General features: G+C 51.8%; 3 protein-coding genes and 1 pseudogene across 4 annotated transcripts; 1 reads left to right on the top strand and 3 right to left on the bottom strand.

Annotated features, from left to right (window-relative positions):
• Positions 1-20,269: 20,269 nt before the first annotated feature.
• LOC106974116 (fatty-acid amide hydrolase 1-like) lies at positions 20,270-26,903 on the bottom strand. Of its 2 annotated transcripts, XR_008294715.1 has the most exons (8): positions 26,788-26,903; positions 26,556-26,671; positions 24,425-25,355; positions 23,999-24,098; positions 23,614-23,657; positions 22,950-22,989; positions 22,431-22,541; positions 20,270-20,402 (listed from the first exon to the last, which is right to left on the bottom strand). XR_008294715.1 is itself a non-coding variant. In XM_053213625.1 (5 exons), the coding sequence occupies exons 1-4, from the start codon at positions 24,116-24,118 to the stop codon at positions 22,437-22,439; spliced, it is 309 nt and encodes a 102-aa protein (XP_053069600.1). In that variant the 5' UTR covers positions 24,119-24,384; the 3' UTR covers positions 20,270-20,402; positions 22,431-22,436. The 2 variants fall into 2 exon arrangements, 1 of the variants encoding a protein (XP_053069600.1); XM_053213625.1 differs by lacking the exons at positions 24,425-25,355; positions 26,556-26,671; positions 26,788-26,903 and having other exon boundaries at positions 23,999-24,384.
• Positions 26,904-26,905: 2 nt separating this feature from the next.
• LOC128310979 (vitamin D3 hydroxylase-associated protein-like) lies at positions 26,906-39,172 on the bottom strand. Its single transcript, XM_053213619.1, has 6 exons — positions 36,397-39,172; positions 30,013-30,126; positions 29,622-29,771; positions 29,166-29,299; positions 28,364-28,570; positions 26,906-27,117 (listed from the first exon to the last, which is right to left on the bottom strand). The coding sequence occupies exons 1-6, from the start codon at positions 36,574-36,576 to the stop codon at positions 26,976-26,978; spliced, it is 927 nt and encodes a 308-aa protein (XP_053069594.1). The 5' UTR covers positions 36,577-39,172; the 3' UTR covers positions 26,906-26,975.
• Positions 39,173-43,317: 4,145 nt separating this feature from the next.
• On the bottom strand, positions 43,318-64,302 carry FAAH (fatty acid amide hydrolase). The gene is made up of 15 exons (XM_015070450.3): positions 63,758-64,302; positions 55,646-55,759; positions 53,082-53,216; positions 52,718-52,851; positions 52,434-52,640; positions 52,142-52,182; positions 51,795-51,919; positions 50,809-50,934; positions 50,169-50,266; positions 48,590-48,689; positions 47,771-47,811; positions 46,955-46,994; positions 46,370-46,478; positions 45,658-45,803; positions 43,318-45,308 (listed from the first exon to the last, which is right to left on the bottom strand). Exons 1-15 carry the CDS (start codon positions 63,950-63,952, stop codon positions 45,180-45,182), a joined length of 1,740 nt encoding a protein of 579 aa, XP_014925936.2. The 5' UTR covers positions 63,953-64,302; the 3' UTR covers positions 43,318-45,179.
• On the top strand, positions 58,834-61,314 carry LOC128312165 (60S ribosomal protein L7a-like; annotated as a pseudogene).
• Positions 64,303-69,153: the final 4,851 nt, after the last annotated feature.

Raw genomic sequence — 69,153 nt, 5'->3', positions numbered from 1 at the left:
AGGAGGGAGAAGGAGAGGGAGAAGGTGAGGGATGAGAAGACGTGGAGAAGAGAAAGGAAAAATGATGGGGAAGAGAAGGAGGCAAAGAAAGACAGGCGCTGAAGGAGGGAGAGAAGAAGGTGGGGAGAGGGTAAGGCAGGAGGGATGGAAGTGAGAAAGGAGTGAGACATGGAAGTAAAGGTGAAGATAAAAAGTAGATGAGGAAAAAGAAGAACAGATTCAGTGAGATGTCACAGTCTTATTTGATTGAGAAAAAAATAAGTTTTATAAAGCTAATACCCGGTGTTGATGGCAGTAGGGACATGGATGCTTGGGGTACAATGGCGCAACCTTGGAGGTTCTGGAGATAGAGGGCATTTTGGCAATAACCATCAAAATTTTAAATATGCATCCCCGGAGGCCGAACAATTCCACATCTAGGCATCTGTCCCCCAGCAACACTGGCCTGTGTGCACAGCGGTGTAAGGACAGAGGTACTTGCAGCCATGATGCAGTCCAACGAGCAAGGACTGAGTACATCACTGCAGCCATCCCATGGCATACTATGCACCCAGGAAGAAGGAGAAGCTAGATCCGCCCACGCTGTCATGGAAAGGTGCAGCAGACATATTGTTCAGTGACTAGAGTAAGTCATTAAACAGTATGAATAGTATGGTCCCAATTTGAAATGTTGAAAGAAAAAACACTTAAAACTATATTGGGGGAGGCACCTGAGTGGTGCAGTTGGTTGAGCGTCTGACTTTTGTTCTTGGCTTGGGTCATGACCTCACAGTTTGTGAGTCCAAGTGCCCGCATGGGGCTCTGCATTGATGGTGTGAGCTTGCTTGGGATTCTGTCTCTCCCTCTCTCTGCCCCTTCACCGCTTGTGCTCTCTCTCTCTCTCTCTCTCTCTCTCTCGCTCTCTCTCTCTCAAAATAAATAAACTTAAAAAAATTTAACCTATATGAGAGATGTGTGTGTGTAAATATATAGAATCCAATGTGGAAGGAAGGAGAACCCCCAATTACTGTCAGTGAGATTTATGGGGTAGGGATAGGGGGAGTATTACCTTTTCACTTTGTATTCTTTTGCATTATGTTTTTAGAATGAGGTTTTTGAATTTTTTTAATGTTTGTTTATTCTTGAGAGAGATAGAGCATGAATGGGGGAGCGGCAGAATCCGAAGCAGGCTCCAGGCTCTAAGCTGTCAGCACAGAGCCCAACGCAGGGCTCAAACTCACGAACCACGAGATCATGGCCTGAGCCAAAGTCAGACGCTTAACCGACTAAGCCACCCAGGCACCCCTAGAATGAGTTTTTTGAACCATATATTAGTTATGTATACTTAACAATAATAACTTTCTAAGAGGGATGAGGAAGGAAAGGAGGGCAGGAAGAAGGAAGGAAAGAAGGTGGTGCAGGGCCAGAGGGAGAGCGGTGGAAAGCAGGCCGGCTGGGTCAGTAGTGGTGCAAGGTGGGGGGTGTTTGGCTTCCAGGAGGTGCGGTGGGGGGGGGGGGGAAGGGCGGCTACCAGCCAAGCAGCGCCCCCCAAAGTGCCCAAACACATTCCTTACCCCTGTCCCCATCACAGAAAATCTGGCTGAGGCCTGAGTAATTGAAGGCTAATTGGGTTTTAGGCTTGTTAATGCTCCTGCGAATGTTTGCACTGAGGAGAGCCAGTCGATCCGGATAAATGACTCCCTGTGGGACTCCAGTGGGGGAAGAGACACTGAGGAGAAAGGGCCTTATGGATGACAAGCAGGAAGCAGAGTTTTTCAGCTCCCTCCAGAGGAGTGTGGGAGGGGGTACAGTGCCTGGGAAAGCTGAGAAGCCTTTGGATTTTGTGGAGAGGGGGAATTGGAAGGGAGAAGCTGGTCCAGGGAAGTTCAGGCCCTAGTCAGGGCAGGGTTCTGACAAGTGGCAGGGAGGAGCCCAGGAGGGAGGAGCCCAGGAGGGAGGCCAGGACTGGTGACCCCAGCCAGAATACACAGCAGCGTGGGGGTTCCAGTCTCCGAGGGGAGTGAGGGGATGAGTCGAGCTACCTGTGATAGGCAAGGAGGAAACCGCTGGAGCGAATTATTGGGCTCACAAAGGGACAGGGTCCCTTTAAGAACTACATCCTGGGCTGTGCTGAAGTGTGCCTTCTGACCCAGGCCCTTCATACCTTCTGAGGCATCCTGCACCTCCAGGCCTACATCACAGCCCTCCCTCCCAAATTCCCCACCACTGTGTCCTGCTAGGAGGTGGCTTGCCTGCTGCGCCAGAGGGGCTCTGAGGCTCCCCATTCTCTGTGGACTGGACGTTGTTGGCTTCTGACTGTCGAGCCTTCAGGAGGCTTCTGACTGGCATAAACGTGCGGGCAGCAGGGATGGGGCCAGAGGAAGGTAGCCTCTCTAGGTCCCCCTGAAAAGACCTGATGATGCCAGAGGAGACCCCATGAAGGGGAGTCAGCCCCAGACAGCCAAGGAAGAGAGAGGGAGACTCTTAGAGAACATGAAAAGGTTTTGTTTTGCAAAGTTACTGCTTGGGGGGAGCTTCTTGTGCTACAGGAGCTGGAAATCCCAGACTCGGGAGAAACCCATGATGAGGCCCTTCCCAGGGTAATCCCCACCCTCCACAATCCCCTTCTCTTCTCCAGGGGTCAGACAATACAGGATGTGCTTTTAAAGGATCAGCTGCACATTTGTTTCCTCCTCCTCCTCCTCCTCCTCCTCCTCCTCCTCCTCCTCCTCCTCCTCCCCAGGCCTGACTCCGGGACTGGGCCCCTGTGACAAGGCAGGGAAACGTTTAATGAGTTTGTACCCCCGAGAGCGCAGTGACTGACAGCCGCCCCGGGGGTCACCACTCTTGTCCTGGAAGAGGATGCGGCAGCTGCTGGGCTCTGCGTGTGCGTGTAAGCACACGCCTGTGCTCCCTGTGCACGTGCATCTGGGGCTGGGAACCCTTCCTGGGAACAGAAGCTGCTGCGAGGGTTTGAGGAAAGGGGAAGGACTTGGGGGGTTGCTTGGGGTTCTTTCTGGGGGTGCCTCTAGCCATAAACCCTAACCCTTCCTCTGGTCTCCTCACGTTGCTCCCCACACATTCAACTTAGGCCAGGCCGGTGGGAGGGAGGCCTGAGGCTGCCCACAGTGGGGTTTGAAGAAATTGGGGGGCAGGGTCGATGTGGAGGCCTGAGTCTGCATGGGTAATGAGGCCAGGGACTGGCTTGTCAATAGCATTTAAGTACTTTTCTCCCATTTTCAGGCCAGACTGAATTATTTATTCGTTTCTGGTCAATCGCTGGTAATGTCATTAGCATTTGTCCATCAAAGGTAGGGAACAGAGTGGGAGTACTCCCCCCCACCAACTGACCCCCGCTTTGCAAACCGACTCTCAGAGGTCAGTCTGTCCTGTTCCAGGTCCCTGCCCCGGCTCTCAAGTTACTCCAGGACTAGAATTTCTCAGAGGCCCTGCATCCAGGATGTTCTGTATTCCCACATGCCACATCTTCAAGCCTCATGGAACTAAGGAGCCAGGTAGTAGACATCCTTCCTATTCTTCTCACACACACCTGGGTCATTAACTTAGAAACTCAGTCCTCCCACATTCAGGCATCACACCAGCTGGCTGACTTCTTGGAAGGTGAGCCAGGCCTGGCAAAGGAAGACCTAGATGCATGGTGTGGTGGAGAGCAGGCAGTCCGGGGAGAGTCCTGCCTCTTCTCTTGGTCCAGAGCCTGCTCTTCTTCCTCAAACTCGGCTCTTCACGTACTGTCCTTCCTTCCTTCCCCCTCAGACGAGGCTCCCAAGTCAGAGTTCTACTTGTCCTCTCAGACCAGGCTCACAGGACGTGAGCTGCCTCCCCCTTCAGATTAAACTCTCAGACCAAGTTTCTTTCTCTTTCCTCAGTCAGCTCCCCAGACAGAATCTGCCTCCTCTTTCAGGCCAAGACCCCAGGCTGGGCTCCAGGGCAAGACCTCCCTCTCTACTCAGTCCACAGGACTTCCTAAACCATTGAAATCAAAGCCCTGCAGGATTAATTCTCAGGGAAGGGACTGCTGGTCCTCGCCTGGCTGCGTTGTGAGCATCTAGTTTGGGAGCCCCTAAATCCAGGCCCTTCAATGACCAACCTAATCTTCCATCCTCGACCTTGGAACTTGAAAAAGCCAGTAAAGGAGGAGAATTCCTAAAGCGATCAGGGAGAGAATGTGCAGGGGGCTTGCTGAGCAGTGCTCTGGGGAACAAGCCTCTGAAGCAGTGGCAGCAGGACCAGACAGAGGGAGAGGTCCATCCGTGCGATTCAGTGGCCTCAGCCAGTCCCACAGGAAGCTTGAGGTAAGGGGTCAGACCTTGTACTCCTGCACTGGCCAGTCATCCTGTGCACCGCCCCTAGGGAAAGGGCGTACCTTGGGTGAGGCAGCTGAAGGCTGTTCCCCAGAGAAGAAGCTGACCATGACCCATGAGTAGCCAACAGTCAGCGGCTGCAGGAATGAGGAGGCCGGGAAGCACTGCAGCGTCCCCGGAGCGCTAGGCGACACGGACGGACGGGGCACCAGGAGTCTCTGTGGAATGGCTCAGTCCGTGAAGCTGTGGGTGTTATAAAAGTTGGGAGGGCAGCCACACAAGGCAGTTTGGATGGGCACCGCAGGATGAAAAGGTTTGGGGCCACATGGAGGACTGGGGTAGAGTGAGGGACCAGGCAGATGTGGCTTGGGGGGACACCAGTGGACCAAAAGTTGGGAAGACAGAGGTGGTGAGAGTGTCTTCATGTTGCCCCTGCCTGGGCTGGGCCAGGGCTTATTCCCGGGCAGGTCTAGGCAGCCCGGATAGAAAAGAAGGCCCCTCCTCAGCACTGTGGGCTCCTCAGTCACTAAGCAGGATTAGCCTCCTCTTCCTCAGGGGGAGGGGCTCTGCTCCTGCATCAGCTACCAGCTCTGGCCCTAATCCCCCTCGCTTTCTAATCCACCCACGACTTTCTTAGGCATTAACGTTGGGCTCTCAGCTCCCTAAGCACCACCCTGAAGATGGAAGCCGGGCTCTGAAGGGAATTAGGCCAGCCTCAGAGGATGGTTCTGCAGACAACTGGAGGGAGGCTGAGAACACCACCCCCGCCCCCCCCCCCCCGCCACAACAGCCTCTTCCTCTGCAGCCCACCCCTACCCCCACCCCCAGACAGGGTCCAGAGCCTCACAGGGGTCTCTTCCAGCTCACTGCTGGAGTCAGGCAAGGATGGGGGATGGAGAAGGTCTGAAGAGGAAGAGGATCCCCTAGGGTGGATGCTGAGTCCAGAGGTGGTGTCAGCAAAGGATACAAGGGTCACTCACAGCCTGGCAAAGGCAAAAAGTTGGGAGGGCTCGGGGCACTCTGTGCCATGAGAGAGACTGGAAGGGTAAACTAGGGCCAGATTGTGTAGGACCTTGAATGCCAGCTGAGGAATTTGGACTTTACCTTGGGAGTGGTAGGGAGTGGCGGTGGGAAAGTGGTGGGATTAAGAGCCATTGCTCTGGTACCTACGAAGGACTGATGGGGTGGGGGACAGAGACTGAGGGTGAGGAAGCTCTTGCTGTGATGGCAGCAACAGGCAAGGGGACCCAATGAGGACACCCACCCAAGGTCACCCAGCTTCGGTTCCCAGCACAGCTAGATGGTGCAGCACTCCATGTGGTGGCTGGGACAGGTGCTGCCCCTGTCTGGTTCGGGGGCTCTGTGAGTATCTGTGGGGGAGCAGGCTGGGCGCCCCAGAGGTGAGGTGGGGCAGTGGCCTTCCGGCTGGTTGGAGGCTTCCTTCCAGGGCCTCTTAATCAACCCTTGCTCCAACTATCAGAAACAGGTTGCAGCAGCCTGGCTGCAGCACAGGACAGAAGGAGTGGCCTGGTGGGCAAAACCGTCACCTGCCCCAAGACACCTCCATTTGGGGCTAAGTTATCTGCAGATGTTGTAGGGGTGGTTATGTCTTCATTAAACCAGGTATGTACTAAAATTCTCCTTACCCTACCCCTCGGGCTGGGCAGTTGTCGTTTGCCCATTTTTTTACAGATGAGAAAAATGAGGCTCAAAGGAAGTCACTTTTCCTAGACCCACACAGCTTGTGACAGCACTGAAACCAGGCAAGCAGAGAGGGGAGGACAGCCATTCACAAGCCAGGAAGGCCAAGTGGTGCAGTGGTTACAAGTGTCACTGTTGATGACTGATGGGTCGGAAGTCAAACCCACACTCTGCCTGCCTATTGCTAACTGGGGCGACCGTCTGGAGTCCCAGGTTTCTCATTTTGGGTTAATAATGCCAACTCGCAGGACCCCTACGGTGAAGGCAGGGGAGGGGGAGGCCAGGTAGGAGAATATACATGCAGGGTTCCAATGGGAACCCAGGTTGGGGGCCAAATGGTTGCTGTTGTTGCTGCCCAAGGCCACTGAGTAGACAGGCAAAGAGGCAGAGGCTGATTCCCAGCTCTGTTTGTTTCCTGGATGTACCTTCCCCTGGGTAGTGGCAGGCACCTGGGGTCCCTAGACTCCTTGAGGGGCGTTAGGCAGTAGGGCAGGCAAGTAGGGCGCTGAGCAGGTGGTGGGATGTTAAACGGCCAGGAGGTTCATCAGGGCCGGTGTGTTAGGGCCTGCTGGCAGGCCCCTCTCATTGGGCCTTGTTAATGAGCTTCCACTGGATTATCCGCTCCCACCTCCGCTCCGTTTACTCTGTCAAATCGAGTTTGCATTTTAAATGGGAATTTGACAAGACGGGCAATTTGTCTGCTGACGAGGTTAATGGGTGTTAGCCCTGCGGACTGAGGAGGGAGAACCCATGCCCCAGCACAGCCTGGCCCCTGCCCAGATCAATGACCCTGGCCACTGCTCCTCCCTCCACTGCAGCCACTCTGGGCCTCCCAGTGGCCAGAGGCTGTCCGTGTATGTCTGGCTCACCGCCTCCAGGCAGTCTTCCCCAAAGCTCTGGGCCCTGGGCCATCATCTACTGCTCAGGCTGGTGACATTCCCCTCTTCCTAGATTAAGACAGGGCTCCTGAGGGCTGGGCCATGCCACCCCCTCTCAGACTAAGAGCCTCCCTTCTCAGACCCAGGTTCTGGGGTGGGGGGCAGGGCCAGGTTTTCCACCACAGTTGGGTTCCCAAGGGCAAGGGAGTGTCTCCTCCTTCCTGCTCCCCCTCCCACCGCCCTCTCCCATTTGTGACTTGAAATAGAGCCAGGAGGGCTAGAACTGCCACTTCCTGAGTCTCAGTGCTGGGATATGGACTGGTTGGCAAGAGAAGCTTTCAAAGCCATCACCTGCAAGCTTGGGACAACATCTAGACCAAGCCCCAGTGTTGGGGCTCACAGAGGAGCTGAGAAACCCTGCTGAGACTTCTTGGTGGGGACCAAGTTGACCTCCCTCACGTGGGACCTTCCTTGAGCCACCTTCTCCAAGGCTGAGCAAGAGCCCAGGTTTCTGGAACCCCAGCCCGAGCCAAGAGCACCAGACCAGGGTGGGCTCAGGCTGTGGAAGAAGATGCCTCTGCTTCCCCTCCTCCTGAGGGCCCAGCGCCCTTCCCCGCCCTGGCTAATGTGCCACAATTACCTCCTAAGTGCCCAAACAAATGTGGCTGCTGGGGAAAGTGACACGGGCTCCAGGTGATGGATTCGTGCCATCGGGGAGCCGGGCGGAGCGGGCCCCGAGCGGGGGGGCAACACTAATATTGTATCAGCGTCGGCGCCGGCGCCACGAGCCGGTGATGAATATGTGTCACTTTACACGGTGCACACTCGGGGGCCTGGCTGCGCAGGCATGGAAAATAGAGTGTCTGGGATTAATGATATTGAAAATGATAGAGAGCAGATTGGAAATGGCTTCGCCCGCCCGACCCGCGGAGATGGAAACGTACCTCACAGCTATCTGCCTGGCCGGCCCCCACCTGCCCCCCCTTTCACCAGCCACAGAGGCCCACGCACGATAAGGACCCTGCGTCTCGTTCCCACAGGCAGCTCCTTGGGATAGCACGTGTGGGGGACACACCTGTGAACAGAGACACAGGACATCAAGGAAATCTCAGCTTCTGACTGACCTTTGACCTTGGTCCCAGATGAGCCTGACCCCAGTCACCCAGTGAACCTTGACCTTGGCCACAGACCAAGTCCTGACCCCAGTTCCAGCTGAGCCCTGCCTCTGGCCACAGATTGAGTCTGCTGGAGCCTGAGCCTCTCACAAGACCATGAGAGCTGGGGCAGTAGGGCAGAGGAGGTGAGGAATGAGGTGGGAATGTGTGGATCACTCAGCATAGTGCATCCCACGCTGGAGGGCAGCTCACAGCCCAGTCTGTTAACTCCACGGTGTGGACTCCTGAGTCAGTTAGCAAGTGAACAGGTGTCTTCTCTATTAATGTCATTTTTTTAATATTTTATTTTTAAATAATCTCTATCCCCAACGTGGGGCTCAAACTCACGTTCCTGAGATCGAGTCACACATTCTACCAACTGAGCCACCCAGGCATGCTTCCACTGATGTCATTTTAGTGTTTAATTATGTTGGTTTTTGTGATTGTGTCTGCTACACACATAAGTACATATTTGTAGGTATGTGTGTTTATGTGTGCATCTGTTCACAAATATACCTGTAGGGCTGTGTCTAGTGCGTGCAGGAATGTGGGTAACTGGGCTTCCCCTCTGTACGTATGCCTTGATGTATTCAGACATCTATGGGGGATTCTGTGTATGCATGTGAGGGTGGCTTATCTTAGGTTACTCTGTACAGAGGTATGGGGATGCCTGTGGTGAGTGTGTGTGTGTGTGTGTGTGTGTGTGTGTGTGTGTGTGTGTCTGAGCGTCTGCGAAGGTGTGTGTTGTTTACCCACAGATGGAGGGACTCTGATGTGTGGACTGTAGTAGAGGAAAACCCTTCAATGAGGCCTGACCCTGTTTACAGGTTAAATTCCCAACATTAGGGCAAGATGTCTTTCCCTGTTGGAATGGAATCTAGTGCACTGGGATTTCAAAATTGCCAGATGGACAGCAACCCTATGGCCATCAGCTGAGCCCCAACATCCATCCCAACCCAAACCAAGATGAGGAGGATGCACCTACATCAACTCCATTCATTCATTCATTCATTCATTCATTCATTCATTCATTTGACAAATACTTCATTGGGTTCACGATATGGTAGTTACTATCTTCGATGAACAGGACAAACATGGTTCTTACTTCATGCAAGGTCCGTCAATCAGAGGAGACAGACACTAAACGAGTAAACAGAGAAGTAAGCAAACACTGACACAAGGTAAAAAGTGCCACAAAATAAATAATCAGAAGGCCACTATAGAGTTAATGGGGTGACACATCATTAGATGCGGTGGTCAGGGTTAGCTCCTCCGTGCAGGTGACATTCAAGCTGAGGGATGAGGAGCCAGCCCTGTGGAAAGAGGAGAACAGTGAGTGCAAAGGCTCTGGCCATATTCTAGGCCCCGTCAGGAGAGAGAAGTCAGGGCAGCAGCAGGAGGGGGTGGTGCCAGAAGGGACTGGGCCTCCTAAGCCAGCGTGAGGAGTACAGGTTTTGCTTCCAGTGGGCTGTGGAGACGTGGGAGGATTGAACTAAAAGAGCAACGTGGTCATCTCTGCATTTTTAAAAGAAATTGGAGGTGTTGAGAATATAAGCAGGAAACCTTTCAGGGAGGGGGCGGGGATGGTTCTGGTAGCAGCTCTGGGCCTAGGCCCATGTCCACCCAGCCCCGCCTAGATCCCCCCTCTGCCTCACTCTCCATCCTATGGGGTCCTGGACATGCTGTCTCCCCCCAGACCGCCTGAGTCTTCCCAGCCCCATTCTCATCCCAGGAACCGGTAGAGAAAACTAAGAGCTCCTCTGAAGCTAGGAGTGGAGGGGGGCGCTCCACACTGGTGGCAAGAAGCCAGGTCTAGGGGAGAGCCTCCACCCCCTCCAATTCTGCAGGGAGAGGCGCAGCTTACCCTGGGTTGTGGGAACTCTGAACACCTCCCCTCTCCTGCCAGTGTCTCCATGGAGGGCTAGCACATAGTAAGGGGGCTCACCTCCCTGTCTGTCTGCCCCTTTGGCTGTGAGTCACCCAGGAAGGAATCCCAGATGTCTGGTTCGCCACCAGCACTAGCACACAGAGAGGCCTGTGGGAAGCTTGAAGAGGGAGCTTCACTGGGTGAAGGGCAGAGCTGGGTGACCCAACTCCACCCCCGAACTCCGGCACTACCCCCTCCTGCCCTGGCACCTGGACTTCCTGGCCGGCAGGCACCCCTTTGGCAGCGGCTTTTGTGTTTGGAGGAGGTGGGAAGAGGAGGCCAAGCCCCTGGGGGCTGCTTCTCTCTCCCTCTCTGCTTCCATCTCCTGTCTTCTGCTTGCTGCCTTCCCTCTCACTCTCTCTCAATCTCTCTTCATCTCTCTCTGCTCCTTCCTCTCCCTCCTTCCCTGCCTCTCTCTCCCTGAGTCATTTGCGGAGCGGAGATGGCCTAGCCCATCTGGGAGCGAGCGCACGGCGGCGGTGACGGAGGCGCAGGTAATAGCCGAGTGGAGGAGAGACACGGGGAAATTTATGACATTGAAAATGGCTGAGAGAGAGAGAGAGAGAGAGAGAGAGAGAGAGAGAGTGTGTGTGTGTGGCAAGGGGAGCAGGAGAGGGTGGAGAGGGAGAGGGAGGGAGCTCCAGCGCTGGCTTGCACTCACACACACACTCCCAGCCCTGCGCCCCCTCCCTCCAACCTTGCGGAGAGGACAGGATGTGGGGGAGTGGGCTGCCAGCTCAGAGAGAGAAAGACACACAGACAGACAGACAGACAGACAGTTGGTAGGATAGAGAGGGCAAACGGGAGGAGGGGAAGAAGAGCAGGTGAGACAAGGAGACAGAGCAAGGCTGAGAACCACCGTGGGAGAGGTGAGAGTGTCTGGCTGTGGGGCCTGCTTGTGTCTGTCCTGGTGCCCCTTCGGGAGCTCTGGTCTGAGGGGAGGGGTGTCCCCTTGGAGTATGGTAGCAGGGAGTCTGGAATCTGAGCTGGAGGTTGTCTAAGGGATGATGCTCAGAAAGGGCAAGAACATGCTCTGGGTTGCACAGCGGATCTTCTTCTTCCCAGCATGGCTGTTTTCCCCAAGGTTCTGGGGTGTGGGGAGCCAGGAAGTAGACCAACTAGATCTTATAACAACCCCCAACAACTCCTCCTTCTGGACCAAAGGAGGCAGGGAAATGGCCAGAATGACCTCCTCTTGAAGTGAGAGGAGAGGGGCACCTGGGTGGCTCTGTCGGTTGAGTGCCCATCTACGGCTCCGGTCACGATCTCGTGTCCATGGCTTCGAGCCTCGCATCGGGCTCTGTGCTGACAGCTCAGAGCCTGGAGCCTGCTTTGGATTCTGTGTCTCCCTCTCTCTCTGTTCCTCCCCCGCTCACGATCTGTCTCTCTGTCTCTCAAAAAATAAAATGAAGTCAGAGGAGAATCTGTTTCCTTGGGGTACTAAACCCATAATCCCCCCTACCCTAGTCACCCCTAGGCCACCCAGAATGTTACTAAAGAGAAGAGTAATTAGACATCCTTCAGAGAACTAAACCCCCACCTGGACCCATGGCCACCTCCTACCCAGCAGACTATACTCCACACCCCTGTTCAGCCTAATTCTGCTACCTCCTGGCCCTAATTCCTCTGAGTCCCCTCCTAGTCACCATATTTTAACCCAGGGCTCTGTTCTTTGCTCAGATACCTTCCTTCTCTGGGCCTAAGTTTCCTCATCTATAAGCGGGGATAATAACATTCTCCTTGGGCCAGAGAAGCAATGCCAGGACTGAGGACTTTGGTCCACCTAAGTCTCAAGATTCTTCTCCATTGGAGAATATGGGTCATCTTAACTCCTCAGGAGCTCTCAGCAGTTCTAGCTGACTTTGTGGGTGAAGGTGGAAGAAACAGGAGTCTCAGGTATCCCCACATACACACACACACAGCCATCTCCCAAGGAAGCTGATATATCAGGTACTCAAAGGGCAGAACCCTCCATGCTGAGGCTCCGGCAGAAGAGCTGATGCCTAGAGAAGGGGAGGCTTTACCCTAGTCATAAACTGAGAAGGTCTGAGCCCCGGTCTACTAGCCCAGACTGTGTGCCAAGCCCCTTGTCCTGCCAGACGTGGGCAGGACAGGTACCTTAGGGCTCTTAGAAACCTTGCCCCACTCCCAGCAGCTTGACTTCAACAGGTGCCCAAGGTCACTCCCCACTCCACTGCCCTGCCCCCTTCTCCCTGCCAGCCTTCCACTGAGGCCCCATCCCCTCCCCTCTCTCTTCTCCTTCCTCCCTGCTCAGTAGCCCTCTCCACTGAAAAATGTCTTGGATTAACCCCTCCTAGCCCAGGGCATCTGAAGAGATGGGAGAGTGCAGTAGTTGAAAGCACAAGCTTTAGGGCCAGAAAGGCCCAAAATCACAGCTCTACCCCTTGGCTAGGTGACCTTGGGCTCTTCATTTAATGTCTCTGAGACTTATTTCCTCATCAGGCAAATGGAGCTGTAAAGGCCTGGCTCCAGGACTCCATGGTGTTCCATGGTGACCCATGGTAAGGATCACATGAAATCATGGATCTAAAATGCCTGGCACAGAGGAGGTGCTCGGCAAATGCCAAGGTGCTGGCATCTAGCCCTCTGGCTAGATGTGTCTTAGCTTTCTGCTGCACTTGGAAGGATGAGAGTGAGAGCTTGGGGTAGGGAGAGGAGGAAGAGCGGTGGCAGCAGCTTCAGAAGACTCTTGCTCACTTAGAGGAGACAAAGCCAGAGCTGTGTGGGAGAGACTCAGGTGAGCCCCTGAGAGGCACTTCCCTATTCTGAGAACGAGGAGGAAGCCGCATTTCAAAGGGCCCCATCCAGTCTGTTCGTGGCCCATATCCTCATCCTAGAGGTAGCTCCAAGGCAGCAGCGGCCACCGTCTGGGGAACAGTGGGGGAGGTGAAGAGTTCACTGGGCCCACAGGCTGCGCTGGCCTCGGGCCTCCCACCCAGCCCCTGTGCCCTGGCCCTGCCCATTGTGGCCGCATAAAAGGTGACGGATGGTTAATGGGGGAGATAACGGGATTCATAAGGGAAATTTATCGGTCACTCTGGTGGTATAAATATGTTTATAGCAGACCAAGGGGAAATGAAGAAGCCCCAATAAATCATTGTGAAGCCACCAGCCACTAATAGGCGAGCGGTCACGGGAACCCCAGCGTTGGTGTTTGCAGACACCCCCTCTGGCTGCCTGATAATGGCATGGTAGGGCCGCAGACTCCTCGGCCCAGCCCACGCCATGGTGGGAACAGGACCCCAGGGGCCACCTCTGCTGGACCTGAGCTCTCCTGCCCACCGTGCAGCAGCTCTTTCAGTAGATCTGGGCTCAGTCAGGCTGGAAGGGCCGAGGGAAAAGGGCAGGGGACACACTGGGCCTAGTCTGGGAGGTCCTGTAGTGCAGGGGTTAAGGAAGCTCTGGAGTCAGACCTGGCTTCAACCCACTTCCCAGTCCCAGCCCCTCTTCATGTTTCCCTGTCTGCAAAGTGATTTCACAACATGGGAAAGTGGTTGGGAGGCAGATAGGGATAATCCACTAATCATAGCACTTGGCACCTTGTAAGCCTCAATAAATAGTAGCTGTTCTCACTCTTTACTTTCCCTCTTGGGAAAGTGCTATGCACATGTGAAAACATTCTTAGAAAGTGGATAGCATTGTCCCCATTTTCTAGATTAAGGACCCTGAGGCTCAGAGAAGTTAAGGGGCCTGCCCCAGGTCACAAAGCTAGAAGAGAAGGGTTTTGTTTGATACCCAAGCCCAGCCTCTTCCCTCTGTCCCAGTTTAGACCCCCACTCCTCCTTCAGAGTTCCTGGGGGGTCCCTATCCCCCACCTCTTCCAGCAGTGGCCACAGATTCCAGGGATCTGGAAGTACAAGCCCTGGGGGCTCCAGCAGCAACTTGCTGGTGCTGATGAGCTAGGGCTCAGCTTCCCCCACCCACCATTACCCCTACCTTTGCTGCCCCTGCTCCTCCCTTGCTCACCCCCATCCCCTGTGTAGCAAGGGTTACACTCAGTTGGGTGACTTCACCCAAGCACTGAGGTGGCTTGAAGCCTTCCACATGATCTGTACAGAGTGCTTTGCACTCAGCCTTGTCCTGCAAACTCTGGGCCTTGGTCACAGCCTCAGTCCAAGCCAAGGTCCCCTCTAGACCAGTTCACTCCTCCATTCACTCATCCAACAAATACTTATGTAGCTCCCTGTAGCTCCCTCCAGAGGGCCTAGGTGGGTGAGGCCCTGCCACTGCCACACTCACTGTCTGGTGGAGGCCTGGATCTTGGAATAGAATGGGGTATGTGCTGACATTAAGGAAGGCACAGAGGCTGCAGAGGCCAGGAGTCAAAGAGTAGGAGTCCAGTAGGCAAAGCATTTCCAGGGAGGGGAGCAGCTTGGGTGAGAGCCTGGGGGCAGACAGGTTGGTTTCACCACCTCTCTCTCTCAACGCTGGGGCTGTCAGGCACCCCCACTTGGGGTTCTATCCTCACTTTGTCCCTGTTGCTGGCCCCTCCTCCCTCTTCTCCTGATCACACTGTCAGATTCACCTCCACACAGGACAATGCCATAGCCAGCTCCCCGTTTCCTGCCAGAACTGTGCTCCCCACTCTGTCACTCCCTGAGCCCCAGATCTTTCCCCCAGTGCTCCACCCAACAGTCCAGCCTTCCCCAGCCCTGGAGGGCTAGGGTCCCTACACGGACTGGGGGAGGGGAAACGGCCTTTGAGGTCCTGGGGCTCCCCCCGACGCTCCTCTCCCACCTCCCCAAGTTGCCTTTGCCTCCTCTGAGTCTCTGCGTGCTTCTCTAGACCTGTCTCTCCTTCCTGTCCCAGTTTCTATCTCTCCCCGTGTCTGCGGGTCTCTGGCCGTCTCTTTCTCCCAGTCTCTCTCCCCGTGGCTCTCTCCCTCCCGGTCTCGGGCTCCATCTCTCCCCGTCTATCCCTCCCGAGGCCGGGAGGGGGAAATCGCTCCGTAAATAGGCGGATGGCCCCGGGCGCTCCGGGCGCAGACACTCGTTTTTAGAGCCGGTAATTGACTCCTTTCAGTTGATAATTCATGGCTTGCATATGCGCTTTAATGCGGGCGCCCGGGGAGGCGCGGCGGGCGGGGCGGCCTGAGCGCGCGCGGCGGGCGGCGCAGCGGCCGGGGAGGGAGCCGGACTCTGTCGGCCGGGGTACGCCAGAGGAGGGGGCCTCCGCCGGGGTCTGTCCGCCCCGGCCACCCGAGACAGCGCGGATGACGGAACTGGAGTGCCATGGGTAAGGTGGAGGGGCCCGGGTCGCCCCTGGGCCGGTGAGACGACGCGGGGCTGTCAGAGCCTTGGAAATGAAAAGCGGGGGAGGGGTTGGGGACACGCGGACACCCTTCCCCCGTGCAGCCACAGTGCAAACGGAGGCCCGGAAAGGGGATAGCTCTTACCTGTATCCCACAGCGCAGAAACAAGACCAGAATTCAAGGCACCCCCTTCCCAGAGTGTCCTAGTCAGAGGCCTCAGTGCCAGCCTTTGTAGACACCCCCTCCCACCAGAATTCTCCTACGTAGAAGGTAAATTCCTCCCCCGGAGTGACCCACCACCCTGTTGCTCTCAGGCTTCCCTAGGAGGAGCTGGCTCTTCCTGGTGAATTCTGGACCCTGACACCAGACCTGAGGTGGCCTCTCACCCCAGCAGGGGCTCCCGGGCTGGGGAGGGGACCCCAAGTCCTCTCCCACCCGGCCTTCACCCACTGTGGATCGGTCTCATCCTGCAGCTGTAATCATTTCCAACTCACAAAAGAAACTGAGGCTCAGAGAAGCTGGGAGGCTTGCCCAAGGCTGCAGAGGAGGCAGAGAAGAAGTTGGGCACATGTGCACCCAGATCAAGGATTCCACAGTGGGTGTAACAGGAGAGGGAAGGGGAGAAGGAAGGCAAGGTCCTGTCCCTGGACATCCCATCCGCACCAGACACAGCCTCAGCTGCTATGGCAAAAGGTGCCGAGGAAGCCAATGACCTGCCCACAGTCACACAGACCAGGCAGCTGAAAATGGTGCTGGCAGGTAGTGAGAGGCTACAGGTCAGTGCTGGAGCTGGAGCTGGAACTGGGGAGGAAGGCAGTTGTTGACCCAATTATCAGCTCAGGAGAAACAAGAGAAAGCCCAGCCTGGAGGGAAATCTGGCCTTAGGATGGGCTTCCCATTTACTTGGCCCCTTGTCCAGGTATCTGCCACTCTCTTTTCCCAGGCTAATATCAGACAAAAGTAGAATTCTGCCCCCTATCTCTTATAATCTACTAATGTGTAAACCAACTGGCTTACTCCTATGTCCCCCTATCTCAGTCTCCCCATCTCTAGTTTTCCCATCTGTGCAATGGAGTTTACACTGGGAAAGTCCTGCTGACAGTGGATCTGAAAGCTGAAGGCCAACTACTGTCTGAGCTGTGTGAAGCTCAATGCTGCCCCCTGGTGCCCAAACTGTTGCAGCCAGTGGGAGTGAGAGAGGAGGCAGGAGGCACTTGAGGTAGAAAACCTCTCTGCTCTTCCACCCCCATTTTCTCCCAGCCTCTTAGACCTCCCATCTATGGGGGAGAGAGAACAAAGCAGGAGCCCTGCTAGCCTTGTCTGAGGAGAAACCATGAGGTTTCTTCTCCAGCAGAGACCTCAGATTCTGATAGAGCCTGGAGAGAGGTAGAGGCCACAGTGAGGTCAGCAATAGCCCTGTCTCACCTGCACCTGGACATCCCAAATGGTTCCTTCTGTGATAGGTAGAGTCAGGGATTCCCTTCTAGTGCGGTTCCTTCTTTAATTTGTTTTAAAATATTTATTTTGGGGGGGCGCCTGGGTGGCTCAGTCGGTTGAGTGCCCGACTTTGGCTCAGGTCATGATCTCACAGTTCGTGAGTTCGAGCCCTGCGTCAGGCTCTGAGCTGACAGCTCAGAGCCTGGAGCCTGCTTCGGATTCTGCGACTCCCTCTCTCTCTGCCCCTTCCCCGCTCATGCTCTGTCTCTCTCTGTCTCTCAAAAATGAATAAACATTAAAAAAAATTTATAAAATATTTATTTTGGGGAGGGGAGCACACACGTGGGGTGCCGGGTGGGGGGGAGAGGGAGAGAGAGAATCCCAAGAAGGCTCTGCACTGCCAGTGTAAAGCCCGGTGCAGGGCTCAAATTCAGGAACTGTGAGATCACGACCTGGGCCAAAATCAAGAGTCGGATGCTTAACCAACTGAACCACCCAAGTGCCCCTGGTGTGATTCCTTCTTAGTTAAACTCGGGTCTTTTTCTGCCTGAAATTCCATCATTTGTGTTCAGAGGAGGCACTCAACAAATGTAGGATGGATTGATATAGGCAAATGGGTGGATGGATGAAATCTATTCCTCTGCATTGAGGTATTATCTTCAGAAAGTCTGTGCTATCAAGCACAGGAAGGAATGTGTCCATTAGCTTGCCTGGCTGACTGGAAGTAGGACTGTAAAGTGGAGTGAGATACAGAAAGGGTAAGTCTTAATGCAGGAGGACCTCAAGAGAGTTCAGATGAATGGAAGGTCATGGAGGGAGTTGGAGGGATCAAAGAAGACTTCCTGAAGGAGGTGGCATTTGATGCAGGGTTTGAAGGACAGAGAAGACAGTGAACGTGTTTGGGTGGTGGGAACAGGATGACAGAGGCACAGAGGCAGAAGTGTAAAACATGCTTGTGGTGGCAAGAAGGCTCCAGGTTGAGGGAAGGGAGGGAGGCTCTGCTGTGGTGGAGCCCTGGCAGAAGAGGCTGTGGAGGATCTTGGGAGCTGCTGGCTGTCAAGCCAAGAAATTGCAGCTTTGCAGGCTAAGCACTGGACTGTGAGCCTGGGTCTGGGTCCCAACCTTGGGTCTGTTCTGACTGGGTTTCACTCCCTTGGTCCTGCTCTTTGGAACTTTCTCTAGACAGCAATGGGAGCCATGGCAAGTTCTAGATCAGGGAAGTGCCTAGAAGTCACAACTCACAGAATAGTCAAGTTGACAGGTATACCATGGACCTCATCACATCTAACCCGTTCAATTTATAGAGGAGAAAACTGAAGTCCAGAAAGGAGAAGCAACTTGCCCAGCATCACACAGCAAGCCAGTGGCAAAACCAGGACTTGAACCCAGGTCACCAGCCTCTTTGTTTGGGGCTCCTTCCCCTCTGCTGCAGTCTGGGATATCATCTGGGGGACTGAGCGGGAGGAGAATAGCTGGAGGCAGAAGGCTACCAGGAGGCTAGAGCCCCACCTAGACCAGAGATCACAAGGTCAAGCAGTCAGAAATGTTTATTGGGCCCTTTCACCCTGTGCCCCATCTTGGGCCAATGTGAGGAGTCCATGTATTGAGTACCTCCTCAGGGAGGAGGAGACATGAGGCAGATATGGTATTCATGAAAAGGGGCATCAGGAGCAGACTTGGATGAGGATGAAGAAGGCCTCCGGGAGAAGGAGTGGCCAGTCACTTGGGTCCACTGTGGTTCTTGGCCAAGGTCTCCACTTCTTTCATGAACCGGAGACACAGCTCCTCTTCCCATGGAAGAGCAATGCACTGCACAGCCACAGGAAGTCCCACAGATCCTTGTATCGCCTGCTCAGAGAGAGGGTCAGTGGACTTAGAGCCTGCTTTCTGCTCACAGGTCCCTCGCCCAGCCTTCCTCACCACCCATATGCATTAGTCCAAACATCTCATCACCAGTCTATACTAAGGCAGAGATGCCCTGGAGCTCAGAGTTCCAGGCTTCCTCAACTCTCAGGGAAACCTGGAAAACCTATTCTGACTGTATCGGTCTACAGTTCGCCAGGGCTAAGATGTAAAACTTGCTCCCCATGCACAGAACTGACTATAATCATAAAATATAAAACTGTTAATTAAAAAAAAATTTTTTAAAGGGGCCACCTGGGTGGCTCAGTTGCTTAAACATCCAACTTCAGCTCAGGTGATGATCTTGTGGTTAGTGAGTTCAAGCCCCGCATCAGGCTCTGTGCTGACAGTTCAGAGCCTGGAGCCTGCTTCAGATTCTGTGTGTGTCTCTCTCTCCACCCCTCTCCCCACCCCTCTCTCCCACCTTGAGATTCGTCTCTCTCTCACCTCTCCCTGATCTCTCTCTCTCTCTCTCTCTCTCTCTCTCAAAAATAAACATTAAGTTTTTTTAATAAAAAGATTTAAAATTTTTTAAAAAATACAAAACTGAGTATCCACCTAATGTTCTCAGCAGAGGAAATAAGAATGTGCAAATCCCTGATCTAGAGCCTAGTCATACTTCTGCAGTGAAGGGGGTACTTGGGCCTCAAACACAGACTTAGGAACATGGGGACTGATCCTAAGTCCTGCCATGAAATTCAAACATAGGAATTCAAACGTGTTTTCATTGTTTGATGAAAGCCCTTATTTGCCTTTGCTCTGGAGCCAGGTCAACTGGCTTCAAGTCCTGGCTCCTCCACTTCAGCTGTGTGTGGCACTGGTCAAGTCTCTTAACCTGTGTGTGCCTGTGCCTGCATTTCCTCATTTGTAAAACCTCACGGGACAGTTACGGGATTTAATGATTTGCTATATATACAGCACTTCTTAAACAGCTCCTGGAACAGAGTAAGAGCTCAAGACACGTTAGGTAGTATCCTTATTGTTATTTTCTCAGAATTCAGGTCAGCAGTTCCACTGGGTAACTCTAGCAATAAAATCAATTTCCAAAAAAGTAAGTTGCTTAATGTCTGACTCAGACACATGCATACCTTTCAGAGTCAGTCTCTCTCTCCCCCTCTTTCTCCCTGTCACCCAAGACAGGCTTGTCATTTTAGACCGTGCATTAAATAGGCCCATGGAAATATTTCCTTCTGTGAAGCTACCTCGGAATCAGTGATATAGTAGCATGTATTGTACACGTCCTGTATACAAAGCCTTATGCTAATTGCTTCACTGTTTTTCAGTGGAAACTTTAGGACAACCCTGCAAAGCAGATATTTTAATTCCTATTTTCCTGGCAAAGAAACTGAGGCTCAGAGAGGAGCAGTGTCCAATCCAGTTACATACTAAGCTCCTCACCAGGGACATTTGCCCCCCTCTTCCTGCCTCTGGGATCGACTTTTCCTAGGGAAGTGTCAAGAAGACCAGTGGTTTTGTTAAGTATTCTCCCACGACAGGGACAGAGGCGGACTTGGAGATAAAACGGTGTGTCCTCCAAGATGAGATAACACTGTAGCAGAAGTGATAAAGGATAAACACTAGGAATGGCTGGCCCCACCCTGCCCCAATTTGCCCAACTGGGATTGAGGCAAGAATCAGTCCTGGCTTGTGCCACTGGGGGAGAGGCATGGGGAGGGAAACTGACCCTCTGGAAATTTTTGTCGGTACTATCTCTGTAGTATCCCATGTAGAAGGCCAGTTCCTCCTCGTCCTGCGGCGTCACAGTGGTGACCGGCACAACGCCAGCAGGGAAGTTCAGGATGTTGTACAGGCCCGTGTAGGAGGCAATATCTGTAGGAAGGTCCAGGCAAGCCCAGAAAATCATCAGCCGACAAGACTGAGGTGGGGAAGAATGCTGGGTGAGCGCCCCCTCAGGGTCCTCCTTGGAACTGTAGCACTCTGGGCTTGCACGGCGCTGGGAGTGCACCTGACAACTGCCTCTCGCTCACCCCGCGGTGGAGGGAAAGAGAGAACGGACGCTGCGGAGGCCTTACTCAGTGCCAGGCCCCGTGCTGGCCTCTTTCCACTGCTGATTCCTTGAGTCCTCTCCACCCCTGGGAAGTGGAGAGTACTCTTTCCTGTGTTCAAATGTGGAACCCGAGGGGGTAGACAGGTTAGGTGGTTTTCCACAGGCCACACAGCTGGTGGGTGACAGAGGAGTCAGCCCATGCCTGCAGTACACTGGGCTCCAAGATGGCCCAGGTGTGCAGGGCCACCCTGAGTTAAAAGGCAGCTCCCCTCTGCAACAGCCACCTGCATGTAGGGAGTGACTGTGGACAGCGGTGACAACAGAGGACATCAGTGCAGGGCCAGGTATGGGATGTGCCTTTGGGCAGCAACTGTGGGGGAACCCGGGGCAGAGCAGTCCTGGCTTGAGGTGGGTTTTCATTCTGCACTGAGAACACCTCTGAGACCTGTACCTGTGCTGGGCAGGGGCCCCAGCAATGTCTCAGACACTGCCCTGTGCTGAGGCTGCATCTCAGGGGGGCTAGGCCAAAGCCACCTTTTGAAGTGAGGCAGCAGAAAGCATGTTACGAGTGAATGGATATGCTAAGTGAAAGAAGCCAGACAGAAAAGCCTTATTCCTTCGGATTCCATTTATGTGAAATCCTAGAAAAGGCAAAATTATAGTGACAGCGGATCAGTGGTTGCAGGATGTAAGGGTAGAGTGAACTGCAAAGGGACATCAGGGAGATTTGGTGGGTGATGAAAACATTCTATTTTTTTTTTAATGTTTATTTTTGAGAGAGACAGAGCACGGGCAGGGGAGGGGCAGAGAAAGAGGGAGATGTAGAATCCAAAGCAGGCTCCAGGCTCTGAGCTGTCAACACAGAGCCCGACGCAGGGCTCGAACTCCCAAATGGCAAGATCATGACCTGAGCTGAAGTCGGACACTTAACTGACTGAGCCACCCAGGCGCCCCAAAATATTCTATACTTTTATCATGGTGGTGGTTATACAGCTATATTTATTTGTTAAAATGTATCAAATTACACTCTGAAAATCGGTGAGTTTCATTGCATGTAAATTGTATTTCAGGGGTGCCCGGATGGCTCAGTCAGTTGAGCGTCCGACCCTTGATTTCGGCTCAGGACACAATTTCATGTTTCAGTTCCTGAGATTGAGCCCCAAGTCGGGCTGACAGCATGCAGCCGGCTTGGGATTCTTGCTCTCCCTCTCTCTCTGACCTTCCCTTGCTTGTACTCTCTCTCTCAAAATAAATAGATAAACTAAAAAAAAAATGTTTAAAAAAATTTGAATGGGAGGGGCACCTGGGTGGCTCAGTGGGTTAAGCATCTGAACTCTTGGTTTTGGCTCAGGTCATGATCTCATGGTTTGTTCCTTAGTTTGAGCCCTTGTGTCTGGCTCTGCGTTTGGCTCTGTGCTGATAGCGCAGATTTTTCTCTCTCCCTCTCTGCCCCTCCCCCACATGCATGTGCTCACACGCGCGCGCTCTCTCTCTCTCTCTCTCTCTCTCAAAAGGTAAAATAAATAAACTTAAAAAAAATGAAAAATACAAATAAATAAAAGGTAATGGGAAAATTTGGGAGTGTCTGCTAACAGGTACAGGGTTTCCTTTCAGGGTAATGGAAATGGAATTAGATAGTGGTGGTGTTTGCACCACACACTAAATATACTAAAAACCACTGAATTGTACACTGTAAAATAGTGAACTTTTGTCATCTGAATTTTATCTCAATTTAAGACATTGCTTTAAATACTGAATGGTGACAGAGGTCAAGGCCTCAGAGGCTGTGGCAGGACTCTGAAGTCCTGGACTCTGGGTCTCAACTCCACTAAGACCTGGTGTCCTCTCACCTGTTCCTATCTCAGAATAGCATATATATGGAAGGCGGGGTCCATAGCTGGCATCAGCAGCACGTCCAGGTCCAGGGACCTCCACTTGGCTATGAACTTTTGCTGATATTCCTGCAGGGATAGTGGGGTATGGGAGGGGCAAGACCAGCAGAGGTCACTATTTGCAGGACAAGGTCAGGGGCTGCCAGGCCAAGTCCTGTTAAAGATCAGGAAGAATCTCAGGCTGTAAGATACAGACTAAGCCCTCTGGGGAGGGTCAGGGCCTTCCCAGGGGCCGAGATAAAGTGACGGCAAGGGGAATCTCAAGCTGCAGTCATTTGGGAACAACATATCATCCTGGCCCCCAAGGAAATGGACTAAATTAACCTCCTGGGTCACCAAGCCTCCCCATTTGAGTTTAGCCGGGCCTCCCCTGCAGGCTGGGACAGAGCTCTACTCCCTGTCTGGCTACTCCTGTCACCACCCAGGCCTCTGCTGCCCCTGTTCCAGCAGTCCCTTGTCTCTTCACGCACACATCACCTGCACTGCTGCGTGCTGCTCCCACAGTTTCTTGGGAGTCCTGGGGGAATAAGGAAGATTCAGAATTCCAAAGGTCAGCATGGGATTTTATACAAAATGGGGACATTACAGCCAAGAGCTAGAGCCTAGTCTCAGTGCAGGCTACAAATCAGCTGATGGGCTGGGATGACCCTTGTCTTATTTGCTGTCCAAAATACCTTGCCTACCCAACGTTCCCAAGAGTACACACCCTCTGGTTGATGCCCTCCCCCTGCCACCGTCACCAGCCACAGAGACTCACAGCCTCCCCCCAGAACCACGGGTTCTTCCCCTAACCTGTGAGGCCCCCCAGTCAGCCCTCAGGCTGACCATTTCCAACCTTAACCCCAACCCCAGCCCAAACCCAACCTCAGATTAGGCCCAACTTTTACCCTAAGCTAATTCTAGCCAGAACTCAGAGCTTAACTCCAAATCAAACCTCAGGCCCAAAGTAGCCCCAATCCCAACCCCACTCAAAAGTCTAAATTTAACTAGTGTCAGACATGACCCAAAAACCTAATTAGATCCCAAAGTCTAAATAGCCCTCACCCTCAGTGGATGCCAACTCTAGCCACATGACCCTCACTCAACTCCCCTACCCCATGGAAGATGCTTGTGAGCTTGACCCGAGGAGACTAGCACTCACCCCACTCCACGAATCTCTTCACAAGTCTGGCTAGCTCGGGGTTCCTAGAGGAAGAAACCCATTCAGAAACCACAGGGCAACACCAGCCTTCCCAGGATGGGGGTCCAAGAAGAGCAACTCTGCTCAGCACAATGTCATGGAAGCTTCTACTCCTCCACAAGCCCTGAGCCCCCTCTTGGCCCCCACTCCCTCTCTGAAAAGGCTTCCTCTTTTTGAGATGCACTCCTCTCTCTGAAAGCACCCCTGTCTTTTGGTCCCCATCAGCCCTTTTGGTTCCTCTTCTCTAAGCCCCCACTACTCTCTGGGCCCCATCCTCCTCTCTGAGTCCTTCTCCTCCCTGGGCTCCTCCCTCCTGAATGCCTCCCCACCTTGGTCCCATACTCACTGTGTACTTCAGGATCCAGGCCAAGAAACACTTGAGTAGGTCTGGCAGGCGGAGCCAGTTGACCATTCCCTTTATGCAGGGGTCCACAATGTCCCCCTCACTGAGGAACCACAGACACATATCTAGTCAGTTACAGCCTTTCAGCCATTGACTGGCTCCCGTACCCACCCAACTCCCATTCCAGAGGCAGGCCATGGAAGGAGGTCAGACCCAAAGAAACTCTTCTGTTTCCACCACCACCACCCTGGAACCATGCATGATGAAGAAGGAGCCCAAACAGCTGACTTGCCATTTAAGTTCACACAATTAACCAGAGGCACCCCACCAACCCAGGCCTGCAGTCCCTTCCTAAGGCACAGGTTGCTGCCAGCCCCACCCCCAACCCTGTTTTCACCATGCCCCATGTCAGAATCCTGACAAACATACAGCTTCTCCAGAAGGGTGGCCCCTCCATCAGCAAACAGACCCCCCTCGAACAGGTGTTTGACAGCATACTTTATATGGGGGATGGAGAAGGGGATGACCTGAGAGACAGAGGCTGAGTCGGGGCCTGGGGCTCCTCCCACCCTGCCTGGTATTCTCTTTGCATCCTTCAGGATTTAAAGAGAGGATACCAAATCGCCACTCATCTCCATCCACTCCAACCCCTCTGCTGCCATGCCCAGCCCTTCACCCTACACAGAGATGCCATGGCATTGAGGCAGCCCTGCCTGCTTCACTGGGATCCTGCCCCATGCTGAGTGCTTCACATATGTGAGCTCATTTAATCTGCACAGCTGCCCTATGTGGTAGAAAACTGAGGCTCCAGGTGGTTAAGAGACTGGCCCAAGACCACATAGTACACATGTGGCCAACCAGCAGTTCTCAAAGGGGAGACAGGACCAGGACAAGACATTGGAGGGAGGCAGGGGCTGGGGAGGGAAATGATTTTGGGGACATAGTTCTCCTTACAGCCATTTGATGGAGAAACCAAATCTATAGGAATTATAGGAATGAATCCCTGGTCCCCACCACTGAAGGGGGAGGATGCAAAATCTTGATGCCTTCCTCACAGGGTGGGGCCCACCCTGCCCCCACCTGCACCCATCAGTCTTTTCCAGGAAGCCTAGGGGAAACACAGTGATGTTAGCAGCTCAAACTCAGATATAACTTCCTTTCTCTCCAAGAATGGCCCAGCCCAGTCTCCTCGCCAGTCTGGCTTCCCTCCCCATCCAGGGGTAAGCAAGCCTACCTGATGTCCTGCATCCTGGAGCAGCCTGGAGGTGAGCCTCACAGCCCTGGCCATGCTAGGAGATGGCTGGGTGAAGCCATCTGTTTCACAGAAGCCAATTCGAAGGCGCTGGTTACTGGAGTATACCTGGGGGCAAGAAGGGCTGGGTGGGGCTCTCAGGAGAGACTACACCTCTTTAAGACTTAAGACTTGTAGGCTGGGACCTTGGAACACAGCTGTTTTCAACCCAGGGGAATCTACAGAGGCTCCCCAAGAGCTCCCTGGAGACTCTCTACATACTTTGCAGGCTCTAGGTCCTCTGGAGAAACTCCTGGAAGAACAAATGGATGAGGACATGATGATTGGGTGGATGGAGTGGATAGGTAGATAGATGGTAGATAGATTCATGAATGAGTGGGAGGGTGTATGTATGAGATGGTGAATGGGTGGGTGGGCAGAGGGTTGAATGGATAGATGGGTGGGTGGGAGAATGGATGATTGGAATTGAGTGGGTGGGCAGTTAAGTAAGTAGATGAATAGAGACAAAGATCTTTAAGCTAAAAAAAACAGCCAGGAGACAATGGAGATGGAAAGATCAGTAGAGACAAATAATAGATGACAGAAAATGATCACAGGTTAATTATACTAGGATGTGAGTAGGGAATCAGATGAGTAGACATTGAATGAATGGTAGACAGAGACTCTCCCTATGGAAAGGGTTCTGGAGCAGACAGGGCTGGAGTCAAAGCTTACCTCTTCCAGTTACTATCTATGTGATCATAGGCAAGTTATTTCATTTCCCCTCAGTTTCCTCACCCATAAATTGAGAAGCACAATGCCCATTCTATATAGTGAATATTAGGATGAACTACAAAGAGCCTGAACATAGTAGGTACCAATAAATTTTGTTGAATGAACTACTGAATAAATGAAGGCTGCCAGCCTGGAGAAATCTTCAGGTGCAACCTCTTTATTATACCACTGAGGAGACTGGGGCCTAGAGAAGAGATGTGACTTGGCTAAGGTTACCTAGGGGACTAACAGCCTCGTTTAACCAGATACCAGACTCTCTAAACCATATCTGCTGAGTGTATGTCTGTGTGTGTTGGGTATGTGATGATGAAGTCCCTCTCTGGGGGCAGTATTGGCTATGACTCCAAGTAGCTGAGAGGCCAAAGCAGCTGGTGTCGAGCAGGGGTAGGATGTAAACATGACTGAGTATAGAGGCTTCTTGGTCACTGTACCATGGGCTGGGAAAGGAGGTCTCCACAGAAGATGGTCAGATGGTAGACAGGTCAATGAGGAATGGGGGAAGAGAGAGGTGGCCTGTTCCCCAACCCAGCTCACCTCCTCCCTGAAGGGCATAAAAGGGTCCAGTCGGTGCATGTCTTCACTTAGCGGGGCTCGCAGACACAGGGCCAGGCTCTCCACATCCCGGGCCATGGGGCCAGCCACTGTAGTCACTGAACACAGAAGAGGCAGATTCCTCTCACCCTTTCTGTTCTGGGGACCCCCACTGCCTGGCCTCAGAGGGTGGAGCTCAGGACCGTGATCAGGGTTAAAGGGCCCTGGGGCCAACCTGGGCCAGGGGTTGAGGACAGGTAGCGTTGGCACACCAGACAAAGTAGCTCTGATGCCTGAAAGAAGAATCTCATCTGGGGCCAAACATCTAAAGACCAGTAGGAGAGATTAAAGCTAGATAGTAGGAAGCACTTCTCATTGGACTAGGGGAGGCCTGGTGGGATCCATTCTTTATCATTAGTGGGGCTAATCTGTCTCAGATAGGGGCTGAGTGAAATGTCCTTGGGAGGAAGGCTGGCAAGTGTATCTTTGAATGGGTATGGGCACAAGCACAGACAGGAGCTTATCTGATATCTTGCCTTTGACAGCACTGGAAACTCCAGAGAGGCTGCAAAACCCCCACCCAGAGTCCACCTCAGCACTTGAAGGGAAGGGCCTGAGTGCCCAGGCCTTAGCACCCAGCCAAGCACTCCCCCAGGGCCCAATACCCAGGAAGATGAGCTGCTTCAACCCTCCCATGACCCTGCTGCCCACAGCATTAAGTCTGATCTTTTTGACTGACTTCAAGGCTCTGGAGTATCAACTCACAGCTTCCCCATTCTTGCCCTTCGACACACACATATTACTCCAGGCAAAGTAGGCTGTTCACAGTTTACAGCCTTCTAGGTTCTACACCATCCCTGCATGTCCATCCTTTAAAACCAAGCTCAGATTCTGCCTCCTCCAGGAAGCCTTCCTTTCCCTTGCCCTGCCTCTGAAAGTTTAAAGTCTAGGCTTTTAATAAATCTCTGCTGAAGAAAATGTCAGCTTCATCTTGTGAGTTCTGACAAGCTTTGACACTCTCTTAGAGCTCCAATCACTTTCTGACTAATCCATCTGCATGTTTAAGAGCACAGCAGTGGGGGAGGGGGACAGGGACTGGGTCTGAGAGTGTTCTGTGTCCCCAGTACAGGGGCCACCACAGTGTAGGTTCTCATGGTGGGGCTGAGATACGTAGATGAATGAACAGAGGCAGATATGGATGGATAAACAGATAGCTAGATGACTGGATAGATGGGGAGATAAATGGATGGATGGATGGATGGATGGATGGATGGATGGATAGATGAACAAATGGAAGGAAGGATGTATATATGATTTTCAAGGGCTGAGATAGGTGTCCTTTTGCTTACTGATATAGCCCAAATAACTAGTACAGTGTCAGTGACGGAAGAAACACTCAATATATTTGTTAGATAAATTAAATGGTGGGTGAATAGTGAAATTGATTGATGGGATGATGACTGCATAGGTGGATGAATGGACAAAGGATGGATAGATGGAAAAACGGTTGGATCAATGAATGACTAAGGGAACAGAGAGGTAGATGGATAGATGTAAAGATGAATCAATTAATGAACAAATGAATTAATGAGTGAGTGGAAGGTCTATTCTGCCACCTGTACCAAACATGATGTGTTTATCTGGGGCTGAAGCAGGAGTTATTTGGAGCCCTCCTGTCTTTAGCCACTTTCACTAGTACTGAGCTAAGTGAATAAGAGTTGAGGGGCCTGCTTGGCACTACTCCCCCCACACCTCTGTTCCCCTACACTGGGCTGAGTCTACCCCTCCCCCCGCCCCCCAGCACCAAGTACCTGAGGCGGTATCCTGTGGTCCTGAAGCCACAGATACCACAAAAGCTGGCTGGTACGCGGATGCTGCCAGCAGTGTCAGTACCCATGCCCAGGATGGAACCTCCTTTTGCCAGCAGGGCTCCCTCACCCCCTGAGGAGCCCCCTGGTGTCTTCTTTAAGTTCAGAGCGTTCAGAGTCTGTCCATAGATGGGGTTGCTGCAATCAAAACTGAGGGAAGCAGAAGAAAAGGGGCTGGGAGGTGAAAGTTTAACTGGGGAGACACCCCCCCATTTAGAGACTGATCCCCCCAGGAATCAACCCCAGGGCTTCTTTGGCTCCCAAACTCCTCCCTGGGGCTGAGTCTCCCAGTCTCCCTTACAGCTGAGGTGAGGGCCTACTGCCACAGGAAAGACCAAGAGTGGACACCAACCACAACTCCTAACTTAAGGACAGGAGCCCACAGCCCTGCTGTCAGAATTGGGAGCAGCTTCCTCACAAAAGTAGGTACACTAAGTGCTGAGGGAGAGGAGAGAGAACAGGGGATAAGAAAAACAATTAGAGAGAGAAACTGGGATAAACACAGAGATGAAACTCTTCAGAACCTCAGAGTCTGAGGGCCTGTAGAGACTATGGAGTCCACCCAGACATTATAAGATGAGGAAGCTGAGGCTCAGAGGGCAGAAAAGACTTGCCCAAGAACCTTGATCCTCGAGATCTGCTTGACTGGCCCCCACCTCACCTTCTTCTCTGAATTGGGATTTTGTGTTGCTGTCAGTCCTGAGCCCAGCCCCAAACCCAGCCCCTGCCTACACACTTCAGAGACCTGTACAGTGTCTGAGGGATGTTGGTCTTAACAAAGGGAATAGCTCCTTGAGCCTTGAGCACTTGCACAATGACCCCATCCTTGGCCGCTGGCTTCTCCAGGAACTGGGTCAGACCACATGTAGAATCATGGCCCTGCAAGAAAGTGACATTAACTCCAGCCCATAGGGGCCAGGATGCAACCATCCAATGGACAGACTCTCCTCCTTACTCTGCTCCCACTCACACACGTTGTCATGGCCTCAGACATGCACGCTGTACCCTTAGGAGAGCTCACAAGTAGCAGAAGAATATGGTGGGCAAGAGCTGGGTTCAGATCCTAACTGGCCACTCTCTAGTTCTGCATCCTTGATTAAGTAGCTTGCCCAATGTCACACAGTCAGATGCTCACAGGCTCAGTGGCATATGGGCACACACACAGACATGTACACATGTGAACGTACACCTCCCGGCTCACCTTGCAGTCATAGGGGTCCTTGAGGCTGACAGGAACCCCATAAAGAAGGCCTCTCTCAGTCTTCCTAAGCTTCTTCAATGCCTGTAGTTGCTCCTCACACTCACCCAGGAAATCCGTCAGGCAATTCACCTCCTGGTGTACCTTCAGTGCCTGAGCAACATTGAGGGAGACCAGATAAGGGGCTCAGGGTGAGGCCAGGGATGGGGCACTCAGTCACACCAGCCCCTCCCACCACCCCAACTCAGAGCAGGATAGAAATGGCAGATGACAGTGGCATGCACCCCTTCCCAAGCTAGCTGCAGCACCACGATGTTACACCGGACATCCACCTCCTCTGAGTAGGACAACAACAGGTGCTAGCCCCCACCCCACTCCTGACCCAGACCCCCACCTCCTCTAAGTAGCTACACAGGACGCTCTCCACACTGAGTTCTTCATCCTGCAGCTTCTGGACCAGTGTCTCCAGGGGCAGCTCCAGGATGGGCTTGGGGTCCAGGGATGGCTCCTGTGGAGATGGGAGGACAGAGGTCAATGACTGATCCACTCCAGTGCACTCCTACACACTCAGCATCACATCCCCACACTCCACTGGATACACAGTTGCACACACAGCCATGTGTTCAGCACATGCTCCTGTGCTTCTCCTTTAGCATGAAGAACATTTCCTGATCTGTCTCCAGGTTGGCATGAAAGCCCTACAGGGCACAGATGTTTCCTCTGCCTCTGCCTCGCCAGTGCCCATCCTGAGGCCTGGCACAGAGGAGAGCCTGCCCCCTCATCTTGCTACCCAAAAGGGGCACAAGTGCAGTGAGAGTGACTCTATATGCACGTTTTGGAACTCAGGGGTTATGGAACTGAGGCTCATCTCTGTATGGTTTGCCTTCACGGGGCACCCTGGCATCCCACTTTTCCTTCCTATCCAGCCCTCCCACTTCTGGTGATCTGACCTGGGAAAGGGCAAGATCCAGCATGAGTGTCAGGAGATCTGGCACCCAGCCTTGACCACACACAGGACTGGTCAGCTGGGTAACCCAGGGTTGATCCCTTCCCCTCCCACGGCTCAGGTCTCTCCAAAGAAGAAAGGACTAGAAGCCAATCATGATTTACCCAGCTACTCCCCTCAGAGTATGAGGGGAGGAGTGACACCAGCCCCTCAGGACTCTTATCAGAGGCAAGTGTGATAAGACAAGGACCTAGCGCACAGCAGGCACTCAGGAAGGTGAAATAGTCTTTCTTTGTCCTCCTGGGCCCCAGCTGAGACCCTGATGCCTACAAGCTGGAGTGGGGGCTGGGTGGGAAGACAGCACAGTGGGCCTTTCTTGGTCCTGGAGAGGGGAGGTGGCAGACAAGGGGATTTCCCCGGAGGTTAGTGCTCAAGGCTTCTTGGTTGTTAAATCTCTTGGTTTCTTCTTAGTCCCCATCTTACTCTCCTCAATAGCATCTGACTCTTAGGCACTTTCCTTCTGGAAATTCTCTGTGCCCTCAACTCTCCTGGCTTCCTCCTGCCCCTGGGTGGCTCCTTCTCAGTCCCCTCTGCCCCTCTTCCCTCCTGTAAATAAATGTTGGTGCTCCTCAGGACTTGGCCTCCTCTCTCCCTACCTACCCACCCTCCCTGGGTGACTTCAGCAGCCAGATGTGTCCCAAGGATGCCCCGATTACCCTGTGACTACAGCCCAGGCCTATTTCCTGCCATGCCTCAGACCCACTTACTGACCCACATATCCACAGGCACCCCAGGATTCATTGTTTTAATACCAAATCTGTTCATCATGGAATTCCCAAGTGATGATGCTCATGTCAGAGCAATAGTCCTCAGAATCATCCCGGGTCACTCCCTCACATCCCAGTTCTGATGATGGTCATAATAGCTAATTTCAATCACATGGAAGATGTGTTATTACACTTAATATGTTCTAGGCCAAATTCCAAGCATTTTACATATAATAGCTCATGTCGCTCCTTATAACAACCCAAGGAGGGAGGGCATACTATTTTTTCATTTTACAGTAGAAAAGACACTGAGGCACAGAGCTACTTGCCAAGGACACATAAGCCATAAGTGGCAGAGCCTGGATCCACACCAGTCTGGCCCCAGTGACCATTCTCTTACCCACAAGTACTGCCGATAGGTGGTTCTGCCTCCTTCATATCTCCCACCTCTGACTCACCAGACTCCTTGCCTAGAACTTTCTCTGTCTCTCAGTTTTCTCAACAGCCTCCTCACTGGCCTCCCTGACTCTAGTCTTTACCCCTCCAGCTCAACCACTTCACTACAGCCTAGGTGATCCTTTTCAGGTGCTGTGACACCATAGGTCCCAATTGCCCTCAGTATAAAGTTGTAAAACCATTCTCCTCAGTACGGTTTACAGGGCTTTCACCATAAATGTATAATGTGTGTTACAAACCAAGATTCACGTGTACTGACTGCTTACTGTGTGGCTGGCAACCATGTTAAGCACTTTGCTTGCACCATTTCATTAAATCCTCACAAAATCCCTTGGATAGGTGCTTTCATTATCAATATTTCTACTTCACCAACAAGGGAAACACAGAGAGGTTAATTCTGTGGCCCAAAGTCATAAAAGTGGAGAGACTTAAGGTCTACACCACCCTCTAATGGCTCCTGGGGAGGGAAGCTTTTATGATGAAGCACCTCCTGGGTGCCAGGCACTGTACGAGGCCCTTTCCCTGCCTGGATCCCTGTAGGCCCATTTCACCAGCTCCTGTTTCCCTGCCCTACTTCTGTATTCTGCTGCTCTAGCCACACTGCGTATTCCCTCCACTCACTGTGCCATTTTGTCATCTTGTGCCTCGGCTTGGAATTCCCTGCCTGCATGCCACAAAGACCTTCAGAAGGGCCCAGACCTGGATGCCTCTAGAATAGGGTGGGCATTTGGCTAGAATGCACCTCTACAGCCGCACTGTGGCTGAAATATTGAAATCCTCCTGAGTCACTTAGCAAAAAGCCACTCCCATGAGTACTCCACCACCCCCAGCTGCCCTAGCCCCTGCCATGGGATTCCACCTTCTCTTCACAGCACAGCAGGTAAAAGGTTAATGCCCAGCCCAGCAGTGACCCTCTAGGCATAGTCTCTGATTCCCTCAAGGACTGTGCTCATCCCTTGCCCTGTGGCCCCCAGCCCTAAGGAGCCCCAGTAGGGCCCGCTGAGGACCATCGCAGCACACACTGACCCACAGGCACCCACCAAAACTGCATGCCCATCCTGACTCCTACATATCTACCTGGAGAGGTGGCCCCCTTGGTGGCACCCTGGTCGGCAAGTGCCCGATGTCCATCTGGACCCATGAGGCTAGTGCTCCCCTGCAGTTGTCCCCACATGGCCACTTGTAAAAATGGCAGCCTCTCAGGGAGCTGGGGAGAGGTGCGAAGAGCAGGCAGAGGGCACTAATGGGGGCCACTGGAGGTGGCTGCTGGGACTGCTCTTCTGCCAGTATGGCAGATGCTCCAATGACTTGGTGGGATGGGTGGGGCTCTCAAGGGTCCAGCAACATGTTCACCAACTTGGTTGAGTGCCACTTCCACCTAACAGAACAAATTCACTGAAACTCACTAAATGCCCACTCAGCAAGGACATTAGTTTTATTATTACTCAAGTGAGAGCTTTCATTTATATGGTGCTTGTTAGGGGTGCCTGAGTGGCTCAGTAGGTTAAGCCTCCAGCTTCAGCTCAGATCATGATCTCACAGTTCGTGAGTTCAAGCCCCGCATCAGGCTCTCTGCTGTCAGCTCAGAGCCCCCTTCGGATCCTCTGTCTCCCTCTTTCTCTGCCCCTCCTGGGCTCTTGTGTGAGTTTTATCTCTCTAAAAACCTGTGTGCCAGGTGCCACTGTAAACACTTATGAACTTGCTTGAGTACTATAACTATAATCAGCACCCCATTGTGGAGATGAGTATGTTAAGGCACAGAGGAATTATTTGAAGTGTACACACCCAAGGAACATTGTTGATGTTGATGGATAGTATCTGCTTAAGGAGACTACAAATCACCTAACGACTCTCAGTTTATTGGGAGAGCTTTGAAAGATAGGGACATCTTCCAAAGATGATAGCTACATCAAAAGATCCCCACAGTTCTCTAAAAATTAACAATTTACTTGGAAATTATTAGGATAATTTGATGAAAGAACTGAGTCTTAACTTATATCATTTTCAAGTTGTTTTAACATATGCTTTGGTTTAGAACAAATCCCCCTCTTGCCAGGTCACACAGCTCCATGGACATCTGGCCTTCTCCACACTTAACTGCTGCTGCCTCCTATTGTGGTTTGAAAATCAAAGAAAATATAAAGTTGTTAGTAAATTGATATAGTATTAATATTTCCAAATGGTTGTTAAGTATGTTTAATATCATAAAAACCCTCAGCCCTTAGGGTGGCTAATTTCCCCCTGAGGTGACCAGAACTTCCTAGCCAGCAGCCAGCAGCCATGGGCAGCTTGTCTACTCCAGCTGACTAGGAGTATTTTTTCTCTGTGGTCTACACGAACACTGTCTTCTCTCAGGCTTTTCTCTCTCTGGTACTGCCTTTCCTCGTCCTTCCTGCTTTTGGAAAACTCCTACACATTCTGTAAGGCTCAGCTCCAACACCACCTCTTTGGGAAGCCTTCCCCACCCAGCCCTGTCCAGATGGTGCAAAGCCCTTCCTGCCGAGTCCCACAGCTCCACAGGCATCTGGCCTTCACCACACTCAGACCAGGAGCATCCTTAAGGCAAGTCTAAGTCAGATGTCAGATTCATCTTTATTATGAATCTGTCTCCAGGGTCCAGCAAAAGGCAAGACCCAGAGGAGCCCTCTGTAAAATTTTGCTAAGCTGAACTGAATTGCATTAGTTTGAACCCTGCCAGGGTGCGACCTATTATGTTTCAGCCTCCCACCTCCCTGGGACATAAAGCTGGATGCCTGAGGCCTTGACGGTATCCCTGGGTTTGCTTTGCTGGGGAGAGAATAAGGTACTGTGAGCCAAGAGGCCTGTAGCCTCGGGCGGAAGCTGGAGACACCATGGGTGATCTCACCCCACACCCCTTCCACTCCTCCAGCCAACCAGACACACACACCCCCGGGTACCCGGCCCAGTAGCCCCATATCCCAGATGCCCACCTGTATACCAACCAGATGCCCAGACGCACACAGAACCAGGTGTCCTCACACATCATACACCCATGTACATGCCCAACCAAACATTCAAAACCAAACCAGCCACACATATCTAGATGTATATGCTCCAACCAGTAACACGACTCATACACACCCAGCCAGGCACACACAACACAAGCACATAACCAAACACAAGGAGCAACACAGCCAAGCATACACTTGACCAGTACACAATAAAACCACAGCAGGAGACACACATAAGCAGGCTCTGGTGTGTGCAATAAAGGAACCCAAACCCACCACCACACACTGATGGTGCACACACACACACACACACACACACACAGGAATCCTCTCCATCATGCTGATTCACCACAGCAACCCCATTAGCCCAGATTTCCCCCTCATCAACCAGGGAGGGGCAGCTACTCTCTGGGGGCAGATTGATTTATCCAACTAATTAGCCCCAATTAATATTAATACACATTCTCAGGAACTGCAGCAGCTCGGGCAGAGAAGCTGCCCCTTGGGGCCATCAATCACCATCTAGGGGACGGCAGAGGACACTCAGGAACTCCAGAGCATGGGGACGGCACCTCAGGCACTATCCACAACCCCCACTCCTGGGGCTCCCAGAGAGTCAGCCACCATCAACCAAAGTTGGGGACCCTAAGATACCACCCCTTGTAGGGTAGTTGGGGAGCCCAGAAAGGGGCTGTCACATCCTCCAGACCCCACAGCAGAGCCCAGGAACAGTGCAAGTTCAGTGGCCTCTCCTTCCCACCCTGCTCTCTTCCACCCTAGGCAGGTTCTGCTCCAACACCCATATCTCAGTCCCTTCACCCAGCCACAACAACTGCACCAGTGCCTTGAAATGTCACCACCTAAGCTGTCAAAAGCCCCTTTTAAGACACATAGCTTTGGGACAACTGGGTGGCTCAGTTAGGCATCCAACTCTTGGTTTCAGCTCAGGTCATGATCTCACAGTTCTGTGAGTTCGAGCCCTGCATCAGGCTCTGTGCTGGCAGTGCGGAGCCTGCTTGGGATTCTCGCTCTTTCCCTTGCTCTCTGCCCCTCCCCCACTCAGGCTGTCTGTCTCTTTCTCAAAACAAACAAAGAAATAGACTGTAAAAAAAAAAAAAAAAAAAGACACATGGCTTCCTGGGAGGATCCCATCTCCAATGACCACCCTGCACTTTGCATCTATCAGGTGCCATCAAACATCTGCAGAACTCAGTGGGGTGGGGATGGGAGAGAGACTATGTAGACCAGGGTTCCTGTGTCAGTGGGGCTTGGGGGTACTCAGGGGCTGGAAGAGACCTGAAGGAGACCTCCTGCCTCCAACTGCTTCCATCAGTTTATCTTATTTCAACAAATAGCTCAAGAGAACACCCACCATGTTACTGAGTCTTGTGTGGGCACTGGGAGAACAATGAAAACACACTGCCCCCGACCTCAGTGGGCTCAAAGGACATGGATGGAGTAGGAACTGACAGCAGTACAAAAAGCCAGCATGGGAAGAGCTAGGGGTGGGGGACTGTCCTCCCTCCCCCATTGCCCCAGGCTCCTTGTCTTCTGAAAGAGACAGAGTAAGGGTCCTGAGGTGGAATCCACCTATTGGGATGGAGGGCTGGGGGCCTCACGTATAGATATCCACCCACCTGCTGCCGGAGACGCTTTGCCAGTGCCTCCATCTGCTGCAAAGCTACCACTCTACGCCTCTGTGCCCTGGGGATCTTGTTCCTTGCTGGAGTATGCTGCCAGAAGAACAGAGCAGCCCCCAGCAGGGCCAGCAGGAGCAGCACCAGCATGGAGTAAAACAGCCAAGCTACCCCGGACATCGTGGAACCTGTGTGGATACAGCAACTGCTTCCTCAAGAACACCAGCTGCTTATTCTCCAGCTAAATGCTAGAGCGCCCTCCCACATCTGAGGCCACAGCGGGCAGGGGGCAGGGGCCACACCGGGCCCTACAGGTGGTAGAATTCAAATTCCTCCCACCTAGTTCTTACACCACCTTTTGTCCTGGGGACAAGAGCCCTTGTGCCTCAGGCAACACAGAAGAATAGGCCTTGGCAGAGACAAGCCTGGAGAGGAGCCCAAGCGTGCAGGTCGGCAGGTGACCAGACTCTGGTCAGATGTCCTCACATCCTTCTTCCCCATCCCACCTCTCAAACATGGCACCAAAACCATCGTCTAACCCAGGCCAGTTCTTAATGGAGTTGCCTCTGAGGTTTCCTGCTGCTTCCAGTATAACCGCCAACCCCCCTTAAAGTGGTTCACAGGCTACATAGAAGTGGACTGAGCAGGTTCACTCTGGAGGGTGTCTGGGGAGCAGGCGGAAAAGAAAGGAGGAACCCTGGGGGAGCAGGCAGGGCTCCAAAGGCATCAGCCTGAGGGGAGATGGTGCAAGGAAGTGAGGACAGAGGCAGGCAGGTGTAGCCTCACCTCTGCCTCTGTTCCCCTAGCTGGGCCCTTACTGCTGACTCCAACACAAGGCCACATTCCTTGTGATTCCAGCCTCCCCAGGCAATTGGTTCTCCCTCCTGGACTCATCTCCCATCTTCTCTTTGTTCCAGGAGCTCCCTACAGGCAAAGGAAGCAGTGGAGAGGAGGATTGAGAGGCAAGGAGGTGCAAACGATGGGAAGATATGGGGCCCCAGAGCAGGAAGGATTGGTTTGGGAGCCCTTTGGCTCTTCTTGGATGTTTTGGCCCAGTCCTGTCTCAGAGGGGAGACAGGAGCAATCCATCACAACTGAGGCTGCCAGTCCTTGGGATTAGGAGAATGATAGCTCCACCCTCAAGACCAGGAAGTTAGAAGCAGAATTGGCAGTGGGGGGGGGGGGGGTAGCGGGAGAGCAGAGGGGGGTGCCTGGGTGGCTCAGTACGTTGAGCAACCAACTTGGGCTCAGGTCCTGATCTCCAGCCCCATGTCAGGCTCCCTCCAACACCAGGCATCACACTTGCTCTGCTGTGATGTGTCAGGCTCGCTGCTGTCTGTGTGGAGCCCGCTTCAGGATCCTCTGTCCCCCATCTCTGCCCCTCTCTCTCAAAAATAAACATTAAAAAAATAAAAAAGGATTGGCGGGAAGGAGATGGGTTTGTGGTTAGTAATGTTGAGTCTGAGCACCTGGGGGCTGCCCAGAGCCAGATGTGCAGTTTGCAACTGACCTGTCATGACCCAAAAGGTAACCCCAAGGTCATCCGCCCTCTGACACTCTGCGTCTGCTCCAACGGGTCTCTGGAACTAGCCCCGCTCATTGGCAAACTCCCCGTGTCCTTCCTCCTTTTTTCTGACCATTTCCTTCCCCCATAACCAGGCCTCCCTCACTGAACCCTGGCTCTGCAGATGGCTCAGCTCCCCCAGGCCATCCGACACCTGCACTCCTTTACAGCACCCTGAACCTTGCTACATCACCCTTCCTAAAGTTGCACCCCTTCATTAGCATATCACCCCATTTTATTTCTTCATTGCACTTACCATTAGCTGAAATTATCTTGTTTACTTATTCCTTGCCTTCCTCCATAGAAAGTAAGTTCCATGAAAGCAAGGACCTTGTCAGCCCTTTTCAAAGTGCCTGGCACAGGGTAGGTGCTTGGTAATACTTCTTAAATGGACAAATGATGGCCAGGTTGAGCCCTCCATTCCCACCTTTATCTCTATGTGTCTCTGCTGGCTCCTTCCTAGCAGAATTTAACATGCTTAAGTCTCTCCCATCTTTAAAAAAAAAAGTCTCTCTGATTTATAGCCTTCACAGCTGCTGCTCTTATGTCTTTCCTCCCCTTCCCACCTAAGCTTCTCAAGTCTTCTGCACCTTGCTGCCTTTACTTCACCATTTGCTCTCCTGTGCCCAACCCATCTTGGCTTATGCCAAAATCATCCTAACCATCTCTTTGATGTTGAATCAGCAGCATTTGAAGCCCTCAGCCCCATACTTCTTGAAATATGGTCATTCTTTGGCTTGTGTGACAATGCAGTTCTTGGCTTAAATGTTAATTCCTGCAGGAAGCATTCATACAGGTGCGCGCGCGCACACACACACACACACACACACACACAGGCCAGAGCAGGTCCCACTTGGTTTACTCTCATAAAATAAATAAGAGGGGCACCTGGGTGGCTCAGCCAGTTAAGCGTCTGACTTCAGCTCAAGTCATGATCTCACGGTTTGTGAGTTCGAGCCCTGTGTTGAGCTCTGTGCTGACAGCCTGGGGCCTGCCTCGGATTCTGTGTCTCCCACTCTCTGCCCCTCTCCCACTCATTCTCTCTCTCTCTCTCTCTCTCCCCCCCTCCCCCCTCTCTCAAAAATAAACATCAAAATGGGGTGCCTGGGTGGCTTAGCCAGTTAAGTGTCCAACTTCAGCTCAGGTCATGGTGTCACAGTTCATGAGTTCAAGCTCCGTGTTGAGCTCTCTGCTAACAGCTCAGAGCCTGGGGCCTCCTTCAGATTCTGTGTCTCCCTCTCTCTCTGCCCCTCCCCTGCTCATGCTCTCTCTCTCTCTCTCTCGAAAATAAACATTAAATGTTTTTTAAATAAACACTAAAAAGTTTCTAAATAAATAATAAAGCATTGATTCTGCATTATTGCACTTCTAACAAGAGTTTTTGTGTAATTATGCATTTGATGTCTCTTTGCTGGTAGAACAAAAGTTCCATGCAGGCAGTGACCATTTCTGATTGTTTACCCTGAGTATACTGTGGGAAGCATCCAAAATGTTTAGTGGGTGGAGGGAAGGATGAAGGGGTAGGCCGATGGGTGAAGTGAATGGAGGAGGATTTGCAGAAAGCCACAGGTGGAATATAGACTGGGAGTTATTTGTCTTAATGAGCACTAATGAAGGTCATGGTGGTGGATAAGATGAACATGAAGGAGAAAGCCTGAGGGCAGGGATTGGCTGGGAGGTTTCCTGTTGGGGACAAGAGAAGGAAGTAGTCAGGTGGGCAAAATGGGTTCACTAATAATGAGTCATCCAAACCTCCATTCAACAAGCCTTTACCAGGTACCTGCTGAGTACCAAGCACCATGGTGGGTGCTGGACACACAAGAGCAAACCCCACATGCCCTGACCCCAAGTGACCTAAGACCCACAGGTCACCACTCCCAAACTTATGTGTGGGAAACTGGGGGAAGGAGCAGGGGGCAGTCCAGGCTGGCTGGAAGGCTCAGGACTTGATTATGTGGCTGCCTCTTAAGGGTGCAGCAGGTCAGATTGCCCTGGCAAGTGGCCTGCAGTGATACATCCCAGAGTCCTTCCTCAGCCCTGATCTGATCAATATATTTATTGGTGACTTAGAAGTTAAGGAGGTCTTGTGCTCAGACTTGTGGATGGGCAAGTTGAGAGAGCAGAAAGAGTGACCAACAGAATCCCAAAGGCTCTCAGGGCACCTGGGTGGCTCAGCTGGTTAAGCTTCTGACTCTTGATTTCATCTCAGGTCATGATCTCGCAGTTCCTGAGTTCAAGCCCCATGCCAGTGCAGAGCCTCTCTCCCCCACTCTCTGACCTTTCCCCCACCTCAAAATAAATAAACTTAAAAAAAGAAAATCCCAAAGGCTCTCAATAGGCTGGAGCCCTGGGATGACCTAAAAGATGATGCCTTAACAGGGACAAATAACAGGTATACTAAGTGTTCTAAACTCCAATATCACAACCCCAGAGAGAGGAAGGGAAGGTGGAAAGGGACATGACAGACCTCCTGTCAATCTACCTTAGCAGAGGAGCACATCGCATGGACCTTGCTTCTGTCTCCAGTGTTTGTGGTCACCTAGCGCAGAACTTGCCACCCTGAGGGTGTGTCGTCCATGTTCTTGGAATTGTGTTACAAAAGCAGAAAGTACATGAAGTTTGGAGTTGGCATGTGGCTTCAAGTCTCTCTAAGTCTTTGGCCCTGGACAAAGTAGCAACCCTTTCTAAACTTGTTACTCCACCTATAAAATGCAAGTAAGAATTCCCATCTTTTTCCAATGGGATAATAGGTTATCAACTCCACAGCCTAACAGATGTTGGAATCTATTAAGACATGGAGTGCTTCAGAGTATGAACAGGAGCACAAAGAAGCCCTTCCCACTCAGCCTGCCAGTTGTAAAGTCTACCCTCACCTCAGATAAGTGGGAGACCTGTAGGTGGAAATGTGAAGTAGAGCATTCCAGGAACAGCAAGTACAGTGAGCAAAAGGTGTGGAGGTGGAGGTGTGCACAGTGTCCCAAGCACCACCCGAGGCCTACATGGTTAGGATGTGAATGGGAAGGAGACTTGCCAGGTCAGGCAAGACCATATAGGTCACAGCCAGAAGTCTGACTGAACACAAGTGATACTAAAGGTTTCAGACATAATAAGATTTGTGTTTAGAAAGGTCACCCAGGAGCATCTGGGTGGCACAGTTGGTTAAGCGTCCAACTCTTGATCTCGGCTCAGGTCATGATCTCCCTGTTCATGAGTTCGAGCCCCATATTGGGCTCTGCACTGATGGTGTGGAGCCTGCTTGGGATTCTGTCTCTCCTCTCTGACCATCCCCTGCCTTTGCTCTCTCTTTCTTTCTCTCTAAAGAAATAAACTTTAAAAAAAAATTTTTTTTTAAAGAAAGAAAGTTCACCCAACTGCCATATGAAGGACAATTGGAGAAGACCAGTCTGGACCTGGGGAGAGGGGAGAAGGCTGAGAACAGACAGTAGCCATGTGGTGCCCAGGGTCTTGAGGCTGCTGGACTGGTGGTCAGATAGGAAGGAGGAGGTGGCTGGCTTATGCTGTCACTCCTCCATGCCTCAGCATCATGGGGCATCAGGAAGAGCTCTCTGCCAAGGCTCTGACACAGAGTAACCCAGGTTTTGATGCTAATTCCCTTACTTCTAGCTGTAGACCTTTCTGTAAAAGGGGACAAAGATGCCCACCACAGGGTTAATAGGAAGATTAAATGACATGATGACTATAAAGTGCCCAGAAAGTAGATGGTTCATAGTAGGTATATGGTAAGTATCATTCAGACTGCCCTTCTCTCTTTTTCCTGATCAAAAGTCACCATAGCACTCCATGCATTAAATATTCAGGGTCTTCACCACCATACCCATCTGCCTCTCTTCCTCCTTTCTTTCAACAAACACCCTCCAGAATGTGAGCTCTAGGAGGACAAGAATCTAGTATGTCTCACTAGTCCCTGCAGTGCCAGCACCCAGTACACTGCTTGGTCCCTAGGAGACGCTCACTTGATATTCACTGAATTAAGCACCTTATAAGTGCTACTCCACATGCCAAGAAGATAATGGTGAGCAAGACAACGTGCAGCTTTCAGGAAGCTTGTTTGAGTGGAGGAGACAAAAAACCACCATATAATTCCAGATAGCATCAGTGCTACAAAGTACAAAGGGTAACACATTAGACAGGGTCAGACAAGCTGTTTTACAAGTGGGTGATCAGGGAAGTGACACTGGAGCTGAGTGTTCCAAGCAGGGGAAACTAGTCAGCATAACACAGAGGCTCTGCAACAGGAGCCAGCTGGAGATGATCAAGAAACAGAAAGGTACTCATGTGACTGGAGCACAATGGATGAGAGAAAAGAGCCACCAGAGATGAGGCTAGAGAGGTAAGCAAGGGCCCTATCCCACAGAGCCTTGTAAGACACGAGGAGGAGACTGGATTTTATTCTGATTCTGGGTGTGATGGGAAGCCATGAGAAGGCTTGAAGCAAGTGACTCAATCTGATTTACACTTTCAAAGCATTCCCACTGGTGATTGCATGGAAAATGGACTGGGGACCAGGTGCAGATGGAAGCAGGGAAGCCCCATTCGGTTACTGCACTGCCAGATGAGAGGCAGGTGGCATGGACTAGAGAGCTAGTGTAGCAGTGAAGATGGAACACAGTGGCTACTCACTGGCCCCGGGGACCACCTTCCCCACTCCTTGGCAGCATTTACCCCTTGTCTAACCTTTCTCTGAGCCCTAATCACCCAGGAGCAGATGTTTGAGTTAATGTCCAACCCCCAGAGTTAATGTCCCACAAGCCCGGGAGCCTCTTGAGGATGGAAGTCAAGCTTGGTAGAGCTCCAACACCACTGAGCACAGGCTGAGAAGGGCCACACTGGGGCTCAAAGGGTGAATCAACGAAGCAGTGAAGGATAGAAGGACAGGTACCTCCTCCCTGCAGCCTCGGGTCTAAAAGTACAAGGATATCAGTAACCAAAGAGAAAAGTGGGGCAAGAGGAGAAAAGTGGAGGCAGGTGGTTTTATGGAACCATATGAGACAAACTGACACTGCAGTTACACGGAATTAGGAAAAAATGCAGCACTACCTGACCGTCTCGACCTAGCTGTCTATGTGGGTTGGGACCTCTGGACATTCACTGGCTGCAGTGACCACCTCCCCCACCCCTCAGCAGCATTTGACCCTTGTCTAACCTTTCCCCAGGCAGTGATCACCCAGGTTGCTGATGTGTTTGTGTTAATGTCCAACCACCCCCAGAAGCCCTGGAGCCTCTGGAGGATGGGAGTCAAGCTTGAACTGAGCACAGGGTTAGGCAGGGGCACCCACACTGGCCTCCAAGGGCGAATCAATGAAGCAGTGAAGGAAAGGACAGGCACCCTCGCCCTGTGGCCTTGTGTCTAAAAGCACAAGTTTATCAGTAACCAAAGAGAAATGGGGCAGGAAGAAGCCAAGGGAGGGGTACAGGCCAGGGCACAGATGATTCTATGGAATGATATGAGGCAAAATGACACAGCAGTTACAAGGAATCTGGGCAAAGTGCAGCAAGTATCTGGCTGTCCCAATCTGGATGTCCATGTGATTTTGGTCTTGAAGTGTGAGGCCTCAGGCCGAGCAGGGATACCACTGTCAGACAGTGGAGGTGCCCCTGGCCATGTAACCTGGAAGGCAAAGTCCCTCCAAAGAAGCAGGAAAATCAGGGTGGAGAAGGAAGCCTTGGGAAGGCAGATTACCCTGAAAAGAATCTGAAGTGGGCCAGATAGGGTTAGGACCCGCCTGGCCTGAGGGCTTAGGCTCAGAAACATCTTCTGCAGTAAGTAGGGGAGTTAGAGCTGGGGCCAGGGAAGAGTGAGCTCTGCTTAGTGGGGCTAGGAAGTCCCCAGACTAGTCATAGACTAGTTGCCCACCCACCAGGCAACACAGTCCTGTAAAAGGTGGGCTGGCAGATTGGGCAGAGGTGAGACTGAGCTGAGACAGCTCACTTCCAACCCAACTGTCAATTCCCAAACCACCTCTCTGCCTACCCCTAGGCCACAGCCCTAGCTCAGGCCTCAGGCCCCCTTCCTCAGATTAGGATCATGAAGCAGCCTCCTTATCCCTCTCCAGGCTCTGTCCCCCAAGTCTGTGCTCTTTGCTGCATCTGTGTGATCCTTTAAGAGCTCCCCATTGCCCTTGAGACAGAAGTCAAGTTCCTGAACTAACCCCCAAAGTCCACCTTGATCTGGCCCCCACCTGTATCTCTGCTGCCTCTCCTGTACCCATTCAATACCTCCATCTACCAAACTTATCGTGGTCTTTTGGGTGTGTGGCTCCTTATCCCTCGGATGTCCTCCTCCCCATCTCAGCTTCCGGAAACCTTCTACACTCAATACATGTCTTCCTCCTTCAGGAAGCCTTCCTAGAACAATCCAGTCCTTGGCCAGCCCTGTGAGTGCTACCAGATCGCCTTGTCTCATGCTTTCTTCTCGAGGCCTACGGGCCCCCTCCCCACAACAGAGCCAGCTCAGGGCCAGCCCTCCAGACTCCCTGCTGCCCTATGCCCAGCCCTTTGCTGGCCGCCAAGGACAAAGATACAGCATTAGAGTCCCTCCTGTCAAGGAGAACCAGCGTACTAAGGGAAGCAAACCCACCCACAGATGCTCACCACAGAGGACAGACTGGGAAGAAACAGTCCACCTAGTCCAGGGCTCAGAGGAAGGAGGGAAGGCCTTCTTGGGAAAGAGGGATCTGAGCTGGGCCTCGAAGGATTTAATGGTAGAGGAGCAGAAAGGGCATCCTTGGAGAGGGAAGGAGCAAAGGAAAGAAGAAGAGAAGGGCAATGCTTAGCAAAGTAGGGCTTTGTCTAAGTGAGGGGACAGGGGGATGGGTGAGGTGAGAAGCCTGTGTCCCTCCTGTGGGGGATGGGAACTATGAGATTGCCGAGGCTGGAGTAGGGCTCAACCCCCAATGCCCTGACAATGATGGCCAGAGAGCATACAGACTAGAAACATTTCTTGACTGTTAGTGGGCTTTTGCCCATGTCACACCCACTGCCTGCCATGTGGTGGGTATGTCAGGGCAGAGGGAGGGATCAGAAGGGGGGGCAAGGTCCAGACTCAGGGCGTCTGTGCTTCTTGTAGAAGATCAGGGGAGGGGTACATGGAAGCCTCTGGCCCAGGCTGAACATTTCCTCACAGGGTGGCAGCTGTGCCCAGACTAGGCTGGGCACAGATCGAGTGGATCTCAGGTCCCCAGAGCCCAGTGGGTGGCAGTCAGGATGGCTGCTTTTCAGGGGTCATCAGTCGCTCCACCTCCCGCATGAACCGCAGACACAACTCTTCTTGCCAGGGCAGAGCCACACACTGCACGGCCACGGGCAGCCCCACGCTCTTCTTCACGGCCTGTGAGGGACACAGGTATCAGGATGGGAGGTAGAGGAGGCAAGACCCCGCGAGGGACCAGAAAGCACCCCAGCTGGAGAGGAAGGGCAGCATGGCAGGGCCAGGCTGCTGTCCTTCAGGGTCTCGCATGAAGAAAGGAGAGCGAGGGGGTGCCTGGCTGGCTCAGTCAGTAGAGTATGTGACTCTTGATCCTGGGGTCATGAGTTCGAGCCCCAGATTGGATGTAGAGCTTACTTAAAAAAGAAAAGGAAAAAAAATGCAGGCAAGGACTACATGCACTTATGCTGCTTCCTTCACAGCAGCCAGCATTGGGATACCCTGGGGGCCAAGCCAGGCCCTGTGGCCTCACCTTCTGTAGCGCCTTGTCCCAGATATCTCCAAAGTAGCCCCTGTAATGTTCCATCTGAGCCTCGTCCTCAGCGGTCACTGTGGTGACAGGCACCACCCCCGCTGGGAAGTCCAGGCAGTTGTAGAGCAGAGTGTAGCTGACAGCCGCTAAAACACAACACAAGTGGTTACAGCAGGCCAGGCGACCTTCAATGCCAATTGTCTTCTCTGTACCCCAGCCTTTCATCCTGGGAAATGGCACCCTGCCTCCACAGACAGAGAGGGGCTCTCTCCCAGGGCCACAGAGATTCAGGTGAGTGACAAAGCTCAGGAATCCAGATTCAAGGTAGGCTGGAGAGCCTGCTGGGGCTTGCCCTGTGCCCTTGCCCATGAAGCTTCCCCACCTGGAATGTTGTTCTTATTTTCTTGGCTTATCTAAATCCCACCTGGACTTTAAACGCCACCTCCCCAAACCATAGACTCTGTAACTCAAGATCTCCAACTTCAGTAGTGCTGTGAACAGGGAGCTCATTCCCACCCAGGACATCCCACATGACTCCCATCTCTCCAGCCAGACTGTGAGCTCCCCAAGGGCAGGGCCCTCTCCAAGGGGTGTAGCCCTCCCCCAAGGCTCCTCTTCTACTTCCCAGCAGCCTTCTGGGCACTGGGCTGAACTTCCAGAGGAGGAAAGGCAGGTGGGAGTGTCAGGGGTGTGGTGGGGCAGCAGGCCTCACCTGTGGCCCTGCCGGGAGCATTCAGGTTCAGAGCAGGGCCCAGCATGGGGGTGAGCACCACATCCAGGTCCAGTGCTCTCCACTGGGCAATCACAGAGTTGCGGTACACCTGGGGAGGATGCCAGCAGGAGCTCTTGGACCCAGCCCATCACAAGGACTCTCTAATGAAGGGACTGTGGCCAGGGTGGCTCAGGCCCCAGCACCTGCCCCTGGATCTGGACTAAGCCTGGAAGGGATGGAGGTCCTTGGGGCACACAGGCATGGCCACTCTCAGGCAGCATCAGTTGCTCCACCTCCCATACGAATCATAAACATCATTTTTCCTGCCAGGGCAGGGCCACGTAGTGCCAGACAGCACCAGTGGGGGGCAAAGAGGCAGCCAGGACAGGAGCTGACTGACCCAGCCCCTAAGGATGAGCACCTAGGCAAGTGAGGATCACAGACCAGTCCAGGGAGCAAAAGGGGGAATGACAGGCTACTCCAGGAGACCAGAGGGACCAGTGGCCAAGAGAGCCCACTGGTAGGTGTTGTATCCAACTCCACCCCATCCCCCACCCTACTCCACTCTAGAGGCTCTGACCTCACCTCAATCTCGTACTGCAGTTTCCAGAGCTTTCCAGCCGACCTAGGCAGAGAGAACGAGGTCACTGGCCATGGGGATCTGCAACATCAGACTCCTACTCCTAACACCCCCCCCCCCCCCCCCGGATCTCAATCCTCCATAGGCGCTTCTCAACTATGGGAGCTCTGAGACAGATGCAATACAAGGGAGAATTTCAAATCCCTAAGTTCATGTCCTGCTGAGAAAATCGGGTCCCAAGAGGGACTTAGGCTATGCCACTTAGTGACTTCACAGCACAGCCAGGACCACATCAGGCCTGATTCCCAACTACCCTTAGTACACAAGAGAGGCCAGAGCTGCCAAAGGTCCTAAATGCCTGGCAGTGAGAGAAGGGGCAAGTCCAGAGGATGTCAGGGCCTAAAAATAAGGCCATTTATGCCCTTTTCCCACCCGAGCCACTAAGGGGCAGGCAGGACCCAGTGAAGCTCAGTTTATGTCAGACCTCCAAGAGCAGCGTCTCTCACAGGTTCCCAAGTAGCCCCCTCTCCCCTGTGCCTCTACATGCTTCCTTTCCTGGTCCTTTCTACCCATGCATAGCCAGGTCTTCTCCTCTCCAACCCATCCTTCCTGTGATCCCTTTCAGGCTCCTCCTCTCTAGCCAGACCTGGACCCTGAGAAGGCAAACTTCAAGGTCCCATCTGAAAGCCACAGAGGTTGCCACCCTGGCCGGGCCACTTCCACCTCAGAAGCTACTTCCCTCATCTCTTCTTGTCAGAAACCACTTAACCCCAGGTCAGGGGAAGAGGGGGGTGGGATCTAGGCATAGGAAATGTCCTTACCGGGACTTCATACTGCCAAGAAAGGCTGCCATCCTTGGGAACTGCCAAAGGACAAACACAGTGTTAGTGACTCAGCTTTGGGCTGAGTGCAGCCAAGCCACCTGTGCCTCTTTTCCCTCTGTCCCTTCCCCCAGGTCCCAGGTCAGCACCTCTTTTATTTATTTATTTTTTTCAATATATGAAATTTATTGTCAAATTGGTTTCCATACAACACCCAGTGCTCATCCCAAAAGGTGCCCTCCTCAATACCCATCACCCACCCTCCCCTCCCTCCCACCCCCCATCAACCCTCAGTTTGTTCTCAGTTTTTAACAGTCTCTTATGCTTTGGCTCTCTCCCACTCTAACCTCTTTTTTTTTTTTTTCCCTTCCCCTCCCCCATGGCTTTCTGTTAAGTTTCTCAAGATCCACATAAGAGTGAAACCATATGGTATCTGTCTTTCTCTGTATGGCTTATTTCACTTAGCATCACACTCTCCAGTTCCATCCACGTTGCTACAAAAGGCCATATTTCATTCTTTCTCATTGCCACGTAGTATTCCATTGTGTATATAAACCACAATTTCTTTATCCATTCATCAGTTGATGGACATTTGGGCTCTTTCCATAATTTGGCTATTGTTGAGAGTGGTCAACACCTCTTTTAGCACACGGGCTGGCTGAAGATTGCAGGGCATGGGGTGAGGAGAGGAGTATGGGTGGGGGTTGGAGAGAAGAGGAGGCCATGCTCACCCAAACCAAGAGAGGCTAAGGCGAGAGGGGAAGAGCCCCAGAGGCCCCCTGCCAGCCCACCCCAACCCTCCACTCCTTGTGCCCTCACCAGAGGCTTTAGCAGGAAAGCCAGCAGTCCTTTCAAACACCTGGGTATCTTCAGAACTGAGATCAGGTCTCCCAAGCAGGGGTCCACGAAATCACCTTTGCTGGGAGACAAAGGGTCCAGTTCAGCATTTCCTCCCCAGGCCTCCCTCCTGGCTTGGGTCCAGTCCAGCACTCCCTACTCAGTGTCATCTCTTCAGTGACACCCTCTAGACTCCCTCTTCAACAGACTCTGGTAACCACTGGTCTCCAACCCCTTCACCTGCCTCCTTTTATTTATTTTTTAAAAGATTTTTCTTTCTTTTTTTTTTTTTTCTTTAATCTCTACACCCAACATGGGGCTCAGAACCACAACCCTGAGATCAGGCAACCCCGAGATGCTCTACAGACTGAGCCAGCCAGACACCCTTATCTGCCTCCTTTTAAACACATGACTTGTTTCTGCTGATCGCTGGGATGCCTGGACTCCACTCCACACTGGAGTTCCCCAAGGCAGGACTCTGTGTCTCCCTCCCTGGCAAACTCAGCTTAAAGCAATAAGGACTCAATGAGGGCAATAGCTCCCTGGCCAGGGCTAGGCACTGAGAGTATCCCCTGTAAATGCTGATGCCAGCCTAGAGGTACAAGCGGAGCCGCCATGACTCTTGTTTCTGAGGCTGTCTCTAGCTCTAGAGTTCAGGGAAAGGTCTCAGGAGGCTGATCCTAAGGGTTCATTCCCAGGGCAAGAGTGAGGGGCAGCCCCTTCTGCTGAAGCCTGGACCATACTCAGCTATGAGAGGAAGTCCAGTCAGCCCAGGCACATGACCAGGAGGCACCTTCACAGATCTATCTTCCACTCCTATCAACCCTTAAGGACCAAAGGCTTCTCTAAACATGAGCTCTTTAAAGTCCCTTAAGGTAGTGGGATGCCTGGGTGGCTCAGTCGGTTAAGCGTCCGACTTCAGCTCAGGTCATGATCTCATGGTCCATGAGTTCGAGCCCCAAGTCGGGCTCTGTGCTAACAGCCCAGAGCCTGGAGCCTGCTTCGGATTCTGTGTCTCCCTCTCTCTCTGACCCTCCCCCATTTATGCTCTGTCTCTGTCTCAAAAATAAATAAAAAATAAAAAATAAAGTCCCTTAAAGTAGGCCTGGCCCAACCCACCCACTCCTACTCTACAGAAGAGAAAACTACTGAAAAGGCAGACTTGGCTCAAGTCAGATGAGCCTGGAGTCACAGCATGATGTCTAGATGTCTCCCTTCCTGCTTCATCCTGCCCTTGTCTCCCATCTTCCCCAAATAGACAAGCAACTCCCCTGCCCACCTCCTACCTCCCAATGAGCTCCCATCAATTAAGCTCTGCTCAATCCAGCCTCCCCTTGAGCTGGTACCTTTCTAAAGTCTCCCTGGCAAAGGATCTCCAGGCTCAGTCTGCACAATTAGAGGGGCAGAGAGGTCCCTGCCCAGAATGCTCAGAGCTTCTTTGTGTTCAGCTGAGGCCTGTCCCCATTTTCTGCCAGATTGGCCCACACTGGGAGTAACAGAACCCATTGCTCTCTCTGGGTCTAATGTCCCCACCCCAGACCCCAAAGTCCACATCACTCACAAGTTCTGTAGGAAGCTGTGGCCACCATCACTGAACAGCCCACCTGTTGAGAGGATCTCCAGAGCATGGGGTATATTGCTTGGCAGGAAGGGGATCAGCTGCAAGATTAAGGAGTATAAGGCCCCCACACCTAAAAACCCTTGACTCCCACAACCCCCATGCTTCCCAGGCGGCCCTGAGGATGGACTGGACCAATCCTGCCTGCCTGGTAGCACCCCCTGGAGCCACAAAGGCAGCCTTACTGACCCATGAAAACTCCCTTAAAATGCATTACCATGAGAGAAGTCAAGCCAAGCCATACATGAACTAACTTGTCTCAGATAAGCAGAGTAAAGCCCATTGGCTCACCACCCTGGGATGGTGGGAATCTCTGGACAGTTGTGCACCATTGTTTGTAGTTGATGAGAGCCTCCCATATAGCACTCACACATCCCCAGCACAGGGCTGAGTTCATCACCAATCACTTAACCTAATTAATACGATCAGCCCTCTATCTATGGTCCCGCAGGAACACAGTTCCCATCCCAACCACAGAATAATCAGGGTGAGAGGATGCCAGGGACAGGCAGCAGCCATGGGTACCAGGAAGGTTTCCCGAAGGAGGGGCCACAACAGGACTTCCAGGTTCCCACAGCCATACCGTGTGGCCAGCAGCCTCCAGGCTCTGCTTCGTCTCCAGCAGGGCCCGCTTCATGGCCGGGGTTGGTGTGGTATAGTTGTCGGTTTCATAATACCCCACACGCAGGGGCTGAGAGCTTGTGTAGACCTGGGGGCAAACACAGGAGTCAGAATCAGGTCAAGAGAGGGCAGCCCAAAGTAGGGCTCCCAGGGATCTTTGAAGCTACTCAGCCCCAAACACAGCTGAGAAGCTGCAGCCTGGATCCCTGGAAAATGACTGTCTGAGAGGCCAGCCCTTTCTGCCTCTGACCCTTTCACAAAACACCTTCACAATGACTCTGCAGGAGGGGCCCAGCAAGGATGAGGGTTCCCACTGGTCATATGATGAAACTGAGGCTTCAGGTTTTGATAGGAAGACGGGCAAACAGGCCCAGTACATACTGACAACACTAGGTCCAGAACCCAAGCATCCTGAGCCAAGGCCCTCCACTGCCTGTTTCAAGAATGCAAGTCCTGGCTCCCATGATAATTTGTTCCAGACCTCATAAAAGGGACCTCACCTCCTCTTTTCCTCCCTTTCAGAAAGGGGTTCATGAACCACTGGGTTGTTAGAATATCTTCTGCCAAGGAGCGGGAACTCACCCCACCAAGTCCAGATATTCTGCCTACCAAGAAACACCCAAGTTCCCCCTCAAGTTGTTCTCTGAGATGCGTCTCCTGTTTCTCAATGACTGCAGAAGAGGCTGGGGCCAGAAGGGGGGGCCTTTCCTCAGCAGAGGCCTCACCCCACCAGGCCAGTTTGGAAGCCTCAGGGTCTCCACATGCAGGCAAGAGCTCCATCTGGTGGCTGACTGCAGAGAAGCAGCTGACCCTGGCTGCAGACCCTTGAGGGTGGGTTTCAGGAAACAGAACCTCCAAGCCCTATCCACAATGCCAAGGGGCTGCTCTCTGGGCTCAGGAGCACCAGTGATAACCAAATTCAACCCCATGCCCCCCAATCCTGCTCACCTCCTCCTTGAAGGGCAGGGGGGGCACGGCAGCATCCAAGCGGAACATGTCCTCACACAGTAGCGCTCGCAGGCACAGTGCCAGGCTTTCCACATCCCGGGCCATGGGGCCGACTGACATTGGCACTGTGGGGCAGGGAGGGGAAGGAAAAAGATCACCCTACCCTAATGGGCTCTGAGGCACAAGCAAGGGCTGGGACATGGCCTAGGAGTGTGAGCAGAGACATGGAAGTAGGAACTCCCACCTAGACCAACCTGGCAGCCAAACACTGCCCCCAGGAGATGCAGGGTAGAACTGGATCAGGAGACCCCCCTCCACCATGGCACTGAGGGAACCCCAGACCTCACCTGCTACCTGTCCATAGACACAGCCCTTCAGGCCACTCTTGCTGGATAAGAAACACAAAATGTTGGAAACAGGAAATGGTCACCCTCTGCCCAACCTCAAACCCATACAGCAGCTTAGAACTCTCACCACTTTAGAAAGTAGGAACCAACACCAATGGTGCTGTGACATTCCCTCCCAGGAAAACCCCAGAGTGAGGGAATCCCTGCCTGGGGCCTAGAGAGGTTGAGAGCTAGGCCAAGATCATAGAGCAAGAGATCCAGGAGCTCCCTCCACCCACCACCCACACCATACCTGATGCGGTTTCCCGTGGGCTTGAGGCCACAGATGCCACAGAAGGAGGAGGGAAAGCGGATACTGCCTCCGATGTCAGTACCTAAGCCCAGGGGGGAGCCTCCACCTGCAATGAGGGCCCCTTCACCCCCAGAGGAGCCACCTGGGCTCTTAGAGGACTTCAGTGGGTTCAAGGTCTGGCCAAAGAGGGGATTACTGCAGTCATAGCTGGGGGAAGCAAGAAAGGGTCAGCTCAGGTCACACTGGTGCCAATGCCCCTGCCCCCACCCAGCACCCAATCCAACCTGAACATGGACTGAGGGATGTTGGTGTGCACGAAGGGCACAGCGCCCTGTAGCTTCAGCACCTGTACCACCACACTGTCACACTCTGCAGGCATGCTCTCGTTCAGGCTCAAGCCCAGTGTTGAGTCCTGGCCCTAGAGGGAGGGACAGGTGCCAAGAGGTGTACAGCTGATGGATCAGGGGCCCTTCAGCAGAGGGTCCACTCTTACAGCCATCTCACAGGCCAAGGCAGAGCACACCCATGGTCCCTCTCAAGGCCTCTGGACCTGATACTTCCTCTGAGGGCCCAGCGTAACCCAGGATGCAGAGCTGGCTGGCAGGGGCAGGGGTGGGGGTTGAAGCCTGATGTGAGGCAAGGGCATACCTTGTAGCTGAAGCACTCCTTGAGGCTCACAGGGACTCCATAGAGCAGGCCCCGCTTTGGGGCCTGGGACAGCTGAGTCTCACAGTCTGCCAGGTAGGTGGTCACACAGTTGGTCTCTTTGTTTACTTCCCAGGCCTGGAAGAGGGAGAAATGGACACAAGGCAAAGTGAGATTGGCCTTTTAAAAAAAAAAAAAATTGTGGTAGAATATACATAACATGAAATTGGCCTTTTAAAGTATACCCAGGGAAAAACCAGCAACATGGCCCGGAGCCAGGAGGGCAGAGAATAACTTAGGGCCCACCATCCATCTCACTGGGGACCTCTAGTCCCAACCTCACCCTGGCAGTCTCTGGCCTCAACCCAAAGACAGAGAGAATAACTCCAGGGCCAGGGCACAAACAAGGCACGCAAAGGAGCAAGACACTGGCCTCAGATGCTCCCCAGAGGGGATGAGCTGGGAGGAAGATAACCTCTGGCCGCTCCACCTCCTCCCCTAAGCTATATCTCTGCCTGTGAAGCAGTCAGAAGGAACCAGATAGGGGCAGATCCCCATCTCAGCCCACACCAGGAGTCAGCACAGAGCAGGACTAGAGCCAGGTTCCAGCCTCCCAGAGGCCAGCATGCTCTCTCCTGCCCCAGGCCTGGACCACACCTGCCCCAGCTAACCCTCCCCTTTCCCAGAAACTCTTGAATCTGATAATGAAGTCACATAGAGGAGTGACTGACTAATACCAGTCACTTAAAGGGATGGAAGCCTGCCTAAAAGGAACAATGCACTAACAGTGGCCATCTGCCATGGGGTCTTTCCATAGCCCTCAAACCACATTCCACAAGGCCCTAGGGGAGGGATAGACCAGGGCAAAATGATACACAGCTTTCAGTAAATACTCCTGTCCCTGTGAAACATCTGAGGAAAATGGGTGTGGGTCCCATTGCCACAACTTAGCACATGAAATCGGTCTCCAGACTACCCAAGGCAGGCAGGGAAGAGGCCAATCTGTGACGAGAATGCTCACTTGTGGGTGATTACGAAGGGCAGCAACTTTTCAGGGGCATTGACAGAGGAGACGCAGCACAGTCTGTCAAGACTGCCTGTGTCCTCCCGGCACAGCCAGTGCGGGGGTCTGCATACAGTCCTCTCTCCCCATGCAGCCAATCTCCCTCACTCTCTGCTGCAGTCACTGACACCACTGTCACACACCCATCAGTCACCCGGCATGCATGTCCACCTGCCTAGTGGTCATACCCACGTCACACACTCTGTTTCAAGAAATTACACACAAGTCAACTCACAAAGCACAATTCTTTTTCTTTCATTTCATTTCAAACACATTCCTTGAACACTTACTGTACGAAAGCCAGTAAGTATTCAGCACCAAGTACAAAGACAAATGAGACAAGCTCTGCCCACAAGGAGCCACAGGGGAAAATGAAGGATAAGACAGGCCCTAGGACACCATGAGAAAAAGTGTTAGAATGTTAGAAAGAGAGGCACCCGGGTGGCTCAGTCGGTTAAGTATCCAACTCTTGATTTCACCTCAGGTCATGATCTCACAGTCATGGGATCAAACCCCACATCAAGCTCCGTGCTGAGCATGGAGCCTGCTTGGGATTCTCTCTCCCTCTCTCTCTGCCTCTCTTCCCTACTACTACTCCTACTACTACTACTACTACTACTTCTTCTTCTTCTTCTTCTTCTTCTTCTCCTCCTCCTCCTCCTCCTCCTCCTCCTCCTCCTCCTCCTTCTTTCTCTCTCTCTCAAAATAAATAAATAAACATTTTAAAAAAGAAAAGAAAGAAAGACCACTGAAGAGGGAACCCTAACTCAGGCTGGGGAGGGTCAGGAGAGGCTCCCTGGAAGACAGCCTCTTTCTCTGAGCCCTGAAGGTTCGGCCAGCAGTGCCTGTTGCCCCAAGAGGGGCAAAGAAGAGGGAGAAGAGAAGAGGGAGAAGAGGCTTCCAGGTAAAGGGAATCCCACAGTGCAAAGTGTGGCAGGCTCTGGGTGCCAGGGAACCGTAGGCAGCTGAGCTATTGATGCCCACACTCCGGAAGGCCTTGACCAGACAGGATGCCAGAGACTGAAGAGGAGCAGAAGAGCAGAATCTAAAGAACTGGAGACCTGAGAGGGAATCTGGCCAGGAGGCTGGGGCCCCACCATGGAGGGAGATGGTGGTGGCAGACCAGGGTGGCTGCGGGGGACGGGAGAATGGGGACAAGGGGATGGGCCAGAGAGAGCTATAGAAAGAGAACAGACCACACTTGGTGACGGATGGGGTGGAGGCGGGAGCGAGAGGGAAGTCTGGGCTGAAAGCCAGGCTTTTAGCTAAGACAACATGCTCAGTGTTGCCCTCTCACCAACACACACACAAAGTCAGCCTGCCTCTCCCTCTCTCTCAATCTCTCTCTCTCTCTCTCTCTCTCTCTTTCTCATGCACAAAGCTCCTGGCAGCCCCTGGCACTGAGGCCCCACCCTGGTCCCGAGAGAGTAACTCCAGGCCAGGTTTCCCCCCAGCCTTTGCAGAGAGAGGGAGGATCCAGGCAATCCCCAGCCTGGGGCCTTACCTTTCCTACGTAGGTGAAGAGTGCAGCCTCCGGGGACAGCTCCCCTCGGTGTAACTTCTGCACCAGCTGAGTCAGGGGCAGGGCCAGCAGTGCCTCTGAGTCCAGGTCAGGGTTCTGGGGAGACACCTCAGATAAGTACCCCCTTACCCCACAGGCCTCAAGTGCCTACAGCTGACACTTGTGGCCCATGCCCCTAAGTCCCCACACCTGCCAAAGCAGATGCTAACTGTCACATGCCAATCCACGACAGACATGCCCACCTGCAGCTCTGAGACCAGAAACTGTGGCCCAGCCTAGGCAGGCACTTGTCACCTATGGACAGGACAGATATACCTCTTCTAGGAGGTTATCAGACGGGGTGCCCTGGGAGAGGCCATGCCCAGTATGATTATTAAACCATTATGAACTACCACCACTGACAGCTGCCAACTGCACCATGCTGCTGCTCTCTGTTCTGACTAAATCTTGCTACCATTCCCATTGCACAAATAAAGAAACTGAGGCACCGGAGCGCCTAAGTGTTTCAGTCAGTATAAGCGTCTGTCTCTTGGTTTCGGCTCAGGTCATGATCTCATGGTTTTGTGAGTTCCATGAGTTCCAGCCCTGTGTCAGGCTCCATGCTGGCAGGGCGGACCCTACTTGGGATTCTCTGTCTCCCTCCCTCTCCGTCCCTCCCTCACTCTGTCTCTGTCTCTCCCAAAATAAATAATAAATAAACTTAAAAAAAAAGGGGGGAGGAAGGAAGGAAGGAAGGAAGGAAGGAAGGAAGGAAGGAAGGAAGGAATTAAGGCACCAAGTGGCTAAGTGCATCACCTAGGACCATACAGGTAAACTATAGTTCTCCGTCCACTCAGCATAGGCTGTCCACTGGCTGTCCACCTGCACCTAACCACTCAATCCCTGGCAAGGGAGATGAGAAAAAGAAGACACTATCCTGGGTGGTTGGGGCTATAGCTAGAGGCTCACAACTAAAAGAGAGGAGTTTTTCATTCATTCCAGATACATATTACCAAGCACCATACTAGGCCTGGGGATCCAACAGTGAACAAAAAAGGCACGTCCATGCTTTGGGAAGCAAGCATGTAATTAATAAGTAAACAAGAATTTGAGATAGTAAGAAATAACTTGAAGAAAATAAAACCTGGTGTGGTGAGTGGGTGGCACACAGGTAGGTAGAGGGTGGTCAGAGAAGAGCTCTCTGAAGGAGGAGGGACATTTGATTGCACACCTGACTGCCAGACCTTGAAGGCTCCCAGTCTCTGGGGTCAGCCTTTGCCTGAAAACCCAGCTTGGTCCCTCCTCAAAGGTATTGAGGCAATTAGTAAACACGGTCAGAGAGAGGGTCTCTGAATCACAGCCACCACTTTCCACCCCCACTCTCCTCTGCTCTTGCCAAGGTCACCAGGGACCTCCTGGTGACAAATCCAAGAGATACTCCACTCTGATATTTGCTCCATGTCTCACTGAGGTATTCAAAGCTATTGAGACCACATACCAGCTCTATTCAATTGCCTCCTGGGCATGGAGATACTATCCTCCCTGGTTTTACTCCCGTTTCTCTGCTACTTCTGTCATCCATTTATTCAGTTAGTCAACAAACATGTTCTGAGTACCTACTATGTGCCAGGGACTACGTTAAGGGCTATGAATTTAGACGTAACCAAGACAGACAAGTCCCTGCTTTCAGAGCCTACATTCGAGAAAACAAACAAGTTAACAAATAATGGACAGATCATGGGAAGTATGAGAACACAAGAACAGCTGCTGTGATGGAAATAAGAGACGACTGACTCAGATGGGATGGTCAGGCCTCTCTGAGGAGGTGACATTTCTTTGTGTGATTTGAAGGATGAGAAGGAGCCAGATGTGGGAAGAGACACGTTCTTCTGGGTACCTCTTCTTCCCTCCCTGATGCTGGGAGAAGTGAATCCTTCTCGTGGCTTCCACTCCAGGTTCTCCACCTAACCCACAGCCTCCTGACCCTCCACCCAGCCTGACCCAACTGAGCTCTGGTGCTCAGGGGCTATTCCCATTGCCGCCCACCCTTGTGTCCTTCTCCCTGAGCTCGCTGCTCCCCCACTTTCCACCGTCTCCTGTTCCACGTACCCTTGTGCAGGGAAGGGCTGAGTCCATCCAGGTGTTAGAGTGCAAGAACAGGCCAGGGCCCTTCCCTCCCCCTCTCCCCCGCATCCAGATCCAATTAGTCATCCTGTCCATCCTTTCTTTCCTGGATCACACAGGGCCACCTTAGCGGTTATCAAGCCCAAGCCATCTACCCACCCTTCCTGCCAGGCCAGCCAGTGCAAAGCAGGACTGGCTGCTCCTTAAGGTCTCTGTCACACCACAAGCTCCAGAGGTATTCCAGGAAGTGCTTCCAGGCTGTGTTCCTGTCAGACTCCTCCACATCCTTCCATGAGATACCACCTACTCACACCCTCCACACACACCCACCACAGAGCCTTTGTACCCCGGAGTTAACAGCAGGAACACTCTACCCCCTTCTCTTTTTCTTAATTTATTTTTTATTAAAAAAATTTTTTTTAACGTTTATTCATTTTTGAGAATCAGAGAGAGACAGAGCATGAGCAGGGGAGGGGCAGAGAGAGAGGGAGACACAGAATCCGAAGCAGGCTCCAGGCTCCGAGCTGTCAGCAGAGAGACCAGTGAGGGGGTTTGAATCCACAAAACATGAGATCATGACCTGAGCTGAAGTCGGATGCTTAACTGACTGAGCCACCCAGGCACTGCTCTACCCGCTTCTCTTGTTAAATAGATATAATACTCACTTGGGATTTTATATATATTTATATATATATATATATAATTATATATATTATATAATGTAAATATAATATATATATTGTATATATATACATAAATATAATGTAAATATAAAATATATAATGTAATGTATATGTGTATATATATATATATAAAATACAGGGAGCCACAAAGCAGAAAAAAATAGCAGAAAGAAAGGCCACCTGACCCTGCCTTGGGGGATTGGGAAGGCTTTATTGAAGAGTGATACTCAGGTGAAAGGTAGAGTATAGTTGGCCTGGCAAAGAGGGGTAAGTGAGGACAAAGAATGCTCCAGACAGTAAGAACAGCATGTGCAAACTGCTGTGATCTCTCCCCACATACACTAGATAATCCCTGGTGATACATGTTTTAAAAACATATACAAAATGAAAGTGCTGTCTCTCTTCCAGCCATCCAAGATACCAAAAGGAAAGAAGGCCAAGGGGAAGAAGGTGGCCCCAGCCCCTACTGTTCTGAAGAAGCAGGAGGCCGAGAAGGTGGTCAATCCCGTTTGAGAAAAAGCCCAAGAATTTTGGGATCAGACAGGACATCCAGTCCAAAAGGTACCTCACCTGCTTTGTCAAATGACCCCACTACATCCAGCTGTAGTGGCAAAAGACTACTCTACAAGCATCTAAAATTGCCCCCTGCAATTAACCAGTTCACCCAGGCCTTAGACTGCCAAACGGCTCCTCAGCTGCTCAAGCTGGCCCACAGGTACAGACCAGAGACAAAGCAAGAAAAGAAGCAGAGATTGTTGGTCCAGGCTGAGAAGAAAGCTGCCGGCAAAGGGGATGTCCCCACTAAGAGGCCGCCTGTCCTTCGAGTGGGGGTTCATGTGTCACCATCTTGGCAGAAAACAAGAAGGCTCAGCTGGTAGTGATGGCACATGATGTGGATCCCATTCAGCTGGTTGTCTTCCTGCCTGCCCTGTGTTGTAAGATGGGAGTTCCCCACTGCATCATCAAGGGGAAGGCCAGGTAGAGCATCTGGTCCATAGGAAGACCTGCACCACTGTCACCCTCACACAGGTTAACTTGGAAGACAGAGGAGCTCTGACTAAGCTGGTGGAAGCCATCGGGACCAATTACAATGACAGATATGATGAGATCCACTGCCACTTGGGAGGCAATGTCCTGGGTCCAGAGTCGGTGGCTCGCATTGACAAGCTAGAAAAGACAAAGGCTAAAGCACTGGCCACCAAACTGGGCTAAGTAGACGCTGTAGTTTTCTGTACATTTAAAAGTAACAAAAAGTTCTCTTTCAGCCAGAAAAAAAAAAATAATATATATATATATATATATACACACATACATACACAAAATGAAAATGAACATTCACCCTACCCCTGGGACCACCCTGCCCAGTCCCTCTCTGAAAAGGAAACCATAGTTAATGGTTTCTAATGAAAACTCACAGGGAAAAAAAAGTTTATGAAAAGCTCACCATGTATGTAATTGTTTTCATATATTCTATTTTTGTACAAAAGGACTATGCTATATACACAGTACTTACTACACCTTGCCTTTCTCGCTTCGAGTTGAAAATAGCAAGATTGCTTTATTTTTTTTTTCTGATTACATAAGTGTGCTCATTATAGAAAAAAAAAATGCCTAAGAGTATGGGGAAGAAAGTAAAAATTAGCTGAGAGCCCACCACACTAGGAGACTTGCCACTGAGAGTGTGGTCACCACCATTTCCCACCTTGCTACAAGGTGCCACAAAGTCCCTGTGAGCCTCAGCTTGAAGCTATCAGCAGGTTCTCTCCATTTTTAAAAAAATTAGCACAAATTAATTCTGTCCTATGTTCTTCCATGTTGACAGCTGATGACAGCACCGCTAACAGCTATTTTTAAATCTTCAACTAGTTATCAGGCAGCTGAGACATTTTTTCTTTCACAAGACACCAAAGAAAGTCTGCACCTCCAGGAGGCCAGTCTACAAACACAGGGGAAATTAAATTTGTACGGAGAACGCAGGGAAGTGTACAAATAAGTTGTAACTAAGCATTCGGCCACCTAGTAGCATATTCTTTCTCAAGGGAGGGATACTATAGCTATCATTGAATCACTGCCCCTCCTCCAGCTGTCTCTCCTTGAGTCCCCTACTGTCCTAATTTCAGCTGTTCTACATTGTCCTCCATGTCTTTTTTAGTTTCCCTCATGGTTTTTATCACCTTTGTTCTATTTCAAGATATCTTTTCCATTTGGTCACACAGGCCACCAATAGTGGTCTCAACAAAAACTACATTCACCCTCAACTCATCTACTGAATCATTTTGTTTTAAAGTCAGGTTTCAAGCTGGGCTTGGAGAAGGCCAGGAGATGGAACCACACATCAGATCCAGTTGAAGGAAGTGGCATTTGTTAAGACCAGTGGAATTCTGGCAAAAGGGGTTGTAAGAGATTTGTTTTGGGGTAAGACCACAAGTGCAAAGGCACAGAGGCATGAGCAGGTGTTCTGGCTTATCTTTTCCAGCCATAAGATTCTATTGATGGTAGTTCTTCTATTCAGTCTAGAAAGGATATTGACACTCATTCAGGGGGCAGGCTGGGAAAAAAGTGGGCAAAGAGTCGTTACAGGTTAAGCCTCACGTGGTCAACAGAGAGTTACCAGAAACAGGCCTCACTCTCCAGTTGCTCTATAGTCGAGAGAGGTGAACCATTTTGTGATGATTCCGGAAGTGATTAGGATTCCCCCTCCTCCAGCAATGCCTGGGAACACTGGTGGTATCTAAGCTCCCAGCTAGCTTTGTCAGGAGTCTATCAGGCTGGAGCTGTACTACCTGCTGCTGTATTCCCCTGGGGCCTGCCCAGGGCCCTGCTTACCTCACTGCCCCGTACTATTCGGGGCAGGCCTGAAAAAGCCCCAGAAGAAAGGCTGCTTATACAGCCTCAAAACCCACATTCCCATCATCCAGAGACTCCAGAGCCAAGCAGAAAGGCACCTTAGGGGCAGGAGAGAGGAAGGAGCTCATCCCAAGGTTCCAAGGGATTGAGTTCAGCTAAACCACCTACTTCTTAACTGCCCCCAAGGCCTTTCAGAGTTACTGTTATCAAGACCCTTGCTGACTGCTCAAATGAGACTCCTGAGATACTTCTCCTTTTCTCCTCCACAGTCACTGGAAAATCATAGTGTACATTTCATTGTTTACCCACCTGGAAGAGCCAGGCTTTGGTGTTCTGACACCAGGCTCTCTTGCCCCAGCGAGGGTATGTAAACAGCTTTTTGTATTTCAGGCCCATAACCTCTACCCTGGAAATTTTGGTTATTCTCTTTTTTTTTTTTTAATGTTTATTTATTTCGAGAGACAATTCTCTTTTTTTTTTTTTAATGTTTATTTATTTTGAGAGACAGAGAACAAGCAGGGGAGGAGCATAGAGAGAAGGAGAGAATCCCAAGCAGGCTCCACACTATCAGCACAGAGGCCGATGCGGGGCTCAATCCCACAAACCAGGAGATCATGACCTGAGCTGAAATCAGGAGTCTGACCCTTAACTGACTGAGCCACCCATGTGCCCCTGGAAGATCTGGTTCTAAAAAAATAATGAAAGGCGGTTGCTCCAGAGGGGACCTGTATAGATGCTGGTGTTTGGAGCTGAGGTGAGGAAGACCTACCCTTCTACCACGTCGCACCCCTGCCAGCAGGTGGGTGTCTTGTGACTGGGAGGGGAGTTCAGTAGGCAGGAACAGTGGGCAGACTGCTGAAGCTGCCCCTGCACAGTTCTTGCCAGCTGGCTGCAGTTCGGGTTATTGCTAAAGAACTCGGGCCTCAGGAGCAGCTGAGGGTCTCCAGGGTGAGCCAGGTGTCACTGCAAGGATCCCTGAGTGGGGCACCTTGGAACTCAGCCAGAGAAGGAGGACTTAGGCAGTGAAGAACTTGTGCTCAGGTAGGGTCAGTGGCCAGTGTGGACTGAACATCTAAAAACTGACTGATGGTGGGCTTTTCAGCAAGCTTGATGAATAGAGGCTGGAACCAGATACATATTTATTTCAACAAATAAATAAATATGATATATCCTGGCCCAGAAATGGTGTGGAGTAAATCCATACCGGCTAAAAGACACCGTGATCAAGGCTGCACCCTGGGCCTGGCATCCTAAGGCCTGGTCTCCCTACCTAATATCCCCTCCCTGCTCTCCTCCCCTGGAATGAGGCTGGAGAGTACCACTGGGCGTGTAGGTTCTAGTTCCAGCTCTGCACCCAACTCTAAAATCACAGCATCTGCTAAAAGCAATTTTCTGTGACTCCCTCCCTGATTCCCACCTAGGCACATCCTCCTGACACCTGCTGTGTCCCCAGTCACCTGGAATGCTTTCCCACCTGCCAGATCTGAATCCTATCAAACCACAAAGCCTCTCAAACAATCGTGGCAAGTTTTTCCTCTCACAGTACATAAGAACTTCTCCCAGAATTTATCATTTTGACTTCTAACTGGGTCCAGCGTCTCAAACACCTTGAGCGAAAGCCTCGTCTTCTAGGCCCCTCCCCAGCACCTATGCACACACCGAGCTGAACCAGAATGAGAAAAGCTTGTTGACAGCTCACCCAGGGAAGGGCTGGAATTACACTTGCTTAAGGAAAAGGGCCTGTAAGGGGTTAGAGCAGGAGCTGGGGAGACTTCTATTCCAGCCCAGCCCTCTTTGCACTTGGGCAAGTCCTTTTCTGGCTCTCTCTTAGTATCATCACGCACAAATCAATGACTTTAAACTATAAGCTTTCCGGATTCCCTTGGCCATGACTCTGTGATTACAAAGTCTTAACCTGAGCATCATATTGGTTCTCATGCTTGCATTTTAGCTTTCTAAAAGTCTTGAGGGGCACCTGGGTGGCTCAGTCGGTTGGGCATCCGACTTGGGCTCAGTTTGTGAGTTCAAGCCCTGCTTGGGGCTCTGTGCTGACAGCTCAGAGCCTGGAGCCTGCTTCAGATTCGGTGTCTCCCCCTCTCTCTGCCCCTCCTATGTTCATGCTCTGTATCTCTGTCTCTCAATAATAAACATTTTAAAAATAAATAAATAAATAAATAAATAAATAAATAAATAAATAAATAAATGAAAGTCTTGAAATTCTTTGGCACCGAGCAAAGTTCCTCTCTCTTTGACCCAGTGCGGCGATGGCCTTTGGTCTCCCAGCCTCCCCTCGGCTCTACCTCAGAAAGAGTATGGAATGTATTAGGGCAAAGAGAGGTTCCGAACGTAAAACCTGCGCGGCCCTCCACCTGCCCCTCCGCGCGCCAGTGCGGCTGAAAATGCTGCTAGGGATACCCCACCCTGTGCCTCCCCACACACACCACGGGACCCGAGCGGTCACCTGGAGGCGGAAGCGCTGCGCCGACTTATCCATGGTCTCCAGAGCCGCCCGCTGTTTGCGTCGTGCCCTGGCCCCCGCGTCCCGCGCCGGCCGACGACTTGACCAGCGCAGGGCCACGGCCGCTGCAACGAAGCAGCAGGCCAGGGCAGCCACGGAGGCACCAGGGAGCTCGGTCCACAGTTCGTCCATCACCATTATCTCCCGCCGCCAACTGTGCGGAGAACGGCAGATAAGGGATCAGCACATTTGCATGCCGCCGCAAAACCCGGCCTGGAGCGGCCTAGGATCCCGCGCCCCCTCTGCGGGAAAGGGGGTTGGAGGACGCGCGGCCGCTGGCCCACGGGGCAGCGCGCCGTTGCTTGGCAGCGGGCCGGAGGCGGATGGTGCGCAACCGTCAAGGTGAAGCCCGGCGACAGGTTTAGGGTCACTCCTCGCGTTCTCCCGCACCCGGCCGGGAAGGGCGCGAGGGGCAACCGTGTTCCGCGCGCGCCCTCGGTAAGCTTACGCCCAGCGCACCTCACAGCCCCAGCTTCCCGGAAGACGCGGCCGGCAAGAGCCCTCTGCGGGGGAAAAGCCGGCCAAGAGGACGAGAGCAGCGACCGATTGGACTCGAGGACCTGATTAACCCCCCCCGCAAATAGTTCAGTCGCATCTTTTTTGGAGACCCTCCCAGGATGCTCACCTCTCCCACCCTCAGAGCTTCCAGGGGCACAGGAAGTTTCCCTGGGGAGCCCACCTGCCTCCCCCTCCCTTTCCCCAAATCAGGGACCACATGTGTCTCACTCAAGGCTCTTCATGGCCAGATCGTTGATCACTTGTCCTTTTGCTCAGCCACCTCCCCTTCTCCAGTCATGGGCCCTCCTGGATTTTACATCCAGAGAGCAGAAGGAACACCTGACCAGGAGTCTGGGGACCTGGCACTCTTCCAAAGAGGGGATGGGGTGGGGGGTTAGATACACAAACAAAATACTCCCATCCAGGCGTCTATCATAGGACTTTCTGTTTATGTGTTTTATGTCATTTGTCCTCCCAACAGACCTATGAGGAAGGCATTTTTATTAACCTTATTTTCTAGGTCAGGTAACTGAGGACAAGAGGGGTTAAATGACTTCTGTGGTCACACACATGGCTGAGTGGGGACTCAAACTCAGCTCTAATCTCAAACCATTGCTCTTAACCATCAAGCAGTACTACCATTACTGCCCCTGGAAGTGAAACTCTGTGGGATGTGGTGTGGGAAAGTGCTTTGTGGCTGGAAATGGAGCCTGCTGAAACACTCCGCTGTTACTCCAGTTCTGTGTTTACTTCTCTGAACCTGTGCCTTAACCTGTAAAAGGGGGGGTGATTATAATGCCGCCTTAACCTGTAAAGGGGGGGGGGGTGGTTATAATGCCTACCTCACATAATTGTGAGCAGTGTGTGAGGTCCTTTATGATTGGTGCCTAGCACGTAGGAGGCCCTGCGGAAATGTCTGACTGAATGAAAGGCCCACCTGTAAAAAGCCTAGATGTGTTAACCTTAAAATGAAAACTATCAGTTATTTTAACAGAAAAGTGGCGTATTCTGGAATAGCAGAGAGTTGCAACTCCTGGCAACTAAGCCTGGCAAAAACCACAGGCAAGTCTAGGAAACAAAGGAGAGGAAGTTCTTTTACAGAGGAAAGGAGGAAGTTAGGAGGGGCTATTAGAAACAAAAAGTCCATTGAAGTAAACTGAGAGTTTGAAGTATAGTGGCTTTTCATTGGCTGAATTGTGGCATTGTCTCATTGGCTGGGCAGTTGCTAGGGAGAAAAAAACCCTTTTTCCTCCAGCTCGGTAATAAAATTTTATAAGGTGTGTCCCTTCCTGTTGGGCCTGTAGTTGGGGAGTGATAGGGCATGAGAACTCTTCCTTCTGACTCCACTTTTTTTTTTTTTAAGTTTATTCATTTATTTTGAGAGACAGCAACAGAGAGGATGAGTGGGGGGAGGGGCAGAGAGGGAATCCCAAGCAGCGGCACCACCACCCCCTTTGCACTGTCAGCATGGAGCCCAACTTAGGGCTCAAATTCATGAACCATGAGATCGTGACCTGAGCTGAAATCAAGAGTCAGATGCTTAATGAACTGAGCCACCCAGGCACCCCTTTGACTCCACTTTAAATGAGGTTTCCTGGGCCACCTAGCTGGCTCAGTTGCTACAGCGTGTGACTCTTGATCTTAGGGGTTGGGAATTTGAGCCCCTTATTTGGTGTAGAGTTTACTTAAAAATAAAATAATAAATGAAGTTTCCTTTTATTAGTTCTCACAAATGATATTGGAAGAATCCGGACCTGAGGGTCTTGTAAGTCACTGTCAGGCTCTTGAGCATATTCTGGAGGCATTCAAAGCCTTGTGTTTCTAAGTCTTCAATCCCAGTTGAGTGCTGCTGAGTTCTTACTTAGCACTCATGGCCCTTTTTGTAAGTTTTCCTGGACCTCAGTTTCCCTAGGAGAGCTGACAATGCAGGATGATGGAAACCCCAATCTGAAATAGGTCTTGCAAGGTCATCTCACCCCATCTCCTGATGGAATAAAGGGATTCTATTCCTTGACTCAACCCTTCACTTTCTGGGTGACCTCGGGTAACTCAACTTTCTTTCCCTTTTGTAAGGTGAGAAGCATTCTTTCCGACACACACTCCCTCTCACAAAGGAGAAATTAAGATTATAATTATGGCAGGGGGGCGACTGGGTGGCTCAGTTGGTTGTCAGACTTCAGCTCAGGTTATGATCTCATGGTTCATTGGTTGGAGCCCCACGTCTGGCTGTCTGCTGTCAGTGAATGGCCCGCTTTGGATCCTCTGTTCCCCTCACTTTCTGCCCCTCCCCCACTCACGTTCACGCTCTCTCTCTCTCAAAAATAACTGAATATTAAAAAATTTTTTAATTATAAAAAAAGATTATAGTTATGGGGAAACTAAGGCCATTCTGAGGTTTAATCACCAAGTTTATAACCTGCTGTGCGTTGGACCAAAATTTGCAGGGCTTCTTTGTTTCATTTTTTAAGTTATTTGTGAGAGAGAAAGAGATAGAGAGAGAGAGAGAGAAAATCCCAAGCAGGCTCCACACTGTCAACATGGAGCCTGATGCAGGGCTCCAACTCACAAACCTCAAGATCATGACTTGAGCTGAAATCAAGAGTGGGACACTTAACTGACTGAGCCACCCAGGTACCCCAAGCTAAAATGTGTTAATTTAGGAACTCCATTAACAAAATCTTCATTTGTATTTCTTTGCTGTGATGTTGGTTTCTCTAAGTACTAGCCTCCTGGGGGCATATTAAGCAGGATTTAATTTACAGAAAGGATCTGAAGGATCTGGTGGGGTCTGGAAGCCACGGCAGTAAGTTCTGGACCAAGTCGAATGCATAAGTCATGGTGGGTGACCACTTCATTCCTCTGAGAGATCATCCCTTCACCTTCTGACATTCTGTGGTTCAATTCAACAGACTGCCACCAGCCCCTGCTACTTATTTGATAGGCCTCTTGTGGTGAGCTGGAGAAAGTGAGGCAACTACCAGACCTCAGATCTGGCCTCGTGGGGCTCAAGGTTTTGTTGGGAAGGAAAAAACATGCATAGGCCAAGAGACAAAAGATATACTTTGGTGGAAAAAGCAGAGATCATACTGCATAAACCCAAAGAGCCTTTGGATGCTGGGCCCTTGTGCTGAACAGCCCTTGGGGAATCAGATAGTTCAGAGGTATATAAAGTTTGGCTCTGGAGCTAGAGTGTCTGGCAACCCATCCCTGTGGTGTGACTGTGCCCCAGTTTCCTCACCTGTAAAATGAGGACAATAATGGTACCCCCCCCCCATTCTCTAGTACTATTATAAGAATCAAATGAGTTAATGCATGTAACAGAACAGGACCTAGCATATAGTAAGGATTCCATGCATGTTAATCATTATATTATTGTTACTATTTATTTTTAAAAAGAGGGGTTTTCTGGCCTGAGAAGCCCAAGCTCAGGAACCAGACTGCTTGAGTTCAAATCCTGTTTGCCACTTGCTTACGATATCACCTTGAATAAGTCGCTTTAACCTCTTGTGCCTTAGTTGCCTCATCTACAAAATGGGGAATAAAAATAGTGACCACCTTACAGAATTGAGCAGATTAAATGAGTTAAATCAAGGAAAGAGCTTAGAACAGCACCCAGCCCATCGCCCATTGTAAGATTTCAATAAACATTAGTTCATTAGTAAGCAGAAATGTGATGCAGTCCTACCAGTGTTTGGGAAAGGCAGTTTGGAGGAGCGGGAGGTGGAGGCCATGGAATGGAAGAGCAGGGAAATTCGAGGATCCCAAGTGGGGGATGGGTTTCCAAGGCTCCAGCTGTGTTATCCAAAAGGCATCTGTAAGTCAACACCATACCATCCGTGAGCCAGAACAGCAAGTACCTGCACTCAGCCATCAGTGTCAGTCCCTCGGTCCCTCAGGTGGGTTCCCTGAGCAGGGTCAGTGTGTCCCTCCCCCATTAGTTGGTGACCTTGAGCAACTCACCCTTGTGTGTGCTCAGTTGTCAGGAAGACAGGTAATACCCTGCCTCACTCCCTTGGAGGTGGGGGCAGGGTTGCAAGAAGGGGAAGGAGAGCTTGCAAAAGGGAAGGGAGCTTCTCAGATTCCAGAAGGTTTGAAGTCTGTCTTTGGTTCTGAGGGTGAGAACAGAGTGTGCCCGGTTGCCAGTAACTTCTCTGCTTCTCCGTTTCCTTTCACTTGTGAAACTTGCCTCAGTACTGAAGGGGTGGGCAAGAGAGGGACGCAGCCCTGCTTCAAGGAACTCCCACTCCCACAGGTGAGGTAGGATACCAATCTCAGACGTACTAATCATGGCGTGCTTTATAATTCTCAAAGCACTGTCAGGTCTTTGACATTAGTTGTCTGGGCCTCCCTACCACTTTAAAGACCCCCACTACCCCTACACTCTCTTCTAAGTTAGAGGAGTCCATCTCCTGTGGTAAGCTTACTACATAAATGATCCCAGTACTACACCCCTTTCTAGATCTGTGCTTTTTGCAAAATAACTTTGTACCTCCTCCCTTCAGTAGGTGGAATCTCTTTCCTTACCCTCGTAAACCTGGGTTTACCTTTGTGCAAGGAATGCTGTGCTAGTCTGAGCTTAGGCTGCAAGAGAATTTTCTCTCTTTTCTGGTATCCCGCCACTGCCAAGAGAACAAGTCCAAGCTAGAGGATAAGGCCATGTGCGGGGGGAACCTACTCAGGCCAGTTGTCCCTGCCCAGGCCCTCACACAGGGGAGAGCACCCAGCCAAGATAAGCAGGGTCACTTACATGCAGATACATGCATGAGCCCAGCCAAGCCCAGCTTAGCTCAGCGGAGCCACCAACCAACTGGTAGACTCAGAATAACAAATGCTGTTTAACC

The sequence above is a fragment of the Acinonyx jubatus genome, chromosome C1, assembly GCF_027475565.1.
Source record: "Acinonyx jubatus isolate Ajub_Pintada_27869175 chromosome C1, VMU_Ajub_asm_v1.0, whole genome shotgun sequence".
Taxonomy (NCBI): Eukaryota; Metazoa; Chordata; class Mammalia; order Carnivora; family Felidae; genus Acinonyx; species Acinonyx jubatus.
Note: the sequence above shows the minus strand (reverse complement) of the source record. Positions and strands in the feature narration are given on the sequence as shown.

Coding starts and splice junctions, on each gene's coding strand:
- FAAH (XM_015070450.3), bottom strand. CDS start 63,952: ATGGTGATGGACGAACTGTGGACCGAGCTCCCTGGTGCCTCCGTGGCT. Junction 52,183..52,433: donor CCCACGGGAAACCGCATCAG/GTATGGTGTGGG, acceptor TTTCTTATCCAG/CAAGAGTGGCCTGAAGGGCT. Junction 51,920..52,141: donor TGTCTATGGACAGGTAGCAG/GTGAGGTCTGGG, acceptor CCTGCCCCACAG/TGCCAATGTCAGTCGGCCCC.
- LOC106974116 (XM_053213625.1), bottom strand. CDS start 24,118: ATGTGTCTGTGGTTCCTCAGTGAGGGGGACATTGTGGACCCCTGCATA. Junction 23,658..23,998: donor CCTGGATCCTGAAGTACACA/GTGAGTATGGGA, acceptor TTCTTCCTCTAG/GAACCCCGAGCTAGCCAGAC. Junction 22,990..23,613: donor GAAGAGATTCGTGGAGTGGG/GTGAGTGCTAGT, acceptor TTATTCCCCCAG/GACTCCCAAGAAACTGTGGG.
- LOC128310979 (XM_053213619.1), bottom strand. CDS start 36,576: ATGTCCGGGGTAGCTTGGCTGTTTTACTCCATGCTGGTGCTGCTCCTG. Junction 29,772..30,012: donor TGTGTAGCTACTTAGAGGAG/GTGGGGGTCTGG, acceptor AATGTTGCTCAG/GCACTGAAGGTACACCAGGA. Junction 29,300..29,621: donor AGGACCCCTATGACTGCAAG/GTGAGCCGGGAG, acceptor ACTTTCTTGCAG/GGCCATGATTCTACATGTGG.